Genomic DNA, 72,089 nt, shown 5'->3' with positions numbered 1-72,089 from the left:
ATATATATATATATATATATATATATATATATATATATATATATATATATATCTATTTCTTTGAAAAATAAGTGTCTCAAATGGCCTGTGCTTAACCCTGTTAGTTTCTTTTGTACTTGTGAGTTGGAGAAATAACTTTGTCTGGATCAAAGTTGATGGCCTTCTCAACCAAAAATAAAATAAAACAAAATAATAAGAAAAGAAGGCATAGTTAACATTGAACAAATCTTACTTTCATCTAATAAAAAAATAGCTTCTGATTTTAATTATCCAAAATAGGAAACTTCTTGTCAACATGAGAAACAAGAAAAAAAAAAAGAAAAAAAGAAAAAGAAACCATATGCAATTTCAATACTTTGGCTTGCAATCAAAAAGAGCAAATAATACTTAACTAGGGAAAAAAGGGGAAAAACAGGAGGAGGGGAAAATACTGTTGGAAACGGGGGCATTAAAAACATAAACTTTGGATGAGATTTGAAATATATTCCGCTAATAATTTTTTTACGGATCTCTAGACAAGCGCGTTTCTCCCCGCAAAGAGATGAACGTGGTATATTTACTTTCTGAAATCTGTTTCCGGATGAATGAGAAATTAGCTCCAAAGTGAGGTGTTTTGATAAGCCTAAATGGGTATGCAAAATGTGGGAAGTATTTGTCCCACATGAAAAAAATTGTTGAAACAAATTGAAATTTAAATAACCTGAGTTTAGGATTTGGGCTTGGGCTTGGGCCTAATTGTAAAGTCCAGATTATTCTTTTTTGGAATTTTGGATTGGGCCTAATTTTGGGCTGGGCTTATTTAAATGGGTTTCATAAATGAGTGGGTTTTTTGGGTGGCTGATTTTTTGAATTAAAAAAACTACTTTTTAGTTTTTCTAAAAGGTTACACCTTTTAAATTAAAAAAAACCATATTTTAGTTTTTCTAAATGGTTACACCTTTTAAATTAAAAAACTACTTTTTAGTTTTTTTTCAAAGGGTTACACCTTTTTCCGAACCATCATGACCCATGGTTGCACCCACTCGAAAAAGCACATTGCAACCTATTGGAATGGATGTGTCTATTGGTGAACAGACACCATGTGAACCATTGCAACCTATTGGAATAGATGTGTCTAGTGGTGAACAGACACCATGTGAACCATTGCAACCTATTAGAATAGATGTGTCTAGTGGTGAACAGACACCATGTGAACCATTGCAACCTATTGCAATGGTTGCATCCAATAATGAAGAGATACACCCAATCCGAAAAGGTATATTTATTTCTATAAATACCCCCCTTTGGATCATTTGCAATTCATTCATTTTCATTTTCTTCTATCTCCCTCTCTAGACTAGAACACAACCCAAGTGGGTTCAAACCATAGGTTAAGTGGTTCGAGCCACTTCGACCCTAATCCAATTTCATCGAGCCATATTAAGATTGGTCCGAACCATTTGGTTCGGATTACACCCAATTCAGTATTTATATAGTATATAGATGCATTTTTGAGTCAGAGAGAGTATTACACGGAGGAGGTTCGCCGTATCCACAAGTTTGTAGTGCTGCTACTGGTGGATGTAGACCGTTGTATCCTGGGAGATAGACGCCACTGAGTCCGTTAGCACCATAGCGGGGCGAATCTGTCTTAAGGACATAGTATCCAATACTAGCCTCGGTCCAGGTTCATTCCTTGCATATTATTATTATTTTATTACTTTATTTTGCATATTTAATTAAATATAGAGTTGCATATTTAATTAATGATTTATTATCATATTGTTAATTATCTCATAAAAAAATTAGTATAAGGGTTGTTATATCTTAAAAGTCACATTAAGCATATATTTTTCCAACAATCTTAAGACAGATTCCTTCCTTGCGTAGATTTTATTATATGTTTCTATTTAAGATATAAACAAGTAGATATTATACTAATAGTTGAGATATGATAAAATAATGTTATATACATTATTATATGATAATATGTTAAATATTAAAGCATTCAATATTATGTGAAATTAAAGCATGTTATATAAATGGATTATTGAATTATTTAATATTGGTTGAATTATTTAATTTTGTAATATGATATTATGAAGTATATGACATTACCTTAAACATGTACCAACTAGAGGTGAAAAAAAAAAAAGTACTTCGTTACTTTTATCATTGGTTACACAAGATACCGTTATGTGTATTTGCCACGAAGCAAAGATGAAATCTTAGAAATGTGACATCATATGAATTATAGAAAGGTTGAAAACCTTTCTATAAATTCTTAAAAGTGTGGGGGTTTCTATTTAAGGTTGCAGATCCTACTCCTATGAAAGGTTAGAGTGGATCTAAAATGTGACAACCTTGTAGGTGAGTGTGTCGTGGACGGGTGCAAGAGGCACTAACAGGCTACCACACTAGGCGAGCTACAAGTGCACAGTCCCTACATATAAAACCTTTGATAGGTTATGCTCATAACAGTATTGCATATCATTTCCTTGTGCATAAATCATACAATGAAAATAAAGATGAGCTTAGAGGTAGTAAAAAGGCTAGAACGTCTAAATCTTTTATTCCTGATTTTCTAGCATGTTTATTGGAGAATAAGCCACAAAGTTTTAAGGAAGCAAATTCTTCTCTTGATTATTATTATTTCTTATATTAATTATGTGATATAATTAATCATGTGATATAATATGAAACTATATTGTTATGCAAGTTTAATATTATTTTTATAAATGTTTACTTTCATTTGATACTATAATATTGAACTATGTAATTGAATTACTTAATGTGTATTGTAATTCAAATTTACAATATAAATTATTTAATATGTGATATTATTGAATTTTGTATGAATGGACTAGTCCAACTATGTCAACTCTTCTGATAGTCAAAGGAAAACGATCTATACTAGTGTTTAAGACACGTATAGCTGTAAATGGGCTGAATCAAAGAAAATTTTCCAATAACTCGAAAGAATTTAATGGAAAATGTTATGGATACACTAAGCAAGTACACCAAGACAGGCTAAATCAAGCTAGTTAGCTCTAGTATACAATTTAGTTAAAAGCTGAAATGTTATTGAGTTGCAAACTAGTTAGCTTAGGTATAAGCTAAAATGATTAATGAGGTACACAGAATCTAAGAGGAAGAAGAAAAACTGTCAGTTGGTTCTAGCTCTTAACTTGATAGTAAAAAAAAAAAAAAAACACGAGGGTGATGAGTAGCCATTTTAGCCATAAGCTATTTGAGTTATACATCATATCTGCTCATGTAGGAGGGAATAATACTGCTTGTAAAGTAGTAGTTTTTGAAAAATATTCTTCAAAACAAATTACTCTATTACCAAGATAGACCACTTAGATAAGTGTGTAGTAAAGCTATGAGCTACTAGAATTGCTAGCTAAACAAACTTAACTTCAAGCTAGCGGTAATAACTGAAAAGTGGGTGCTCATCGTAACTTAGTAGTGAGATATGAGAAGAGTGTGTAATAATACTTGAGAAGTGAGTGCTCACTCCGTGGTGATTATATCCAAAACTTAAATAATAAGATAATTATTTGCTTAAATGATTGAGTTATGTGATGTGTGACACATGAAAGGTTATGACATGTTAATATGACTAACTTAACATGAATAACTCAATTCATAAATACAAGAGATGTAGAAGCAAATATTAATTAAAGCCCATATCTCTAGCATTAATTCATAGTAACGTCAGTGACATATTATAAAAACAAGTTAGAGATAAAGTGAATACATATGCACTAAAGACTGTTAGACATGCTTGTTGAAAAACGAATATAGAACCTTGGAAAGGTAGATGAGGTGAAATATTTAATATATGGTATTTCAAGAGTTAGAAAACCATAAGAAATATATCATATATAAAATTTCAGGATTATCTCAAAGTTGTGGGGGGATATTGTCTATAGATAAAATTTGCTATGAGTTATCTCACCAAATAAGAAATACTTATAAATGTAGGGTTCTTAATCCTAAGAAATTTTGGATAGAACCAAAAATCATTTATAGTATTATAACAATAGTGCATGTTGTTTCCTATGAGGAAAATATTATGGAACAACTAGAAAGTTCTTTTTCCAGTGGAAGAGCTGAGTTATTTGTTCTAGTTGAAGAGTAAAGTGTGCAAGCTTATAAGTCCTTGAGTGGATTAAAGCTAGTACCAAGACAATGACATAAATGTGATGTATAAGTCATTGTATGCCTTAAAAAAAAAATTTAATGATATACTAATTAGTATATTTGATATGAAAGATTTAATATCTAATAACATAGTATATTCTCAATAGAGTGAGATTGAGATAATACTAGTTATGATAACAAAAGCCTAGCTAACTTTTGTAGATGTAAATCTCAAATATAAATACTAGCCAAAGTATATCATTGGTTGAGATTGCAAGGCATCTTAATAACTGTGTTTAATTACACATTTTCAATCCAGGATCGGATCACTAAAAAAACAATAAATTGGGTAGTTGAGATACACCCTAAATCCAATATTGCATAGATCGAGGTATCTAACTAAATTGGAGGTGTAACAGTGATGCAATCTGGATATGGGATATTAAAGACTTCAAATCCAATAGTGGATATGTCTTTTTATATTAAAGGTGTAGTTCTATATTCTTAATATAACTCAAAGTTAGAAACTTTGAATAAATCAAATAGGGAAGTCAATAGACTTCACCTAAAGGAAAATTCAATGTAAGTCTACACCTGTGCCACTAAAGAAAATGATATTGCTAACAATAAGCAATTTTAGGGCACAAAGTATACAGTTGCTCTCACCTGGAGAAATCTCTGCAGAGTGTAATATTTCTAAACACAACCTTGTGGCCACATATAAAATTAAAGGTTGTACTAGAGAGTAATTGTACAGTTCATCGAGGGGAATGGGGTTTAAAGCCGAAAGCTAACGAGTCACCTTAATGGAAACCCAACCTAGCTGACTGGAGATCCCAAAATCTAGGTTCAAAGGGACAACAGAAATTCTGAGTGACTCACCAGAAGCACTGGGAAGATATAAATCTTCTACCCATTTCTATGATGAGACAGTGCTACCTACAGCGATGATCAGGATAAGCTACACTTTTAATGACTCTTATACCTTGAAAATTCAAGTGGGGTTTGGTAGGATACTCTTAATAAGAAGTCACCTATATGAATGTGAAGTGGGGCCGCTTCTATGAGAACTATAAAGGCTAAGTTTTCTAGAGCACTCATTGAATACCAAGACTTGTTCAGGGCCAAAATGAACACAACAATGAGAACCAACTTTGTGAGGAAAGCTACTGTGTGTTTGTTATTGTCTTGGTTTACACAAACGGCTGAACAGTTCAAGACATCGCGTTCACTGGTTAGCCAGTAAATCCGATAGCAATACACTAGGGAAGGTTCAAAGCCAAAAGCCACCTATCCTGATGCAGTAACTTTTCGACTATACTCTCTCTAGTGTCTGCATGATCATCTTTTGCATTTTACGCAAATTTTCATTCATGTGGGGGATTGTTGGAAACGGGGGCATTAAAAACATAAACTTTGGATGAGATTTGAAATAGATTCTGCTAATAATTTTTTTACGGATCTCTAGACAAGCGCGTTTCTCTCCGCAAAGAGATGAACGTGGTATATTTACTTTCTGAAATCCGTTTTCGGATAAATGAGAAATTAGTTCCAAAGTGAGGTGTTTTGATATGCCTAAATGGGTATGCAAAATGTGGGAAGTATTTGTCTCACATGAAAAAAATTGTTGAAACAAATTGAAATTTAAACAAGCTGAGTTTAGGATTTGGGCTTGGGCTTGGGCTTGGGCCTAATTGTAAAGTCCAGATTATTCTTTTTTGGAATTTTGGATTGGGCCTAATTTTGGGCTGGGCTTATTTAAATGGGTTTCACAAATGAGTGGGTTTTTTGGGTGGCTGATTTTTTGAATTAGAAAAATTACTTTTTAGTTGTTCTAAAAGGTTACACCTTTTAAATTAAAAAACCATATTTTAGTTTTTCTAAATGGTTACACCTTTTAAATTAAAAAACTACTTTTTAGTTTTTTTTCAAAGGGTTACACCTCTTTCCGAACCATCATGACCCATGGTTGCACCCACTCGAAAAGGCACATTACAACCTATTGGAATGGATGTGTCTATTGGTGAACAGACACCATGTGAACTATTGCAACCTATTGGAATAGATGTGTCTAGTGGTGAACAGACACCATGTGAACCATTGCAACCTATTAGAATAGATGTGTCTAGTGGTGAACAGACACCATGTGAACCATTGCAACCTATTGCAATGGTTGTGTCCAATAATGAAGAGATACACCCAATCCGAAAAGGCATATTTATTTCTATAAATACCCCCCTTTGGATCATTTGCAATTCATTGATTTTCATTTTCTTCTATCTCCCTCTCTAGACTAGAACCCAACCCAAGTGGGTTCAAACCATAGGTTAAGTGGTTCGAGCCACTTCGACCCTAATCCAATTTCATCGAGCCATATTAAGATTGGTCCGAACCATTTGGTTCGGATTACACCAAATTCAGTATTTATATAGTATATAGATGCATTTTTGAGTCAGAGAGAGTATTACACGGAGGAGGTTCGCCGTATCCACGAGTTTGTAGTGCTGCTACTGGTGGATGTAAACCGTTGTATCTTGGGAGATAGACGCCACTGAGTCCGTTAGTACCATAGCGGGGCGAATTTGTCTTAAGGACATAGTATCCAATACTAGCCTCGGTCCAGGTTCATTCCTTGCATATTATTATTATTTTATTACTTTATTTTGCATATTTAATTAAATATAGAGTTGCATATTTAATTAATGATTTATTAGCATATTGTTAATTATCTCATGAAATATTAGTATAAGGGTTGTTATATCTTAAAAGTCACATTAAGCATATATTTTTCTAACAATCTTAAGACAGATTCCTTCCTTGCGTTGATTTTATTATATGTTTCTATTTAAGATATAAACAAGTAGATACTATACTAATAGTTGAGATATGATAAAATAATGTTATATACATTATTATATGATAATATGTTAAATATTAAAGCATTCAATATTATGTGAAATTAAAGCATGTTATATAAGTGGATTATTGAATTATTCAATATTGGTTGAATTATTTAATTTTGTAATATAATATTATGAAGTATATGACATTACCTTAAACATGTACCAACTAGAGGTGAAAAAAAAAAAAGTACTTCGTAACTTTTAACACAAGATACCGTTATGTGTATTTGCCACGAAGCAAAGATGAAATCTTAGAAATGTGACATCATATGAATTATAGAAAGGTTGAAAACCTTTCTATAAATTCTTCAAAGTGTGGGGGTTTCTATTTAAGGTTGCAGATCCTACTCCTATAAAAGGTTAGAGTGGATCTAAAATGTGACAACCTTGTAGGTGAGTGTGTCGTGGACGGGTGCAAGAGGCACTAACAGGCTACCACACTAGGCGAGCTACAAGTGCACAGTCCCTACACATAAAACCTTTGATAGGTTATGCTCATAACAGTATTGCATATCATTTCCTTGTACATAAATCATACGATGAAAATAAAGATCAACTTAGAGGTAGTAAAAAGGCTAGAACGTCTAAATCTTTTATTCCTGATTTTCTAGCATGTTTATTGGAGAATAAGCCACAAAGCTTTAAGGAAGCAAATACTTCTCTTGATTATTATTATTTCTTATATTAATTATGTGATATTATTAATCATGTGATATAATATGAAACTATATTGTTATGCAAGTTTAATATTATTTTTATAAATGTTTACTTTCATTTGATACTATAATATTGAATTATGTAATTGAATTACTTAATGTGTATTGTAATTCAAATTTACAATATAATTTATTTAATATGTGATATTATTGAATTTTGTATGAATGGACTAGTCCAACTATGTCAACTCTTCTGATAGTCAAAGGAAAACGATCTATACTAGTGTTTAAGACACGTATAGCTGTAAATGGGCTGAATCAGAGAAAATTTTCCAATAACTCGAAAGAATTTAATGGAAAATGTTATGGATACACTAAGCAAGTACACCAAGACAGGCTAAATCACGCTAGTTAGCTCTAGTATACAATTTAGCTAAAAGCTAAAATGTTATTGAGTTGCAAACTAGTTAGCTTAGGTATAAGCTAAAATGATTAATGAGGTACACAGAACCTAAGAGGAAGAAGAAAAACTGTCAGTTGGTTCTAGCTCTTAACTTGATAGTAAAAAAAAAAAAAAAAAACATGAGGGTGATGAATAGCCATTTTAGCCATAAGCCATTTGAGTTATACATCATATCTGCTCATGTAGGAGGGAATAATATTACTTGTAAAGTAGTAGTTTTTGAAGAATATTCTTCAAAACAAATTACTCTATTACCAAGATAGACCACTTAGATAAGTGTGTACTAAAGCTATGAGCTACTAGAATTGCTAGCTAAACAAACTTAACTTCAAGCTGGCGGTAATAACTGAAAAGTGGGTGCTCATCATAACTTAGTAGTGAGATATGAGAAGAGTGTGTAATAATACCTGAGAAGTGAGTGCTCACTCTGTGGTGATTGTATCCAAAACTTAAATAATAAGATAATTATTTGCTTAAATGATTGAGTTATGTGATGTGTGACACATGAAAGGTTATGACATGTTAATATGACTAACTTAACATGAATAACTCAATTCATAAATACAAGAGATGTAGAAGCAAATATTAATTAAAGCCCATATCTCTAGCATTAATTCATAGTAACGTCAGTGACATATTATAAAAACAAGTTAGAGATAAAGTGAATACATATGCACTAGAGACTGTTAGATATGCTTGTTGAAAAACGAATATAGAACCTTGGAAAGGTAGATGAGGTGAAATATTTAATATATGGTATTTCAAGAGTTAGAAAACCATAAGAAATATATCATATATAAAATTTCAGGATTATCTCAAAGTTGTGGGGGGATATTGTCCATAGATAAAATTTGCTATGAGTTATCTCACCAAATAAGAAATACTTATAAATGTAGGGTTCTTAACCCTAAGAAATTTTGGATAGAACCAAAAATCATTTATAGTATTATAACAATAGTGCATGTTGTTTCCTATGAAGAAAATATTATGGAACAACTAGAAAGTTCTTTTTCCAGCGGAAGAGCTGAGTTATTTGTTCTAGTTGAAGAGTAAAGTGTGCAAGCTTATAAGTCCTTGAGTGGATTAAAGCTAGTACCAAGACAATGACATAAATGTGATGTATAAGTCATTGTATGCCTTAAAAAAAAAATTTAATGATATACTAATTATTATATTTAATATGAAAGATTTAATATCTAATAACATAGTATATTCTCAATAGAGTGAGATTGAGATAATACTAGTTATGATAACAAAAGCCTAGCTAACTTTTGTAGATGTAAATCTCAAATATAAATACTAGCCAAAGTATATCATTGGTTGAGATTGCAAGGCATCTTAATAACTGTGTTTAATTGCACATTTTCAATCCAGGATCGGATCACTAAAAAAACAATAAATTGGGTAGTTGAGATACACCCTAAATCCAATATTGCATAGATCGAGGTATCTAACTAAATTGGAGGTGTAACAGTGATGCAATCTGGATATGGGATATTAAAGACTTCAAATCCAATAGTGGATATGTCTTTTATATTAAAGGTGTAGTTGTATGTTCTTAATATAACTCAAAGTTAGAAACTTTGAATAAATCAAATAGGGAAGTCAATAGACTTCACCTAAAGGAAAATTTAAAGTAAGTCTACACCTGTGCCACTAAAGAAAATGATATTGCTAACAATAAGCAATTTTAGGGCACAAAGTATACAGTTGCTCTCACCTGGAGAAATCTCTGCAGAGTGTAATATTTCTAAACACAACCTTGTGGCCACATATAAAATTGAAGGTTGTACTAGAGAGCAATTGTACAGTTCATCGAGGGGAATGGGGTTTAAAGCCGAAAGCTAACGAGTCACCTTAATGGAAACCCAACCTAGCTAACTGGAGATCCCAAAATCTAGGTTCAAAGGGACAACAGAAATTCTGAGTGACTCACCAGAAGCACTGGGAAGATATAAATCTTCTACCCATTTCTATGATGAGACAGTGCTACCTACAGCGATGATCAAGATAAGCTACACTTTTAATGACTCTTATACCTTGAAAATTCAAGTGGGGTTTGGTAGGATACTCTTAATAAGAAGTCACCTATATGAATGTGAAGTGGGGCCGCTTCTATGAGAACTATAAAGGCTAAGTTTTCTAGAGCACTCATTGAATACCAGGACTTGTTCAGGGCCAAAATGAACACAACAATGAGAACCAACTTTGTGAGGAAAGCTACTGTGTGTTTGTTATTGTCTTGGTTTACACAAACGGCTGAACAGTTCAAGACATCGCGTTCACTAGTTAGCCAGTAAATCCGATAGCAATACACTAGGGAAGGTTCAAAGCCAAAAGCCACCTATCCTGATGCAGTAACTTTTCGACTATACTCTCTCTAGTGTCTGCATGATCATCTTTTGCATTTTACGCAAATTTCCATTCATGTGGGGGATTGTTGGAAACGGGGGCATTAAAAACATAAACTTTGGATGAGATTTGAAATAGATTCTGCTAATAATTTTTTTACGGATCTCTAGACAAGCGCGTTTCTCTCCGCAAAGAGATGAACGTGGTATATTTACTTTCTGAAATCCGTTTCCGGATGAATGAGAAATTAGTTCCAAAGTGAGGTGTTTTGATAAGCCTAAATGGGTATGCAAAATGTGGGAAGTATTTGTCCCACATGAAAAAAATTGTTGAAACAAATTGAAATTTAAATAACCTGAGTTTAGGATTTGGGCTTGGGCCTAATTGTAAAGTCCAGATTATTCTTTTTTGGAATTTTGGATTGGGCCTAATTTTGGGCTGGGCTTATTTAAATGGGTTTCACAAATAAGTAGGTTTTTTGGGTGGTTGATTTTTTGAATTAAAAAAACTACTTTTTAGTTTTGCTAAAAGGTTACACCTTTTAAATTAAAAAAACCATATTTTAGTTTTTCTAAATGGTTACACCTTTTAAATTAAAAACTACTTTTTAGTTTTTGTTCAAAGGGTTACACCTTTTTCCGAACCATCATGACCGATGGTTGCACCCACTCGAAAAGGCACATTGCAACCTATTGGAATGGATGTGTCTATTGGTGAACAGACACCATGTGAACCATTGCAACCTATTGGAACAGATGTGTCTAGTGGTGAACAGACACCATGTGAACCATTGCAACCTATTGCAATGGTTGTGTCCAATAATGAAGAGATACACCCAATCCGAAAAGGCATATTTATTTCTATAAATACCCCCCTTTGGATCATTTGCAATTCATTCATTTTCATTTTCTTCTATCTCCCTCTCTAGACTAGAACCCAACCCAAGTTGGTTCAAACCATAGGTTAAGTGGTTCGAGCCACTTCGACCCTAATCCAATTTCATCGAGCCATATTAAGATTGGTCCGAACCATTTGGTTCGGATTACACCCAATTCAGTATTTATATAGTATATAGATGCATTTTTGAGTTAGAGAGAGTATTACACGGAGGAGGTTCGCCGTATCCACGAGTTTGTAGTGCTGCTACTGGTGGGTGTAAACCGTTGTATCCTGGGAGATAGACGCCACTGAGTCCGTTAGCACTATAGCGGGGCGAATCTGTCTTAAGGACATAGTATCCAATACTAGCCTCGGTCCAGGTTCATTCCTTGCTTATTATTATTATTTTATTACTTTATTTTGCATATTTAATTAAATATAGAGTTGCATATTTAATTAATGATTTATTAGTATATTGTTAATTATCTCATGACATATTAGTATAAGGGTTGTTATATTTTAAAAGTCACATTAAGCATATATTTTTCCAACAAATACTTACATTAGAATGTAAAGTTTTAGACTAAGAAGAAGAAAGAATGAAAATTTCATTGAATTACCTAATCCAGAGACATGGCAATAGAAGTCTTCATAGATTAGTGGTATTAGAGAATTGTTTTTTTGGCTTTTTACCCAACTAAACCACCTAATTTTAACTGATTTAGGTTTATTTTAATAAAATTGTAATTTCCTGGAACTTTAAGAAAAATTAAATATTATTCTATAATTTTCCATAATTTTAAATTAATTAAGAATACAATTAAATTTGGTTGACCCAGGAATGAGCCACCAACAGGTTTGGCTCGGCAAGTAGACCTTAGAGGCCCCTTCCAGCGACCAAGCCACCATCCCATTTGTACAAATGAGTCCCGTAGTTGACACAAAGTAAAGCATTAGCAATTGCAAATCCAAAAACTTGGAAGTGAATGCATATGGTTTCTTAAAATTAGCATTAAGAACATGTATATGCTCACTGTGGATAGTATGCAAATTGAGCCTGGACAACAGTTGAGAGCAGAAACTATTGAAGTCAAACACGCACGCTGTATCTAAACATAACTGAGTTGATATACTAACAGAAAGAAAGTGCCACATACTGAAAAAAGAAGCTGCTGCATTGGAGTTGGTTTCTGATTTCCTTTTTATATCAGATGGGACTTCGAATTCAGGGAAAATAATTTGACATGTGGATTGTTTTGGTGACTCTGAGATGCCTTCATCCATTCATCTTGCATTTCTGTAAGCTGTTCTTGGAAAGCTTCTCATGTTTTGTTCTTCTCTGCCCTAACTTTATGTTAAGGGGCCGCAAATTTGATAGTGTTCTTCTAGAAAAGAGAGAGTGGAAAAGCCCTAGTCAAAGAAACAAAGGAAGAAGAGGAAGGAGGAGTAGGAGGATAAAAAGAAAAACAAAAAGAAAGGTTATTATGAAGAGAGCTTGAAATGCAGGGAGCAGGCTCAATACTTGTTGAAAAAAGAAAGAAAATTCAAGAAGTAGATCTTTTGGGGAATAATCGATTGCAAAACAGTGGGACAGTGTGCTAAATAAACTTTCATAATTTAATCTTAGCATTTTGACTCAATTTCTTTTATAATTGTAAAATGAACCAAGCCATCAGATGGCACCCTTCTGGTCTAAGAATTGGGTTACTTTTAAAATTGAATTGTATAATACACAGGTTTTACTGCATTCACTCATTCTCAAATTCAATCTTTCAGTGTCAAGATTCGCCATAAAGTTATAACAATGATGAAATTAGCTTCACCAATAATCAACTTGAAGAAAGTTCTCAATACAGAAATGGAGGAAAATGGTATATTGATTGAATCATGAATTGAACCAACAATGTCACACTTGCACAAAGAAAACGAACGCTATATAACTCATTTATATATGCTCTAAAAAAATAGGAAGATTACAGTTTCTGGATAAAAAAAAACACAAAAATAAGTTGGGTATTTGCACCATTACAATTGAAAACCAAAATCATTAATTTACCAAATTGAAATAGACTGGTCTTCTAGACAAACAGACAATGGTATATCACACCAAGCCTAAACCACTACTACAAAAGTACCCGAGAATTCAATGCACCACGTTGTTGAGTTTCGAGTTCTAATTGCTAGAACTAAAATAGAGATCTCAAAGTTGCTCAGAGATTAATGAATTTGAATTGATTGCCATGTTGTATTTCAAACAAAAGCAAAGCAAATTCACTATGCAAGAGTAAACAATGAGAAACCAATGTCTAGTTGGAATCAGAGATGTATTACCTTAAAAAGTCCACTATGTACCTCATTTTCCCATATCCTAGTTACTTCGAAAGATTCAACTTCTCCTGATATAACTGCAAAAGCTCAGGAGCTTCTACCTCGTATTTTTTCACATACTTCTTTAGGTATTGACTTTTAGGAGAGTCCAACATCGTGAAGCTAAATTTCTTCTCAATCAAACCTTTCGACAACAGAATTTGATAAACCAAACACCTTGGAATGAACCTCCTCTCCAAGCTCAGGGACAAAAGCTTTGGCGCCCTCACAACAATTGAAGACTCCCAACCCATTTTATTGACAAAAAAATCCATTATCCTTATAATCTTATCCTCCGACGTCATCATACAAGATGGATGCTCCTAAAAGCCACTAAAATCTCATCCTCAGACAAACCCCACTTCATGTAAACCTCCACCTTCTTCTCCCAAGTTGATTTACTCATTTGCCTCAGTGTCCGAATCGCTAAAGCAAAATTCACCGTGACAGGGTTGAAACCCATTTTCTTTACTTCCTCCACACTCTCCTTAAACCTAACAGTACTAGTCATGAAAACTCTGGGATGATTCGTAAGGAGTGTCACAATATTCGATTCGGGCACACCTGATTCTCTCAGAGCTTCAATATTGGGTGCCACACATATGTGAAGATCTTGCAACAAAAGGTCAGCATTGCGTTTAATAGATGCAATTGTTTTTTCTTCAGACTTAAGCAATTTATTTAAGACATTGTACGATGGTATTATATGATTTTCCAAACTTCTGCGCAAAATAGTTGGTTTTGCAGTCAATATTTTGGCAATGTCTTCGGTTGAAACACCTTTAGAGTGGAAAAATATGATTTTGGGAAAAAGGGTTTCCTCGGGATCGGATAAGAGTACCCGAGGGTGTCTTCTGATGAGAACTGAGATCTGGGTTTCGGTGAATCTATGGCTGCTGAAGAATGCGAGAACAGAGTCTGGTTTGTGTGGCATTTTGAAGTTCATGCACTTGGAGGCTAAGAGAGCTTTTTCTAGAGGAAACCCACATGATTTAACGAGGTAATCGACTATGAATGAGTGTTGATTTGAAGTGCTAGGTGTGGATTTGAGTGTTGATGATGATGAAGAAAATGGGTGGTGTTGAAGAATACCCAGTTTTTGGGTTGGTGAAGTTGATACAACACACCTCAAATAAGGCAAAATTTTTAATATGAAATTAAACATGGACAATAAAGATGGAAGGAACTCACCTGTTCTGTTCTAGTTATTCAATGGCAAATTTGGATCTTCTTCACTAAAACCCTCTTTCCTGATGAACCCTAAAATACACTCCGAATTTGTAAGCGGTTTATTATACTGCCTTACATCGTTTCCAGAGAAGAATCCCCTTAACCAAGAAGTGTTGTTTACAAACAGTGTCACCACAGTCCACAACTCCGACTGGCAATAGGGTTTTGAATTACTGTAAAATTACTTAAGACATTTGAATCTTCAAATCCCATTTCACTATGATCACCCAATAATGAATCGATCACTGCTCTTTTTCTAGTTTGTAGAATTGTGCTTGTTTTCAAATTCAGTCCAGTAATGTTAGGTTTATTTCCTTCTATATGGAGGAAAGCTCGAGTGGGTTTTATTAAAGCCCAAAGCCCAGCTCTTTAGGGTAAATAACCCTAAGGAAGTCAGAATAAAAAGGGAGAGAGGTTAGCCGCAAGTTTCAGAAGAAGAGAAGGAAAAAACGCAATTTTTCCATTCTACCCAGATTTCATCAAACGCCCGATTGAGCTGAAATTTGGAGGAGAGGTTCACGACTCAATGAGTTAAAATTTGAACGGTAGAGATCGAATTTTGAGCTCGGGAACAGTGATTCGTGACCATGAACAGTAACCGGGTTTTGGTATTTTTCTCTTCAATTCTCTTTGTTTTTGCCAAGATTGTTGCTATCTTGATGAGATGTTTTGTAACCTATAATTGCAATTAGAGAAGACTTTGTGTACCCACTATTTGGTTGATAGTGGAGTTTTTAATTGGACTAGGTCCCGTGGTTTTTCTTCCTCACACTGGGGAAGTTTTCCACGTAAAAAATTGATTGTGTTCTTGTGGCTTTGTGTGATTGATTGTTTCTTTATTATTTTCAGCGCATAAAAAACTAGAGATATACTATATTTGCTTGCATATAGGAAGAAGAATTATTCCGTTGTGTTTGTTCATTGTCATCTCTCCCAACAAAGTGGTATCAGAGCTCTAGGTTGACAGATTGTCAGGTTAGTAGTTTGAGTTATGAAAGCAAATACGAGTAGAATGATTAATCTCAATGGTTCAAATTATCACATATGGAAAGGAAAAATGGAGGATCTTCTTTATGTGAAAGATTATTACCTACCGGTGTTTAGTGCTGAAAAACCAGAAAACAAGACTATTGTGGAATGGACTTTGTTACATCGACAGGTGTGTGGGTATATGAGGCAGTGGGTAGATGATAATGTTTTGAACTATATTAGTGGAGAGACAAAAGCACATTCTCTATGGAGTAAGCTTGAACAGCTATATGCTAGAAAAACTGTAAATAATAAATTATTTTTGATTAAGCAGATGATGGCTTCAAGATACCAGGACGGGACTCCTTTATCTGATCACCTGAATACATTCCAATGAATTATTAATCAGCTGGCTGGAATGGGTATTAAGTTTGATGATGAGATATAAGGGTTATGGTTGCTTGGTTCATTACCAGACTCGTGGGAGACGCTCAGAACTTCATTGTCTAACTCCGCTCCGGAAGGTGTAATCACAATGGATATGGCCAAGAGTTATTTGCTAAATGAAGAGATGAGAAGAAAAACACAAGGATCCTCTTCACATTCAGAGATCTTGGTTACAGAAAAGAGGGGGAGAAGTAAGAGCAGAGGTCCAAAGAACAGAGATAACAGCAGAAACAAGTTCAACAAGTTTGCAAATGTTGAGTGTCATCATTGCGGGAAAAAGGGACACATCAAGAAATATTGCAGGCAATTGAAGAAAGAAAACAAGAATGAGAAAGGGAAGGGAACTAAGAATAGAGATGACAAAGATGGTGATGACAGAGTTACTACCAACACTCCTGCGGACTTCCTTATTGTTTATGATGATAAGACGATAAATGTTGCATACCATGAGACCAGTTGGGTGATTGACAGTGGTACCTCCATTCATGCTACATCTCTGAAGGATTCTTTACATCCTATAAATCTAGTGATTTTGGAACAGTAAAGATGGGCAACGATGGCTTGGTTAAAGCCATTGGAATTGGGGATATGTATCTGAAGACGAATAATGGCATGAAGTTAGTTCTCAGAGATATGAAGCATGTTCCTGACATTCATTTGAATTTGATTTCTGCAGGTAAACTTGATGATGAAGGGTATTGTAGCACTTTCAGTGATGGCCAGTGTAAGCTTACTAGGGGTGCTATGGTTGTAGCTCGAGGCATGAAGAACTCTGCACTATACGTTCTGCAAACAAAGATCTTCAACGACATTGTTAATGCGATGGAGGATAATGATACAACAGAGTTGTGGCACAAAAGACTGGCTCACATGAGTGAGAAAGGATTAGCTCTACTAGGGAAGAAAAGTCTAATATGTGGACTGAAAAGTACACTTCTGAAAAGGTGTACTTATTGTTTGTCAGGGAAGTAGAGCAGAGTCTCCTTCAAGAATTCCCCTCATTCCAGAAAGTCAGAGATACTGGATTTGGTACATTCAGATGTGTGTGGCCTTATAAAGACGAGAACACTTGGTGGCTCCAGATACTTTGTGACCTTCATAGATGATCATTCAAGGAAGTTGTGGGTATATACCTTGCATTCAAAAGACCAAATATTAGCAGTTTTTAAGCAATTTCAAGCCCTAGTTGAGAAACAGACTGGGAAGAAACTGAGATGCATTAGTACTGATAACGGCGGAGAGTATTCTGGTCCTTTTGATAAGTATTGTAGACAACAGGGCATCCGGCATCAAAAGAAAACTCCTAAAACTCCTCAGTTGAATGGCGTAGCAGAAAGGATAGATAGGACACTGGTTGAGAGAGTGAGATGTTTGTTTTCACAAGCCCAGTTGCCAAAATCCTTTTGGGGGGAGGCATTAAGCACAGTTGTTCATATATTGAATCTTACACGCTATGTTCCTCTACAGTTTGATGTGCCAGACCGAGTTTGGATAGGTAATGATGTTTCCTATAATCATTTACGTGTTTTTGGGTGCAAAGCATTTGTGCATATTCCAAAAGATGAAAGGTCTAAACTTGATGTGAAAACGCGACAGTGTATATTCCTTGGCTATGGCCAAGATGAGTTTGGTTACAAGCCTTATGATCCAGTTGAGAAGAAAATTGTGAGAAGCAAAGATGTCGTGTTTGTAGAAGATTAGACGATTTAGGACATTGAGAAAGCAGGGAAATCTATGTCTCAGCAAGGTGATATCTTGACTGATGTAGATCCAGCTCCTCTGAAGAATCTGCCATCTCAGGTTGAGAATGATGTTCAAGATGACCACCAGTATACAGGTGATGTGGATGTTCCCCTATAGGTTTAGGGAGATGTTAAGACTGATGAGCAGTTGACAGCGCCAGAGATTCCACCAGAGATTCCATCCAGGAAGTCTCCCAGAGACCGACGTCCTTCCACTTGGTATTCAGCAGAGCAGTATGTGTTATTGACTGACGGGGGAGAGCCCCAGTGTTTTGCAGAAGCAATAGAAGATGAACACAAGACAGAGTGGGTTGAGGCCATGCAAGATGAGATGCAGTCATTGCATGATAACCACACCTTTGAGTTAGAAAAGCTACCTAAAGGAAAAAGTGCTTTGGAAAACAAGTGGATTTACAGGAAGAAGCCAAATGGGTTCTCTTCACAGCAACGATACAAAGCTAAATTGGTTGTCAAAGGGTTCGGTCAGAGAAAAGGTATTGACTTTGATGAGATCTTCTCTCCAATCGTAAAGATGTCATCGATCCGTATAGCACTCGGCCTAGCAGCTAGTCTTGACTTGGAAGTTGAGCTGATGGATGTGAAAACTATCTTTCTTCATGGTGATTTGGAGGAAGAGATTTATATGAAGCAGCCAAAGGGTTTCAAAGTGAAAAGGAAAGAGGATTATGTGTGCAAGCTGAAGAAAAGCCTATATGGTTTGAAACAAGCACCGAGACAGTGGTATAAGAAGTTTGAGTCTGTTATGGGGGAGCAAGGCTACAAGAAGACAACTTCTGATCACTGTGTATTTGTTAAAAAATTCTCTGATGATGATTTTATTATTCTACTGCTTTATGTGGATGACATGTTGATTGTTGGCAGGAATGCTTCAAGGATTGACCAGTTGAAGACGCAATTGAGTAAGTCATTTGCTATGAAGGATTTGGGGCCAACAAAGAAAATTCTTGGCATAAGAATCAGTCGTGATAGGAGTGCCAAGAAGTTATATTTGTCACAGGAGGAGTACATTGAAAAAGTGCTTTAGAGGTTCAATATGGACAATATTAAAGTGGTTAGCTCTCCTCTTGCTACCCACTTCAGACTGAGTATAAAATAATGTCCTTCTATAGATAAGGAAAAGGAAGACATGAAAAGAGTTCCTTACGCCTCAGCAGTAGGAAGTTTGATGTATGCAATGATTTGCACAAGACCAAATATAGCCCATGCAGTTGGTGTTGTTAGCCGATTCTTGTCAAATCCGGGAAAAGAACATTGGAATGCAGTGAAGTGGATCATGAGGTATCTTCGAGGCACTTCCAGTTTGAGACTTGGTTTGGGAAATGGACAACAATTATTAGTTGGCTACACAGATGCAGATATGGTAGGGGATGTGGATACTCGTAAGTCTACTTCGGGTTATTTGATCACTTTTGCAGGTGGGGCTGTAGGTTGGCAATCGAGACTTCAGAAGTGTATTGCTCTTTCTACCACAAAGGCAGAGTTTATTGCAGTAACGGAAGCGACTAAAGAGTTGCTATGGGCAAAGAAGTTCTTAAGAGAACTTGGTTTCAAGCAGCAGAGGTATGTGTTGTTTTGTGATAGCCAGAGTGCTATTCATCTTGCTAAGAATTCCAGTTTCCATGCAATATCTAAGCACATTGATGTACGCTACCATTAGATCAGAGATGCGTTGACCAATAAGTTACTTGAACTTGAGAAGGTTCACACTGATGATAATGGTTCTGATATGTTGACAAAGACCCTACCAAGACAGAAGCTTGAAGTTTGTTATTCGATCGCCGGAATGACGATTCCCTCCACATAGTCGGAAAGGGAGAGATTTGTTGGGTTTATTTCCTTCTATATGGAGGAAAGCCCAAGTGGGTTTTATTAAAGCCCAAAGCCCAGCTCTTTAGGGTAAATAACCCTAAGGAAGTCAGAATTAAAAGGGAGAGAGGTTAGTCGCAAGTTTCAGAAGAAGAGAAGGAAAAAATGCAGTTTTTCCATTCTGCCCAGATTTCATCAAACGTCCGATCTCACTTTGTCCGTGGTACGATCGAGCTGAAATTTGGAGGAGAGGTTCATGACTCAATGAGTAAAAATCTTGACGGTAAAGATTGGATTTTGAGCTCAAGAACAATGATTCGTACTCGTGAACAGTAACCGGGTTTTGGTTTTTTTTTCTATTCTGCCTTGATTTTATCAAACGTTCGATCCCGCTTCCTCCGTGGTCCGATCGAGCTAAATTTTGGATGATAGGTTTATGACTCAATGGGTTAAAATCTGAACGGTGGAGATCGGATTTTGAGTTCAGGAACAGTGATTCGTGCCCATGAACAGTAACCGAGTTTTGGTATTTTTCTCTCCAATTCTCTTTGTTTTTGCCAAGATTGTTGCTATCTTGATGAGATATTTTGTAGCCTCTAATTGCGATTAGAGAAGACTTTGTGTACCCATTATTTGGTTGATAGTAGAGTTTTTAACTAGACTAGGTCCCGTGGTTTTTCTTCCTCACACTCTTTCTATATGCAAGCAAATATAGTATATCTCTAGCTTTATATGTGCTGAAAATAATAGAGAAACAATCAATCACACAAAGCCACAAGAACACAAGCAATTTTTTACCTGGAAAACTTCCCCAGTGTGAGGAAGAAAAACCACGGGACCTAGTCCAGTTAAAAACTCCACTATCAACCAAATAATGGGTACACAAAGTCTTCTCTAATCGCAATTAGAAGTTACAAAACATTTCATCAAGATATCAACAATCTTGGCAAAAACAAAGAGAACTAGAGAGAAAAATATCAAAACTCAGTTACTGTTCACAGGCACAAATCACTGTTCCCGAGCTCAAAATCCGATCTCCACTGTTCGGATTTTAACTCATTAAGTCTTGAACCTCTCCTCCAAATTTCAGCTCGATCGGACCACGGACGAAGCAGAATCGGACATTTGATGAAATATGGGCAGAATAAAAAAAACCAAAACCCGATTACTGCTCACGAGTACGAATCACTGTTCCCGAACTCAAAATCCAATCTTCACCGTTCAGATTTTAAGTCATTGAGTCATGAAAGTTTCCTCCAAATTTCAGCTCGATCGGAACACGAACGAAGCGGGATCGGACGTTTGATGAAATCTGGGCAGAATGGAAAAAAGCTACGTTTTTGCTTCTCTTCTTCTAAAACTTGCGGCTAACCTCTCTCCCTTCTCCCTTTTTATTCCGACTTCCTTTGGGTTATTTAGCCTAAAGAGCTAAGCTTTGGATTTTAATAAAACCCACTTGGGCTTTCCTCCATATAGAAGGAAATATTACCATTCCACAACTCCGACTAGCAATAGGGTTTTGAATTACTGTAAAATTACCTGAGACATTTGAATCTTCAAATCCCATTTCACTATGATCACCCAGTAATGAATCGATCACTGCTCTTTTTCTGGTTTGTAGAATTGTGCTTGTTTTCAAATTCAGCAACTGTGAGAGTGAGGTGGGTTTCAATTAGTTTGGCTTATTTGTGTTGATTGTTCAATGTTGGTGCATTGTTGGAAAGAAAAAGAGAGAGACGGTGGATGGGCAGAGGAGAGGAGTGGGGACTGGTCGGCGATGGCAGAAGGCGTTCGATTAAGAAGGGCGGGCTGGGCCATCGTTTGATTAGGAAGGAAGGGGGCAACACGGCAAAGCAATCGTAGAGAGCGTGAGAATTGTATTAGGGCGTGGTTTTTTTATTTTTTTCTTTTATATATAAATTTAAATTTTATGGATATAAAATATAAGAAAAAACTTCAGTATATAATATCTATTAAAAAAAAAAAAAACAATTCAACAGTTGGGTGGATGGACTTTGAATGATAGATTTGAACTCTATGCATTTATTAACAGAATTTTTAACACTTTTTACCTTAAAAAATTTTACTCCCATCAAATAATCAGATTATTTAGTAATCTACAAATCAATTTTTTAAAAAACCAAATATATATCTTTGTAGAATTTCAACAACAAAAAAATGATTCTTTCGAGCCACTCCAATGATAAAGAGTTTCACACCAAATTCCAAGTTTAGTTCATCAATATATTTCACTTTATATTAATAATCTGTAAAAGTCTCTACAATGACATGACTTGTTATGACATTAATGATTAAATATTATAAATTAGAAATATCTAAATTAAAAATGTCTAGGGTCACTCATATAAGATGGGTTTATATATATATACATATATAGAATTGTTCATGTGTTTACTAGTGTGTAAAAATTTATGCACGAATTAAATCGTAATCGGCATTTAGCTCAATTGTATAAATTCTCTATCCTCAAAGAAGATGAGAGGTGTTCCATTCCGATTGCAAACAAAAACTGTGCATGAATTGTATTTTTTGTCAATAAAAAAAAAAAAAAAATGTATATAGCTTGATAAAATAATGATCAAATCTAACATTTGAATAGTAGTTTTTTTGGAAGAAGACACAATAACGGACTTGGATTCTTTAAGTTAAAATTCCTACACTTTGTTCATTTGAAGACTCAAAGTCTTACCATCCAGATTGAAATGCAAAAGAAATACCACATACCACAAGGCTATTAGAGTTGAAAGAATGCAAACATATTTGGAAAATGATATTTTTACGTGATTTCTTATTTCTAGGATGAGACTGTGTATATTTTCTTTTAGTGCTAGTTGATTGAAGCATATGTGAGATTTTTAAATAATTCCATTGGTGCTAACTAATTGTCATTTGTCACCAAAGTAAATATGTCGAAATTAAATAAATTTTATTTAGCTTTTTTTATTATTTAGGTGTACCCTGGACGGAAATAAAGAAGGTTTAAGTGGAAAAAATCCCCTTTTACCATGGATATAGTGTAAAATAGTTCCTGTGTAATATAAAACTCCCTATACTATTAATTTGGTACAAATAAGTCCTTGTGTGATATAAAATAACGATAATATCCTCACTTCAGTTGAATAAATTAATAACTATAAATACAGGCCATGTAAAATGATCTTTTTGTCCAATTTATGTAAAATTGTGTTTGTTTGGAACAAAAATTAAATATATCTCAATTTGTATAAAATTGGGATAAGCTAAACCAAAGAAACCTAAAACTAGATATAATAAAAACCGAAACCAAACAGTCCCTTACTATATAAGACACCCACTGTAGCACTATTTATTAAAAAAAAAAAAAAAAAAAAAAACAAAATTGCCAATTATCAAAACCAATTCCACTTCTTTTTCCTATATCTATCCATTATCACAATCTCCATATGTATCTGTAAGGCAATATTGATAACTTATCTATCCATTACCTAACATGCTTATCTCCATCGCCATCGGAAGAACGTAATTGACTAGTCCGGTGGCCTACACCGCAGACAGTGGGTCGTTGCCGCTACCAGTGGCGGTGGGATTGACATCAAAACCCAAGGAAAGGTTCTCAGAGGCAAGGAAGAAGCCACCCAGTCTACAAAATCATCAACATCAGAAAGAAATCTCCTAGTATTCAGAGGATGTGGAGAAGAAGAATCATGAGAAACTACCAACATATTCTAATTATTCCAATGTAACATTGAAATTAAAATCACAATTTAGTTTTTATCATAAACCTTAGAAAGTTCCAAATCTAGAGTCCAAAATAGTTATCCATCTCTCTGAGTGATTTTTATGGCTTCGCAACCACCCTTTTTTTTCTCTAAAATAAGAAAAAAAACTTTAACACCTCCCATCTTCTATCTTTTAGGTACACCGATTCAGAAAAATATTATATAGGGAATCATAGCCTTTTTGTTTTGATTCACTCAAAAAAAAAAAAAAAAAATGAAATCATAACTTTCATTCCACGGGGATTTCGATAATTTACGAAAAAGAAAAAAGAGTTGCAAGAAGTCAGGAAGCGGGGATGCAACAAGACGGAAGATAAAGCCCTTGACTGAATTGGGGCTGAGGTGTGGGGTGTGGAGTCGTCGATAGTATCACCGGTTTGTAGTTTAAGGTGGATTCCAAAGGGGTCCTATTCAGGAGAGTTCCGGTATCAATTAAAAAAAAAGATATTGACGAGAGAGTGACGTGGCTGTGCCACATGCGATTCAGACTAAATGTCGGTTGCAATGGTTGGACTGAAGGGTTATATGCACATCTGGGTGAAGGGCAAAATGAAAATCAAAAGAGTAAAATAGAGTTTTCAAATTTAGTTTTTGTCAAAAAGTGTTGAAACTTTAATGAGGTTTATTTGTACTTTTTTTAAATTTTATAAACTAATATATCCACTTTAAAAAAGTAGAGGCTAATTCTGCGTAAACCATTTTGCCCCTCACCCAGATGCAAAAGCTGTTTCAAAAACGTAGAGACTAATATATCCTTTTTTGATTTTTTTGCACTTATCCCAATAAAAAATATTAGTCCTGGAAGTATGAAATAATCGGTAGGGCAATATGAACTGTGGTCGCGAGACACATGCAAAAGCTGTTTCGCAGTTATGGGCCCACAAAAGACTTCTTTAGCATAATTAGTGACTCTTCTGAGAATTCAAATTAGGCATATTTTACCAAATTATTATTATTTTCTTCTTTTTTTGAAAAAAAAACTTATATAGTCATTTGTTCAATGTAGGCTGTAGCCTTCAACTCTCAACTTCACTTTATAAAATAGAGGAACTATTATTTTTATATGAGTTTCGGTATATTTTACAAACCTTCATTTGAGAATCTTTATAAATACGAAGTTTGTTCATTTTTTTATTATTTCTCAAATTTTCACAAAAATACAAGTGAGACGTGACTTCTATAATTTATGATAATGTAAAGAGTCAATTGGTGGATTTTTTATTTTTTATTTTTATTATTTTTATTATTTTTATTTTTTTTGCATTTAAAAAAAAAAATATATCAATTTTGCTATTTTTCAACGTTCTTTGCGGAAACTAAGAATATGTGATATATCAATTATGTAATAAAGTATAAAAAAATTTAGCATGAGACTTTTGAAAAAGAAATGTTTACGTGATTGTAATATCCCTAATTTTAAAAATAATATAATTGAAATTTATTTTTTATTTCTTGCGCATTTTAATGGATTATGTGGTTGTGTGCTTATGTGGTAAATTAATGATTATATGAAATTATTTATGATGTATTTATTTAATTGTTTAACTTGATTTATTTGTTTTAAATTGAAATTGTATGTTTACGTGGTATTTGTTAATTGTTTGAATTGATTTGTTTGTTTTAAATGGAAGTTCTATATTTAAATTGATTTAATTGTTTAATTAAAATTAAATGTTTATTTTTATGTCAAGGAGTTGGGCTTGGATAGTAGTAATAGACCAACGGTTTTGGGTCATATGGTTTACTTGAATAGAGGATTAAATGGGTACAGTTAATACTTATGGATAGTTCTACATATATATTTGGTTATATACGTGTATAAGGGTTGGTTTAATTATTAATTATTATTAATGATTAAATTAGTGTCATTTTTCATTATATGTATAATGTGGTTTTAGGGTTTTATATTTTTATTAAATCGCCGACTTTTACATATAGTTAGTTTATTTGTTATTTTCTTTTCTTTTGCGGTTGCGTCTCCTTAGTTAATTAGAATTAGGTTTTTCTACCCACCTATAAATATATCGTATTAAGTCTGCCTAGGGTTTAAAAAAAACACACACAGACTCTATTCACGTATACAGAGGATTCATGTATACAGAAAGGGTGGAGAGAAAACTAGTGAGGAGAATTAGGGTTTGGCTAGGGACAAAGGCTAAACTAAAGAGAAGTGATTAACGCTTACTTGTGGCTAGGGACCAGAGCAGTAGAAGGTTGACGGTAATTAGAAGTCGTTAGAAAAATCAGAGACAACGGTACAAGGTTTCAATTCGAAACCTAGAGGCAAGTTTTATTTCTTGCTCTTTCTCTTTGACCTGTATTCTGTGCATGCCTAAGTAGTCTCTAGGAACTTAATGGATATTAAAATTGGTTATGTATGCATGTTAATTCAGATTTTAAACTGTATTATATGTCTTGATTAATTGAAATTTAATTGTTGATCAAATCATTGCATATTCTGTTTTACATCTTGTAATGATGCATAATGAGTTTATATGTTTTCCTGGATGATTTGGGATGTAGTTGGATGATGAGCACTGAAAAGTACGTATTTAAACCATTTAAGCTTAGGCATTCTAGTACCTTTATCTATCTTACTTACCATTTTAGATTGATTTCGTATTATTTCCATTTTCAGGCACTTATCCCGAAAATAAGCTAACTCAGCCAAATAAGAGCTTAATTGAAGCAATTCTGATATTAAACAAAGAAAGGAGCAAAGTGGAGGAAGAAGAAGCAAAATAAAGCAAAGCAGCAAGTTCGATCGATCTAAGTTCAAGGTTCGATCGATCGAACAATGATCGATCTCAGTACTTCAAGATAGATCCAAGCCTTGACCCAAAAGCATAAAGTTCCAAAAGTTCGATCGATCCAACACCATCCTTCGATCGATCGAACACTTTTGTCCTTATTCAAATGATTGATCCTATCCACAGCTATACCACCCACTAACCACTTTTGTCCTTTTCTCATTAATATCTCCCATAAATATCTCGGATTTGTCTTTTTCCAAAAAGCTCAGCCAGTTGGATCGATCCAGCCTAAGTCTGATCGATCTCACTTACTTTCGATCGATCCAAGTTCAAGGTTCGATCGATCGAACTTCCTCCAGTGCGAAAAAGTTAAAATTTCATCTCATTGAAAGTTGTCCTTTATCCAATCATTAGGGAATAGTGTGTGCACGACCTCAGCTGATTTTGGGTGACATTTTGACCTACCTATATAAGGATAATGATTGCTTTTTCAAAGGGAACCAACATGAATTTCATATCATCTCTTGGAGAGGAAGCTTAGAGGAGGAAGAGGCTAGAGACACCATTGGAGATCTTCATCAACAAGGAGCAAATCTCTTCCATGGAATTAGCCCTTGAGGGTTGGAGCATCATCACTATGAGTGGCTAGACATCCTCTAAGGGCTAGAGTTAGCCCCAAGCATGCTTTCTATATCTTAATCTTGTGTATTATTGAGGGATTAGTGTTGTAATTAATGTTTTGACACTTTTATACATATAGATCTCGTTTATTCAATGATTTGTGTGGTTTAATGCTTCCAATCAATCATTTCTTTCTATCCATATGTCTATGTATGCTAGAATAGATGTTCATGTGTTTACCTCTATTTCTTGTGTAATTGATGCATGTCTATGTGTATTAATGTTATGGATTTAGGGATTGTCAAAACATTGTGCTTAAAAGAATGCTCTTGTGATTTTTTAGATGGTCCATGCTTACTTCTTGATGGATTATGCCTCTCCTTTAGCTTAGTTAGTTTAGTTTCATGCCACTAGTTTAATTGTAGTATAGTGATAGCATAATTGTTAGATGAGAGGACAATCCATGCTAGTTGTTTGATGTTCCATACTTTTGAATGCAAATAGCATATGTCTCTAACCTTGTAGTGTGTTTGGCTTGTGAACTTAATGAAAGGATTAATGACTTGCTAGATATGTTGTGCTTCTCACATGCCATTTAGACAATATATATTTAATTGCTAGATGTATTGTGCTTTTTACATGTTGATTAGACAATGTGTGCTTAAATTGGTTACCCCTGCTAATTGAATCAATCAAGTACATACACACAACTATTACAACACACTTTACCCTCATTAGTCACTAGTTGGAAGTGTAGAAAAGCATTGCTTAGTGGTGACCTCTAAACCCCAAGATCTCTCTCTCTCCCTTGCTTACTCTTGTTATATTCAATCACTTAGTTTAATTTAGTTGCTCTTTAGTTTACTTAACCAACCAACCATTTGTTGATCACTCGACCTACTGACCCTAGTTGCATTTTCACATTCAAGTACGACTCCAATCCCTTGGGACGACCCCTTCTCACTCGTACTACATGGTATAGGTGTTAAGCGGTTTATAAATTTAACTGTGATGCCTACTTGACACTAATTTCCAAACTCAAGGTGTTGTACATTATTTTGTGCACACGTTCGGGTCGCATCACCAGTTTTTGGCGCCGTTGCCGGAGATTAGGCAACGTTGTATTTGTGGAATCAATTAGGAATTAGTACTTTTTTGATCGTGTCTTTATTTGTTTCACTTTTATTTTGGTTACTTATTGTGTTTGTTCATATTTGACAAGGAGCATTGAGCAAGAAGGCAAGCAAAGGAACATGCAAGCAAAGAAGCTAAGCAAAGAAAGGAAAAATGCTAAAAACTTAAAAATTGCTAAGCTAAGCTTTAAATTTGGAGTTGAAGTACTAAAGGACCTTTGTGAGACTTTCTTTACTCAATCCCTTAGTTAAATCGTCGGCCCGCATGGAGGTAAGTTTTTATATTCTTAGATAGATCGTGAGCCTGTGTGGAGGCAATTTACTTTTCTTTGCATGTTGTTCAAGCATGGGAGTGTGGGTATAATGTATGTGGAGGAAGTTTGTTGATGGTTGATTTGTTGCAAAGGGGGAGTGCTTGCTTGTTTTGTGGTGATTTGTGTGTCATTTGTAGTCTTGTGTAAACCTCGCCATACCATTCATGCTAGGCATTCACGTGGAAAATTTAGAGGGTAATCTTGGCTACTTAGACCCACGTTTCATGCAAAACCCACCATTTAATCAACATGGCCCCAGAGTCCAAGCTCCAATTTTTCCAAAGGTCCTTCGTGATCATTATAATCTTCATGCATACCATACCTATTTGCATTGTGTTGCCTAATTTTGAGGCTAATCAATATGAAATCAAGCCCGAGACCATTCAAATGTGTCCACTCTTTTATGGCTTAGATAAAGAGGAATCATATAGGCATCTTAATGAATTTCTTGAACTATGTTCCACCATGAGGTACATGAATGTCCCGGAGGAAGTTCTTAAACTACTCCTCTTCCTTTCACACTTAAAAACAAAGCAAAGCATTGATTCAATACTTTAAGGGTAAATTCAATCACATCTTGGGCACAAATGCAAAATGAGTTTTTAAAAAAATTTTACCCGGTAAGTTTGACCAATGTAATGTGTGCTTTAATTAGAGAATTTTCTCAAAAGGAATGAGAGTTGTTGCATGAGGCTTGGGAGAGATTGAATGACTTGCTAAGAAAGTGTCCACATCATGGCATTCCAAAATGGCAAGTGGTCCAATACTTCTATGAAAGCCTATCCGATATGCAAAAGGACATTGTTGATACCTCATGTGGAGGCTCATATTTTGGGAAACATGAAGACGACATTTGGCACCTCTTTGAGAAAATGAGTGAGAATTCTTTGCACAAACATTACATTTCTCGGTTCGATCATTATTCTAAGGAGGAAAGTGAAAAAGTTTGCCAAATTGAAAGTTCAAGGGAAATTGTAGCCGAAGTTAAAACTCTTTCTCAAAAACTTGATCAATTCTTGTTAAGTCAAAGACCGGCTACCAATTCATCCCCTCTTCATCATTTTTCTCAATCTTGCGAGCCTTGCATGACAAGTTCAAGTGTTCTACATACTACTTCCAATTGTCCCCATGGCTATGTGTTTAATGAATATTTTGAACAAGTCAATGCTACATTTGCTCGACCTTATTCAAGTGCATATGTTCCAAAGTGGAATAAGAGTCCCAGTCCTTATCCAATCCAAAATTTTCAAAGCAAATACATTCTATTGACCAAAGAATGAATCACTTTTCACATCCTCAAATGTATGACTCCCAAGTTGACACTCATTATCCTCATGCATTCTCTAGCAATTCAACATTTGAAGATAAGATTTTGGTAGCTTTGGATAGCTTAGAAATGAATACCAACTTGTTGCATTCCCATTCTCAATCAATTTCAAAGCTTGAATCCCAAATCGGGACCATAGCTAATGCATTGAATGCAAGAGAGGTTGGGAAATTACCTAATCAACCCGTTAAATTCTGTTTTATCCATTACATAGATTAATATCTGGATTTTAATTGTTGAACGATTAAACTCTGTTTTGTCAATTACATGGATTAATGTCTTGGATGTTAATTGCTGAACGATTAAACTCTGTTCTGTCAATTACATGGATTAATGTTTTGGATTTTAATTGCTAGACTATTAAATTCTGTTTTGACAATTACATGGATGTTGTGGATTGTATGCACCGGTATGGGACGGTGGCATACTAGGGACGGATTAGTTCAAAATACTAAGTCATACCTACTCTGGAATAAGGGAATGGATTATAAAAATTAAATCTTACTTATATTTTAGTCAGATCAACTGCACAAGTTGAGTGACTAATTGGATTACTTGCTACTTATATTTTGGTCAGATCAGCTGCACAAGTTGAAGGACTAATTGGATTTCTTGCTAATTATGTTTTAGTCAGATCAGCTGCACAAGTTGAAGGATTAATTGGATTTCTTGCTACTTATAATTTAGTCAGATCAACTGAACAAGTTGAATGACTAACTGGATTTCTTATGGATGGACATGATAGGATAGGATTTATATATATATATGATTATGGTACCACGATATAAGCTTGAGTCTCAGGATAAATGGTTAGGAAGCATATATGCATTAGGATACATAACTGGCTATGATGGTAGAGGTGTACCATGTTAGGTCTAGGTACTCATGCCCACCTCAGGTGCGTTTTGCATATTGCCTTCTATTCAGGTTGAGACCCCCTTGGTAGTCCAGTGAGAATCCCTTAGTGTGGATACATATGCATGGACTAAATAGATATTGTTGAGTTATCTAGGATGTATCTGCGTATCGGGTCTCTGTTTGGATTGTAGTTAGAATAGAACTTGTTTGTGGGCCTGACCCACCATTATTTTTTCAGGTATTCGTCAGGAGTAGGGATTGTTCGTGCTGAGTAGGGATCATCTTCTTCACTCTTCCGGATTGTGTTACTTAAGAGTTCATTTATGTTTTAGTTTTCTGATGTAGACAGTTATAGCTGTCATCTATTTAGTTTTGGTTTTCCATGGGTCCACAGAGTATGGATTCTCAAATTGTTTATATTGGAAGATTACTTGTATTAGAAGAATTTGTTAATGGAAAATTTATTCTGAGGTTTTATTAAAGGATTGTCATTTTAGTTTATTTCAGTCATTTATTTATTCATGTTATCTATTTTGTACTCTGTGTTTGATTATTGCCTATTCGTTTTGATATCCTCGGATATTCGAGCATGGGCTTGGCTAACCCGCATCCAGAAATCCGGGGGTATCACAGTGATTGATTAGGATTTACCTTTCATCTATTAGTATAGTTAGCGTAGTTGATTAGAGCTGACTTTGTAAACTTAATATTTATCTTATATATTTAATATGTGTATAGTATATATACCTCCTTGTGAGAAGAATAAAAGTATCGCAATATTTTTCTCTAGTTTTGACATGGTATTAGAGCCTACATGATTAGGATTTTTTCTGATTTACCTTAGCAGTCACCAATTTGTCTAAACTCTACCATACCTATACCTATACTTACCATCACTCTAAATACCTAAAATCATACCTGCCGTTGGCTGTACTCTACTTGCTGGTGGCTTGTCTTTTTTTCCAATCGATTAGTTCTTGTTGTCGGCCTTATCTTTGCTTCCAATCAACTTAGTTTGTCAATTTCTTTCCAAATTAACTACTAATTTTCACTGCGACTTATCGGCAAATCATCGATTTTACTTACCCATACCCTCTCGGCTTGATCTGAAGGTGGTGGACAATCTGTTTTCGGGTTGACTCATCTTCGACTTTATTCTTCTCGTTTTGTGCTGTGAGTTTTTTTTTTTGTTCGGTTTTATCTACTGCAACTATTCTTCTTATTGAATTCTGCAATCTGTGTTGCTATAATTTTTTGGGGTTTACAATCTGCGTTACTGTGTTCTTTAGTCTATATATATATATATATATATGTATGTATATATATATTAAGTGCTGCAAGTAATGGGTGACTCAAAAGACAAAGGAGATTTAACTTTTGCCTTTCCGGTGTCTGCCTCAGTTACTGTTCATCAGGACCACTTGTCCTTACAAATCACTCCAGATAAATTAGATGGTTCTAATTTTTCCACTTGGTCCCAAAGTGTGGAGTTATATGTCACAGGTCGAGGGAAAGTAAGATATTTAATTGGTACCAAGGTTAAGCCTAATGAAGAAGATATTATTGCTTATGCTACTTGGGTGGAGGAGAATGCCATGGTTAAGTCATGGTTGCTGAATTCGATGGCTCTTAGAATTAGGGCTGTAGTTTTCCACTTGGCCATTGCCCATGATGTTTGAGATGCAGTTGCTCAAACATTTTCTATTGGCAAAGATGCTTCACAGATGTATGAACTCTATTGCCGAGCACATGAGACCCGTCAGAATGGTAAGACTTTGACTGAGTATTATATGCTGCACTTCAAATTATTTGGCAAGAATTGGGTTATCTTCATCCTTGTTCCATGGAATGTTCAAAAGATGCGACTACAATGAAAAAATAGATTGAGGAGGATCGTATATATGATTTTTTGGCTCATTTAGATTCCAGTCTAGACCAAATTAGGAGCCAAGTATTGGCTCAGGATCCGCTTCCAGTATTCAGAATGCTTATGCTTTTGTGCATCATGAGGAACTTCATCAACTAACTATGATGGCGGGAAAATTCAGTGATGGCTCAGCCTTGAAAGTGGGATCTTCTCCTAAGATTGCATCGGTGATTCTTTCTGCTGGTACCACTATTCCTCTAGGAAGGTCCTCTTCCAGTTCATCTGATTTAAAATCCTCTGATACTCGGAGATGTACGTATTGTAATGGTACTAAACATGTTCGAGAAACATAATTTAAGCTACATGGCTATCCAGATTGGTATGTTTAGAAGAAGAATGCCCAGAAAAAGGGAGGCAACTCTGGGTCTCAGGCTCATTATACTTCTGGTGACACTCAAATTGTTCCACAACTTTATTTGCCTTTTATAGTAACTCAACCGTCTTAACAAGTTTCCCAGATTGACGCTTCTACCTCTTTGGCCAATATAGGTAATTTGGGATATGCCTTGAGTATTTCTTTTGTTTCTTGTGCTCAATCTTAGATTATTGATTCAGGGGCTTCCGATCATATGACTAATAACCCAACTCAATTTGTTTCAAAATTTAATCATTCTAGGAGTAGTGTTAAAGTTGCTAATAGTTGTCCACACCAGTTTTAGGAACTGGTTTTGTTCATTTATCTTCTTCTATGTCTCTTTCTTCTGTTTTACATGTTCATTCTCTTTCTAATAATTTTCTCTCCATAAGTTAAATTACTAAGAATTTAAATTGTTGTGTAACATTTTTCCCTACCTATTGTGTTTTTCAGAATATTCTTACGAATGAAACGATTGGTCTTGGTAGGGAAAGAGGGGGGCTGTATGTAATACCCCTAATTTTAAAAAGGATAGTCCTGGTATTTATTTTATTGTTTCAATTGCATTTTTAATTGTTGACGTGCATATGTGTTAATTTTATTGCTTTAATTATAGTTAATTAGTTAATTGTTTTCATTGTTGTGATTTAATTGAATTTACTTATTTAATTGTTCTAATTTAATTGATTTAATTATAGTTAATTATTTGGTTGTTTTAATTGAATTAATTTAAGTTTAACAGTTTATTGTATTGTTTAAATGGACTTGATTTAATTAAATGTAATTATGTTTTCCACGTGACTGTTATATAGTTGTACATTAGGTTTACAACCGACATTAATATTAACCTAGATTTCTCTATGGGCCGAGTTTCAGTTTAGGGTTTAGTTGGACTTAGGTTTAAGAGTGGCCTATAAATACATGTAGTACACTCTATTTAGGGTTTTAGAACCCTATTCATGGTATACAGAGAGCAGAGAGACGTGTAGAGGAATCTGGGAGAGAACGGAGAGGGAAAACCAAAGGATCGCCGGAAAAGAGAAAGACGTTGAGATTTTTGAACCAAATCTCACAGGCAAGTTTTATAACTAGCTCTATCTCTTTGGCCTGTGTTCTTTGCATCCCTAATGCAATTCCAGGATGATATAAAAGTTAAATTAATTTTTGGTTGCATGTAGTCTGTTCAAATCAGTCTGTGTTTCTGATTAGGTATTTTGTTTGTTTTAATCTGTTTTGCATAGTTCTTGTTCTTTTTGGAGTTGATTAATGATTTTAATTAACTCTGGAACGCACTAGAACTTAGTTTTAATCAGTAAGAAACTTGGGTTGGAGGAACAGAGTAATCGGGCACTGCCGGAATTGGAGAAGACAAGGGAACAAGGAAAGAGCCTGCTCTATTTTGAGAAGAGCAGGCTCACCAAAGAGTAGAGCAGGCTGCACCATGAGTGGAGCCGGCTCTTAGGGCTGTGGAGGCGGCTCCACCATGTGTGGAGCCGACTCCACCATTTTTTTTTGGAGGCGGCTCCCTCTTTGAGGGAGCCGGCTCTTTCGAGGGTTTTCAGTTTTTTGGTTTTTTGCGAAACTGTTAGCTACTGTGCTTGGATTAATGGGTTTCCAGGGTCAACTGAGGGTTTAATTAGAGCTTCTCAATGATGTTTAAATTCCTATTGAAATTTCAGAAGGCATGGAAATACATATACACCATAGGAGGTTAGTATAAGGGACAGTATAAAACTTTTAAGAAAGTTTACATGGTTGCTTTGTTGCGGATGATTCAAGTTGTTTAATTTTAAATTAGCAATTGAATTAGGAGTTTGATATTTAAATCATGTAGCAGGGGTATGAGATTAAGCATGTCAACTTACATAAATTTTGTGGTGCTTAATAAGGAATTAGTTGATGTTTACAAAATTATGGTTCTTATCAACTTACTGGGTATGGTGGTATAGTACAAGCAAGCATGTTAATATTATTATCATTATACTTATTGCGGATTACAGGATGGTTATATTTATTCTCTGCATTTTAAATTTGTTAGAGAATCATGTACTAGTTGTATTGAATAAGCATGCTATCTACACATCTTGTTATACTTGTATTGAATATGTTGATATTGATATGTTTACTGTCATTTTATTATCAACACTGGATGGATGATTTGTATGCTCCGGTATGGGATGGTTACATACTAGGGGGATTAGCTAAAAAACGCTAAGTCCTACCCACTCTGGATTAAGGGATGGATTAACTACAAAAGTTAAGTCCTACCTGTATTTTGTGTCAGATCACTAAATAGTTGAGTGACACTTTTGGTTTGTAATGGATGTTAAATATATTTTTATGGTGCACGATATGAGCCTGAGTCTCAGAGTCGTTGGTTAGGGAGCGTATATGCAATGGGATGTATAGCTGGCTATGATGGTTGGATGTATACCCTGCTAGGTCTAGGTAGTCATGCCCACCCCTGGTGCGCTTTGCATGGTGCCTACTAGTCAGGTTGAGTAGTCCAGTGAGAGTCCTGTAGTGTGAATATATATATATATCTACGGACTATTTAGTTATTGTTGGATTGGTTAGGATGCACATGCGTATCGGGTCTCTGCTTGGATTGTAGTAGTATAGAACTTGCGCGTGGGCCTGACCCACTTCTATTTTTCAGGTACACGACAGTTCCAGGCTTAGACTTGATCGTGCTGAGCAGAGATTTCTACTCACTTTACCGACGACGTAGGACTTCTCTCCATAACCTACTTCTGGATGTTCTATCAGTTGTTTTTATTTCAGTTTAGATTATGTGATATCTCTCGGATCCGAGACATGGGTTGATCAGGCCCAGGCCCAAACCCAAGGGAAATATCAAACAATTAATATTTTAAATTGAACACAGAATACAAAATGAATTAAGAAATGAAATTAAAGCTGAAAGGAACTAAAAATAGAATTTGCAAAAATAATATAATTATTGAAATCCATCAAACCCAAACTCTAAAACTCCATCAGTTTAAAACTCGGGAATCCATCTCTAGTGGACCCCTATTAAACATCCAGACTGAAATAAAAAAATTGTAATAAACATCCTGATAAGCTATGGAGAGAAATCCTACATCGTCGGAAGAGTGAATAGAGACATCTGCTCAGCATGAACACATCTAAGCCTGGAACTGTCGTGTACCTGAAAAATAGAAGTGGGTCAGGCCCACACGCAAGTTCTATACTACTACAATCCAAACAGAGACCCGATACGCATGTACATCCTAAACAATTCAATAATAGCTAATAATCCGTAAATATATATATAGTCACACTAAAGGACTCTCATTGGAATACAGGCCGGTCTCAACCTGAATAGAGGTAACATGCTAAAATGCACACGAAGTGGGTATGTGTACCTAAACCTAAACAGGGTACACCTCTAACCATCGTATCCAGCTATGCATCCCAATGCATATACGCTCCCTAACCGTCGATCCTGAGACTCAAGCTCATATCGAGGTACCATAACAATATATTTAAAGTCCATCCGGAATCCTAGTAGTGCCGCTCAACTAGTCGTTGCCATGACACTACAATTAATAGGACTTAACTTTTAGTTAATCAAATTCATAATCCAGAGTGGGTAGGTTTTGGTATTTTGAAACCAAACCATCCCTAGTATACCACCGTCCCATACCGGTGTATACTATCCAATCATCCAGCAGTTGATAATATCAAAATAAACATCAGCTAAATCCATATTTCCATTACTGATACTAATAGGCATAGTGTAAGCATCAATAAACAGAATCAGCTATATACATAAACAGATTCAGTTTTATATCCAACACTGATACTAACAGGTATAATGTAAGCATCAAGAACCATAGTCACTGTATATACACAAACTTACTCAGTTTAGGTTGTTTCATTCAATACTCAGCAGTTGATATTATAGACCATTAAGATAACCATTAACAAAGTCCATTCCTCCAACAGTTGATACTAATAGTATTAATGCAAGCATCAAGACAGAACTACAGTATGTATATATACCTACTTAATTTAGGTTGTTTTAGGAAATCCCATTAGTGTTAAATTTAAGAATTATTATCCTTCAACACTACCATACTCTAAACAAGTGTAATTTAGATACATACTTATGATATAGAGTTATACATGTTCCAATTATATCATTCGTCCCAAAAGATTTCAGAATTAAACACAGTGTACTCACAGAATTTAACACCATGGAACTACCTGTTTAAATCCCTACTGTCCAAGCTTTTCTAAGCAAGTAGACTTAGTTAACCCTACATCTGAAGCTTTAATTTATCCCTATACATTACTTAGACCTTCCATATTCAATTCTGCACTCAATTGAAAACTCCAAAATCAACCATTGTGAGATACCCCTCGGATCCGAGACACGGGTTGATCAGGCCCAGGCCCAAATCCGAGGGAATATCAAACAATTAATATTTTATAATGAACACGGAATACAAAATAAATTAAGAAATGAAATTAAAGCTGGAAGGAACTAAAAATAGAATCCGCAAAATATTATAATTATAAAAATCCATCAAACCCAAACTTCAAAACTCCATCAGTTTACAACTTGGGAATCCATCTCTAGTGGACCTCTATTAAACATCCAAACGGAAGATAGAACAACTGTAATAAACGTCCAGAAATAAAACTATAGAGAGAGCCCTACATCGTCGGAAGAGTGAATAGAGACCTCTGCTCAGCACGAACACGTCTAAGCCTGGAACTGTCGTGTACCTGAAAAATAGAAGTGGGTCAGGCCCACGCGCAAGTTCTATACTACTACAATCCAAACAGAGGCCCGATACGCATGTACATCCTAAACAATTCAACAATAGCTAATAGTCCGTAAATATATATATATATTCACACTAAAGGACTCTCACTGGACTACAGGCCGGTCTCAACCTGAATAGAGGTAACATGCTAAAACGCATCCCGATGCATATACGCTCCCTAGCCATCGGTCCTGAGGCTCAAGCTCATACCGAGGCACCATAACAGTACATCTATAAAACCCATCCATAATCCCTGGTATTGCCGCTCAACAAGTAATTGCCATGACAATACAAATCCACGGGACTTAACTTTTAGTTAATCCCATCCTTATTCCAAGTAGGTGGGTAATGGTATTGTTTTAAAAACCAAACCCATCCTTAGTATGCCACCGTCCCATACCGGCGCCTACTTTTTAATCCTCCAGTAGTCAATAATACCAATAAATCAAGTATATATCAATTAAATTCCAGCATCCAACATTCAATGTTAGCAGTGATAAAATAAGCATTGATAAACAGGGTCACAACAACAACATATACATGCCTAATTTAAGTTGTTCCCTTTAGTCTGATATAAAGACAGAATTAATTAAAACTTCCGTTTAACACCTTACAAATGACATACAGATATATAGGATATGTATCACAAAATCCTAACCTCCACAGTTGATACTAACTGTGATAATGTAAGCATCAAAACAATATTCACAGTATGTATGTAGACATGCTCAAATTATAGTGTTCCATAAAACCGATCTAGTGTTAAACTCAAATCCTCCTAGTATTTAAGTTCCAACAGTTGCTATTACAGAAGTTAAGATAGCTATCATCTAGACCCATCCTTCTAATAATTTATAATAGCAGTGGTAAGGAAAAACGTGAACCACAGAACCACAATGCATCCACAAACATGCTTAGTTTAGGTTGAACAAGCATACAACACTACTGTAACTACCAGTTTCATAGCAAAACAGATATCATTTTAGTTTGGTTTAATCTTTATTAATCTTGAAATCATTTAAGAGTGCAAAGAGTATGAAGCCTAAGGGAAAGAGTAAGGATAGAATCTTGCCTCAGAAACTTTTGTTCAAAGTTTTAACGTCGTCTTCTTAAAAAATCCCGGCGAGTTCCAAAACCCGATTACTGTTCACGGGTACGAAACACTATTCCTGAACTCAAAATCTGATCTTCACCGTTCAGATTGTGCGACACTGAGTCATGAACCTATCCTCCAAATTTCAGCTCGATCGGACCACGGACGAAGCGGAATCGAATGTTTGATGAAATCCGGGCAGAATGGAAAAAAAAACCTGTGCGACCCAGTTACTATTCACGAGTACGAATCACTGTTCCCGAGGTCAAACTCTGATCTTCACCGTTCAGATTGTGCGTCACTGAGTCGTGAACCTCTCCTCCAAAATTCAGCTCGATCGGACCACGGACGAAGCGGGATCGGAGCTTTGATCAAACCTTGGCAGAATGTGAAAAACTGCGTTTTTCCTTCTCCACTTCCACAAAACGTGTGCTTTGTTTAAAAAAAACCCTACACAGACGTTTACCTTATACTTATAGAGTTTTCCTAAACCCTAGGTTCATTTAAGTCCAACTCACAATCCTAACCGGCCCATCCAATTAACGTAGAAACCTACGACGGCTATAATATAAAACCCTAGTTTATACTGTAATTAAAACCCTAGTTAGATGTATTTACCTAATTACCCTATTCACCATTAAATACTTAACAAATAATCTAATTGAACAAAATAATAATTAGTAAACCCAATTAAACCCAAATAAGACACACATAAAATAAGACACACATAAAATAATTAAACCAATTACACTTAAACCATTAATGCCAATTAAATAATTAAAACACTAACAAGTAATTCCAATCAAATAACTAAACCAATTACACTTAAACCATTAATACCACTTAAATAATTAAAACACTAACAAGTAATTCAAACCAAATAACTAAAAATAAATATCACTTAAATAAATTAAATCACCACAAAAGAAATAAATTAAATTACCACAAAAGAAAACAATTAAGCACCTAATAAAAAAAATAATGACACACAATCAAATAAAATGCACTTAAATAATAAATTAAATACCATTAAATACGAGGAATATCCTTTTTAAAATTAGGGGTATTACATTCTTCCCCCCTAACAAAAGGAATTCCGTCCTCGGAATTCACTCTTACCTTCTTCCAATATTTCAGGAAACCGTGAGCAAATGACATCCTTTCGTTCCCAAGTGGACTCAGACTTTTTGTGATGACTCCACTGAACACGCACCAAAGGAATAACCTTATTACGAAGAATTTGATCTCGTCGGTCGACAATACGACACGGTGGCTCTAAATAAGTTGCATCCGGCTGCAACGCAATCTCCCCAACATCGATATGCTGATACCGATCCTTATCTTGAAGAAATTTCCGCAACATGGAAACATGAAACACGTTGTGGACGCGATCCAAAGTATCCGGAAGTGCCAACCAATAAGCAACAGCTCCAATGCGATCCGTAATCATGAATGGACCAACAAATCACGGTGACAACTTCCCTTTCTTCCCAAAGCGCATAACACCCTTCATAGGAGACACTTTGAGTAGAACCTGATCCCCAACCTGAAACTCCAAAGCCCGAGTACGACGATCAGCATAGCTCTTCTGCCTACTTTGGGAAGTACGCATGCGATCTCGAATAAGAGCAATCTTTTCAGAGGTATCCTTGATGAACTCAGGACCTAAGAATCGATTCTCTCAAACCTCCATCCAACAAACAGGTGATCGACACGGTCGACCGTATAATGCCTCAAATGGTGCCATACCAATAGTCTTCTGGAAACTATTGTTATAAGCAAATTCCACAAGTGGCAAATATTCCTCCCAGTGGCCCTTGAAATCCAGAACACACGACCGAAGCATATCTTCCATAATCTGATTCACCCTCTCAGTCTGTCCGTCAGTCTGAGGATGATAAGTAGTACTAAGGTGTAACTCTGTACCTAAAGCCTGCTGAAAACTCTTCCAAAATCCAGATAAAAAGCTCGAATCCCTGTCCGATATAATAGACAATGGAATGCCATGTAGCTTCACAATCCTGAAATGTAAAGCCTCGCCAACTGCTCCGAAGTGTAGTTAGTGCAAATAGGCAAGAAATGAGCTGACTTGGTCAACCTATCCACAATGACCCATATGGAATTATGCCCCTTGAAAGAATTTGGCAACCCTTCTACAAAATCCATAGATATACTCTCCCATTTCCACTCCGAAATTGGTAGTGGCTGTAGAGCTCCTGGCGGCCTCTGATGATCAATCTTTACCATCTGACAAGTACTACATTGAGAAACAAAAAAGAGCAATGTCCCTCTTCATACCTACCCACCAAAACTGCCGCTTCATATCTTGATACATCTTATCACTTCCTGGATGAACAGAGAACTCAGAGTGATGAGTCTCAGTCATCACATCCTTCCTCAAATTATCAGCACAAGGTACCACTAACCGTCCCTTGTACCTTAAACCTCCATCAGCCGCAACATAGTAGAATAGAACCTCTCCGGAAGCTATCTCTGCGACCTTGTCGACACACTGCTGATCGGTGAGTTGTGCTTGTAAAACCTTGCGAATGATGGAAGGTGTAACCACCATGCAAGCCATAAAAGCATCCGATAACTCATCCACACTCTTTAAAGCATTCCACTCAGTAGTGAATAGAGCAGAAAGACTACCAACAGGTCGGCGACTGAGTGCATCCGCCACTATATTCGCTTTCCCTGGATGGTACTGTATAGAAAAATGATAGTCTTTTACAAACTCCAACCACCTGCGCTGTCTCATATTTAGCTCCCGCTGAGTGAACAAGTACTGCAGACTCTTGTGATCACTGAATAATCTGAAGGACTCACCCAACAGATAATGCCTCCAAATACGCAAGGCAAAGACCACTGCTACCAACTCCAAATCATGTGTTGGATAATTAAGCTCACGAGGCTTAAGTTTCTGAGATCCATAAGAAATCGGTCACTCCTCCTGCATCAATACACATCCAAGACCCTGCAACGAAGCATCCGTGTAAACAAAATACTCTATCCCGCTCTGCGGAGTAGCCAGAACCGGTGCAGAAGTCAGCTTCCTTTTTAGCTCATCCAAAGCTCGCTGACAGTGTTCATCCCACACGAACTGTACACCCTTCTTGGTCAGATGAGTGAGTGGTCCTGCTATCTTGGAGAACCCCTGGATGAATCTCCTGTAATATCCTGCCAGACCGAGAAAACTCCGAATCTCAGTAGGTGATGTAGGCTGTCCCCACTCAACCACCACTGAAACCTTGGCCGGATCCACTGCTATCCCCTTTTCTAACACCACGTGACCCAGAAATTTCATCTCCCGCTCTAAAATTCACACTTCTCAAACTTGGCATATAACTGGTGCTCACGAAGCGTCTGCAAGATTATGCGAAGATGTCTAGCATGATCGTCCTCCGACCGAGAATAGATCAAGATGTCATCAATAAAGACAATAACAAACTGATCCAAATAAGCCCGGAAGACTCTATTCATTAAGTCCATGAATACTGCAGGTGCATTAGTCGTCCCAAACGGCATAACTCGAAACTCATAAGAACCATATCGCGTGAGAAATGCTGTCTCAGGAACATCCTACTCCCTGACCCTCAGTTGATGATACCCAGAACGCAGATCAATCTTGGAGAAATATGTGGCTTCCCTTAACTGATCAAACAAGTCATCAATCCTGGGCAAAGGATACTTGTTACGAATCGTAACCTTATTCAACTCCCTGTAATCTATACACAGACGAAGCGAACCATCATTCTTCTTTACAAACAGAACCGGTGCTCCCCAAGGTGATGTACTCCTACGAATAAAACCCTGGCTGAGTAACTGCTGAATCTGATCCCTCAGCTCTCTCATCTCTACCGGTGCCATCCTATAGGGTGCCCTAGCAATAGGCGCAGTGCCTGGAGCTAAGTCTATCACAAAATCAATCTCGCGACTAGGTGGCAACCCTGGAATCTCCTGAAATACATCCGGGGAATCCTGTACAATCCGTATGTTATCCAATGACATAGTAATCCCCTCCTCATTTTCCTCCTCCATATGGAACAAATAGGTACTACCGCCCCCTTTAGAACGTGGCATAGCTACTACATACATATCCTGACCAGGTATGGTAAAAATAATAGATCTATCAAAACAAATAACTTGGGCATGGTAGTGAGACAACCAATCCATCCCAAGTATCACATCATAAGTGTGCATGTCCTGGACCAATAGATTGGCTAGAAATCTGAGTCTGCCAATATCTAGTGTCACAGGCCCATCACTCTCATGTATAATAGCTGTATCACCCAATGGTGTAGAAATACCCTGAGGTCTAGTGTATACCCTCATCCTCATCCCAGACAAAGCAACAAAAGTCCTAGCTACAAATGAGTGTGTAGCACCCGTATCAAATAAAACACGTCTATGCAAACCATGAATAAGAAACTTACCCTCAATAGTCTGAGGTGCCTGAACATCCTGTGGCATGGGGTTATACACCCTGCCATAGTGCAACTGCTGTGGTGCCTGTCCCTGAGTCTGCGACGGTGCCAGTAAAGCCAGATGTGTCTGTCCCTGAATCCGTGGAACCTGTGGAGCTGGTAGAGGCACTGGCGCCCTCTGTCCCTACTGCACATACTGTCTCTGTCCCTGTCCTTGTCCTGCTTTAGGACACTGCCTGGTGGTATGACCATACTCTCCACAAGTGTAACAACTACCCTGGAAAGTACCAAATGGCCTCTTCTGTCGGTTAGCCTGTGGCTGACCCTGTCCTGCCTATGGTCCCCCATTCTGTTGCCTCTGAATAGGTGCCCCATTCCGGTGAGCATCTGAACCACCTTTGTGCTTCTTCCAAGGCTGTTGTCCTTGGAACTTGCCTTTGTCATTCTGCCAGTGACCATTGCCATTCCCCTTTTCAGCTGACTGATTAGTAGAGTCTTTATCTCCCCGCTTTTCACCACGAGCCTGTCTAATGTCCACAGTCAACTAATACTGTTGTAGAGCGGCGTCTACCACCTGAGCATAGGTAGTATAGGCTGGACTACCTGTAATAGCTCTCTTGATAGACCACATCAGTCCCTTGACAAAACTATTACGCTTCTTCTCCTCTGTATCCACCTCCTCCGGTGCAAAGAGAGACAAGCTTGTGAATTGCTGCTCATACTCCGCCACTGTCATGTTTCCCTGCTGCAGACTTAGAAACTCGGTCTTCATAGCTGCCCTGACTGCATAGGGAAAATATTTCTCATCAAAGCGAGCACTGAACTCATCATAAGACAATGTCATCCTCTCCTCTGAGGTGGTAACTGACTCCGTAGTGCATCCCCAACTAGCTTGAAAGTAGCAAGCATCTGCTTTTGAACCTCCGTGCACTGAACCAAACCAAGATGACGCTCAATGTCCTGTTTTCACTGGTGAGCTGCTCTCGCATCGGTTGAGCCTGAGAACACAGGTGAACTCCCCTTTGTGAAAGATCTCCTAGCCTTTCCCCAAGAATCCGTCTGAACCACTGGTGCTGGTACAGGTGCCGGCTGTACCTGAGGCTGATTCCGAAGTGCAGCTGTTACCCCAGCCTCTATAGCCCGAGCAACAAGGTCATTGAGGTGAGGAGGAATCTCTAGATCTCTGACCTGGTCCAGAGTCTGTTGAACATTCTCCTGTTCCTCCTGAAACTGATCCATGTAATCTTGAAACCCAAGCCTTTGCTGCTCTTCCTCCATTTGCTGACGCCGTAGGAGATATTGTTGCCTACGTGTCGTTCTCCTTTCCTTCCTAGTTCCTTGCATGTTCTGTCCATTTCTAGCGTTAACCATCTGTTAACACGAAAAGACAGACGTCAGTACCCTTTCTATACGAACCATAAGGAATACAACGAATCCTAACTTAAGCTCTATTCAAGAGAAAACGCTACGCGGAAGACTTAATACGAAAACATCCTAGAGACACTTGAACCTGGAGTGCTCTGATACCAACTGAGATACCCCTCGGATCCGAGACACAGGTTGATCAGGCCCAGGCCCAAACCCGAGGGAATATCAAACAATTAATATTTTATAATGAACACGGAATACAAAATAAATTAAGAAATGAAATTAAAGCTGGAAGGAACTAAAAATAGAATCCGTAAAATATTATAATTATTAAAATCTATCAAACCCAAACTTCAAAACTCCATCAGTTTACAACTTGGGAATCCATCTCTAGTGGACCCTTATTAAACATCCAAATGGAAGATAGAACAACTGTAATAAACGTCCAGAAATAAAACTATAGAGAGAGCCCTACATCGTCGGAAGAGTGAATAGAGACCTCTGCTCAGCACGAACACGTCTAAGCCTGGAACTGTCGTGTACCTGAAAAATAGAAGTGGGTCAGGCCCACGCGCAAGTTCTATACTACTACAATCCAAATAGAGGCCCGATACGCATGTACATCCTAAACAATTCAACAATAGCTAATAGTCCGTAAATATATATATATATTCATACTAAAGGACTCTCACTGGACTACAGGCCGGTCTCAACCTGAATAGAGTTAACATGCTAAAACGCACACGAAGTGGGCATATGTACCTATAACTAAATAGGGTACACCTCGAACCATCGTAGCCAGCTACACATCCCGATGCATATACGCTCCCTAGCCATCGGTCCTGAGGCTCAAGCTCATACCGAGGCACCATAACAGTACATCTATAAAACCCATCCATAATCCCTGGTATTGCCGCTCAACAAGTAATTGCCATGACAATACAAATCCACGGGACTTAACTTTTAGTTAATCCCATCCTTATTCCAAGTAGGTGGGTAATGGTATTGTTTTAAAAACCAAACCCATCCTTAGTATGCCACCGTCCCATACCGGCGCCTACTTTTTAATCCTCCAGTAGTCAATAATACCAATAAATCAAGTATATATCAATTAAATTCCAACATCCAACATTCAATGTTAGCAGTGATAAAATAAGCATTGATAAACAGGGTCACAACAACAACATATACATGCCCAATTTAAGTTGTTCCCTTTAGTCTGATATAAAGACAGAATTAATTAAAACTTTCATTTAACACCTTACAAATGACATACAGATATGTAGGGTATGTATCACAAAATCCTAACCTCCACAGTTGATACTAACTATGATAATGTAAGCATCAAAATAATATTCACAGTATGTATGTAGACATGCTCAAATTATAGTGTTCCACAAAACCGATCTAGTGTTAAACTCAAATCCTCCTAGTATTTAAGTTCCAACAGTTACTATTACAGAAGTTAAGATAGCTATCATCTAGACCCATCCTTCCAATAATTTATACTAGCAGTGGTAAGGAAAAACGTGAACCACAGAACCACAATGCATCCACAAACATGCTTAGTTTAGGTTGAACAAGCATACAACACTACTGTAACTACCAGTTTCATAGCAAAACAGATATCATTTTAGTTTGGTTTAATCTTCATTAATCCTGAAATCATTTAAGAGTGCAAAGAGTATGAAGCCTAAGGGAAAGAGTAAGGATAGAATCTTGCCTCAGAAACTTTTGTTCAAAGTTTCAACGTCGTCTTCTTAAAAAATCCCGGCAAGTTCCAAAACTCGGTTACTGTTCATGGGTACGAAACACTATTCCCGAACTCAAAATCTGATCTCCACCGTTCAGATTGTGCGATACTGAGTCATGAACCTATTCTCCAAATTTCAGCTCGATCGGACCACGGACGAAGCAGAATCGGGTGTTTGATGAAATCTGGGCAGAATGGAAAAAAAAAACCTGTGCGACCCAGTTACTGTTCATGGGTACGAATCATTGTTCCCGAGGTCAAACTCTGATCTCCACCGTTCAGATTGTACGTCACTGGGTCGTGAACCTCTCCTCCAAAATTCAGCTCGATCGGACCACGGACGAAGCGGAATCGGAGCTTTGATCAAACCTTGGCAGAATGTGAAAAACTGCGTTTTTCCTTCTCCACTTCCACAAAACGTGTGCTTTGTTTAAAAAAAACCCTACACAGACGTCTATCTTATACTTATAGAGTTTTCTTAAACCCTAGGTTCATTTAAGTCCAACTCACAATCCTAACCGGCCCATCCAATTAACGTAGAAACCTAACGACGGCTATAATATAAAACCCTAATTTATACTGTAATTAAAACCCTAGTTAGATGTATTTACCTAATTACCCTATTCACCATTAAATACTTAACAAATAATCTAATTGAACAAAATAATCATTAGTAAACCCAATTAAACCCAAATAAGACACACATAAAATAAGACACACATAGAATAATTAAACCAATTACACTTAAACCATTAATGCCAATTACATAATTAAAATACTAACAAGTAATTCCAATCAAATAACTAAACCAATTACACTTAAACCATTAATGCCACTTAAATAATTAAAACACTAACAAGTAATTCAAACCAAATAACTAAAAATAAATATCATTTAAATAAATTAAATCACCACAAAAGAAATAAATTAAATTACCACAAAAGAAAACAATTAAGCACCTAATAAAAAAAATAATGACACATAATCAAATAAAATGCACTTAAATAATAAATTAAATACCATTAAATACGAGGAATATCCTTTTTAAAATTAGGGGTATTACACATTGCATGCCAAACTGACTGGAAACGAAGAAAATCACAAAAACTGAGGAATGAGATGTCTCAAAAAATTGGAGCCACCTCCTTTAGACCTTAGAGCCGGCTCCCCCACTTGGGAGCCGCTTCTAATTCCAAGGGAGCCGGCTTTCTCCATGGGAGAGCCGGCTCTCTCCCTCTCTGTCGCGTTTCTTTGTTTTCCCTCTTCCTTAGACGACTTCTGTAACTTCTCTGTCCTACTGCGATGGTTCCCAGATGCTGTAATCTAATCCCAGAGTATTCCAGTCCATGTTTAAGTCTTAACTACATTACATACATGGGTTTTAAACAGAGAATTATGCAAGCAAACAACACCTTTTTAGCAGTTTAAGCAAGCATGCAACCATACAGTTTTAATTCAAGTTCTAGCATAAACAGATAATGTTTTATTGATTCAATCAACCCTAGAATTATTCAGGGATGCAAAGAACACGAAACCTATGGGAGAGAGTAAGGATAGAACTTGGCTTACACCGACGTTCGTCTAAGTTTTCCAGCGAAACTCTCTCTGTTGGCTCACTGTTTTCCTTCCCAGCCGTCTCCAATTCCCTCAGCCCTTACTATATCGTAATAGTTTTTCTAAAACCCTAGTCAGAATATTACTTGAATATTTATAGGCCACTAACCTTAGGTTCAATTAAACCCTAAACATAATCCACTTGGCCCATAGAAAAACTAGGTTAAAACTATGACGGCTGAATTGAAAACCTAATACAAAATAACCTATATGTATGCACGTTAAAACTAAGTAAATTTAATTAAATAATGCATTAAAACAAAAAAAATTAAATAATTAAACCAATTAAATAATTAACACCACTTAAATAATTAAACCAATTAAATTAAAACAATTAGTTACTCAATTAAAGCACACTAATTAAATTAAATAACTAATAATTTAAAAATTAACACATATACACTTCAACAATTTAAAAATACAATTTAAACAATAAAAATAATAAATTAAAATACCAGGACTATCCTTTTGAAATTAGGGGTATTACATTCTTCTCCCCTAACAAAAGGAATTCCGTCCTCAGAATTCGCTCTTACCTTCTTCCAAAATTTCAGGAAACTGCGAACTAACGACATCCTCCTGTTCCCAAGTAGACTCAGCCTCATTGTGATGACTCCATTGAACACGAACCAAAGGGATAACCTTATTACGAAGGATTTGATCCCGACGATCGACAATACGACATGGTGGCTTCAGATAAGTTACATCCGGCTGCAACTCAATCTCCCCAACATCGATATGCTGATACTGATCCTCATCTCGTAGAAATTTTCGCAACATGGAAACATAGAACACATTATGGACATGATCCAAATTATCTGAAAGTGCCAACCGATAAGCGATAGCTCCAACTCGATCCGTAATCATGAATAGACCGACAAATCGTGGTGACAACTTCCCTTTCTTTCCAAAGCGCATTACACCCTTCATAGGCGACACTTTGAGTAGCACCTAATCCCCAACCTGAAACTCCAAAGCATGTGTGCTACGATCCGCATAACTCTTCTGCCTACTTTGAGTAGTACGCATGCGATCTCTAATAAGAGCAATCTTCTCAAAAGTATCCTTGATGAACTTAGGACCTAAGAATCTGCTCTCACCAACCTCCATCCAACAAAAAGGCGATCGATACGATCGGCCGTATAACGCCTTAAATGGTGCCATCCCAATAGTCTTTTGGAAACTATTATTATAAGCAAACTCCATAAGTGGTAAGTAATCCTCCCAATGGCCCTTGAAGTCAAGAACACAGGACCAAAGCATAGCCTCCATAATCTGGTTCACCCTCTCAGTCTGTCTATCAGTCTGAGGATGATAAGCAGTGCTAAGATGCAACTCTGTACCCAAAGCCTGCTGAAAACTCTTCCAGAATCCTGACACAAAGCTCGAATCCCTGTCGGATATAATAGACAACGGAATGCCATGCAACTTCACAATCTCTGAAATGTAAAGCCTTGCCAACTGCTCCGAAGTGTAGTCAGTGCAAATAGGTAAGAAATGAGCTGACTTGGTCAACCTATCCACAATGACCCATATGGAATTATGCCCCTCGAAAGAATTTGGCAATCCTTCCACAAAATCCATAGAAATGCTCTCCCATTTCCACTCCGGTATCGGTAGTGGCTGTAGAGCTCCTGGCGGCCTTTGATGATCAATCTTGACCATCTGACAAGTACTACATCGGGAGACAAAAAGAGCAATGTCCTTTTTCATACCTGCCCACCAAAACTGCCGCTTCATATTATTTATTTATTTATTTATTTTTTTGTGTTCTGTTTTGTTATATAAATACCGAGTACAGAGGAGTATTATAGTAAAGTAATTAAAATAATTTTTTTTTAACATTTTTTTTTTTCATAATTGAGTTTTGGTTGGCCCACTTGAGTTACAACACTAGGATAAACTATGTTTTTGGTTGGTCTATATATACTGAAATTGTAACACGTTTAAAATCTAGGCTCCGTTTGTTCCGATGTAAAATATTTATTTTAGAAAATATTTTCATTTTTTAGGTAAAATATTTTTTTATTTGTACTTTTCGATGTTTTGTAAAAGTTTAGGTCGAGATTGAAGTCGAGTCCTTTGGGCAGAATATATAAAATAACTTATCAAAAATTAATAAATAAATTATTTTTGTAAAATTTTAATATATTTTTCTATCGTAAATATTTTACGACAACCAAATACCAGAAAATAAAAATTATATTTTTTGAAAAATAATTTACATCCAAACAAAAGGAGCCCTAATCATCAATAAAAACTTTATAAATATTGCACCTTAATCTTCTCTGAGTCCAACGAAAGAATTTCCACCAAGAAATTTTGTTTCCTTTTCTATTTAGGGAACTCTATTGTAAATGAATGAATTTTTTTTTTTTTATTATTTTTTTATTTTTTATAATATATATATGGAGAATTAGATCCCATATATATAAATATATATTCTTAATCGGACCTTATTAGAAAATTGGGAAAGAAAAAATATCATTCATTTACAATTTTGTATAAGAGACGTGAATAAATACAGAGTTCCCTAAATAGAAAAGGAAACAAAATTTCTTGGTGGAAATTCTTTCGTAGGACTCAGAGAAGATTAAGGCGAAATTCAATCATGACCAACTTGCAAAGAAGACGTTGAAAATGTTCACTTGCTAATGGCTTCGTAAAGGCATCAGCAAGCTGCTTGGATGAATGTAAATAAGCTGTTCGAATCAATCCACACTGAATTTTTTCACGAATGAAATGACAATCCAATTCAATGTGCTTTATGCGCTCATGAAAGACAGGGTTGGCATCAATATGAAGAGCGGCTTGATTATCACAAAATAAAGTAGATGTTGGTGAAGTGGCCCCAAAATTAGCCAAAAGAAAAGTTAGCCACTGGAGCTCACATGTTGCTTGAGCCATGGCACGATATTCAGCTTCAGTGATGAACGTGAAACAACATGTTGTTTTTTAGTCCTCTAAGAGATCGGACTTGAACCAAGAAAACTACAATATCCATTTGTAGGCCGGCGTGTAATTGGACAACTAGCCCAATCAGAGTCAGCATAAGCTATAAGTTGAAGAGAACTCGTAGAAGACAATAAAATACCCTTACCAGGACAGCCTTTCAGATAATGTAAAAGACGTAGAGCAGCATCGTAATGAGGTTTCGGTGGAGCCTGCATAAATTGACTGAGGATATTCACAACAAAAGAATATCTGGGCATGTAATCGTCAAATAAATAAGGTGGCCTATAAGCTGGCGATAAATGATTGGATCAGACAAGGGATTTCCCTCAACGTCACTCAACTTGAGATTTTGTTCCATAGGTGTGCGAGCAGATCGACAACCCAACATACCCATGTCAGTCAAAATGTCCAAGCTGTACTTCCTTTGATAAAGAAGAATACCACGTGAGGAACGAGCAATCTCAATACCAAGAAAATATTTTGGAAACCCAAGATCCTTGATACGGAACTGAGCATTCAACGTAGCCTTTAGAGCTTTAATTTCATCTATGTTATCACCGCCAATTAAAATATCATCAACATAGACTAAATCAAATGTAGAACCACGATACTCATCATGTTTAAAAAATAAGGAATAATCAGCTCTAGACTAAGAGTAGTCGGCAAAGCACAAAGATTAAGAAAATTTAGCGAACCAATTGCAGCTCGCTTGTTTGAGCCTATATAAAGACTTGTTCAATCGACAAACTCGATTCTCCCCCTGCCTGTGATAACCTGGAGGAATTTTCATATATACTTCTTCATTTAAGTCTCCATGAAGAAAAACATTATTATATCAAGTTGATGTAAAGACCACCCTTTGATGGAAGTAATGGCAAAAAAAACATCGGACAGTGATCATTTTTGCAACAGGGGCAAATGTTTCATTATAATCAATGCCTTCAGTTTGTGTAAATCCTTTGGCTACGAGGCGAGCTTTATATCTCTCAATAGTCCCATCTGACCGATACTTGATTTTGTAAACCCATTTGCAACCAATTTGTTTTTTTGGTAGAAGGCAGAGTTGTAACTTTCCAAGTGTCATTTTCCTCCAACGATTTAATTTTTGCCTCTATAGCCTCTCGCCATTCTGGGATCTTAATAGCTTGTGAGAAAGATGTTGGCTCAACACATGAATAAAGAGAATTAAGAAAAGCAGAATGTGAAGAAGACAAATGATTATATGAAAGAACTTGTGAAAGAGGATAAAGTGTAACTGACCCATGAGAAGTTGATTGTTGCGGGCAATCTGCTGAGGTCACATTTTTACAAATATAATCCTGCAAGTAGAGTGGGGTTCGGCGATCACGACTTGGTCGTGTTTGACATAGAGAGTTAGGATCATTCTCATGGTGTGAGGAAGGTTCCTCGAGTGTTGGTTGAACTATATTGGGAAAAATCAATCAAGGAACTGAGTTGTCGAAACAAGAAGGAAATGGTGCAAAATTGTCAAATGATAATGACACCATTATCTGAAATTGGCAAAGGCAAAACTGGAAAAAACATTTTCATAAAATAGAATGTCTCTAGAGATATAAATTTTTTGAGTGGTTATGTCAAATATTTTATATCCCTTTTGACCAAAAGGATATCCCACAAAAATGCCAGGTTTGGAGCGTACATCAAATTTATGCCTTTGTGGGGAGAGATTATGACCAAAGCAGAGGCACCGAAAACTCGAAGATGAGAGTACAAAGGAGGTGCTCCTGATAATACCTCATATGGAGTTTTTCCATTTAAAACCGATGAAGGAATCTTGTTTATTAAATAGCTAGCTGTAAGAACACACTCACTCCAAAAAGAAAGAGGTAAGTTGCTTTGGAAACGAAGAGCACGCGCCACATTAAGAAGATGTCAATGCTTTCGCTCCACAACACCATTTTGTTGTGGAGTTGCAACACAACTACACTGGTGAACAATCCCACGGGACTCAAAATAACTCTGCAATTCATGTGATAAAAATTATGTCCCGTTATCAGTTCAAATAGACTTAACAGAAAGTATATTTTTTAACTCTTTCGATAAGAACCCCACAAGATTATTGGTCTCGACTCTTTTGACTCGAGAATGATATTGATTGGCAACCATAGCAATGAAGGATTTTAAATGTGATTGAGTTTCAGATTTGTACTTCATTAAAAACAACTAAGTGCAACGACTAAAATCATCAATAATAGTCAAAAAATAATGTGCAGTTGAAATACTAGGAATAGGAAAAGCACCCCAAATATCACAATGAACCAATTCAAAAGGAAATTTTGTTTTTGTATTACTTAACGGAAAAGGAGTTCTTGTATGTTTTGCTAAAGGACATACATCACAGAGTGATTTATTGGAAACAGTGACAGAAGAGTCTAAAGCAGAAATTAAAACTAAACGATCATTTGAAGGGTGTCCCAATTGCCAATGCCAAACATCAAAGGTGGGTTTCACTGTTGCATAAAGACTACTAGGTTGGGATAGATAATAAAGACCATTCCAGCAGTTACCCACTGCAATCGTTCTCCTCGAGGACAGGTCCTGAAAAATGCAAGGGTCAGGAAGAAAAATAATAGCACAATAAAGAGATTTTGTTATTTGACAAACTGACATCAAATTGAACTTAAATCTTAAATGAGGGAACAAGGAAAACATTATCTAAACGAAAGGAAGGATTAACTCAAACACTGCCAGTTTGCGTAATTGACGCATTAGAGCCTTCAGGTAACTGTACTCGAGACAAAGATGAATTTTTAGTAAAGGACTGGAAAAAATGTGGTGAGGAACACATGTGATTTGTAGCCCCACTGTCAATAATCCAAGAATTATTAAAAAGAGATGTGAGGGCAATACCAGTTAAATTTGTAGAATGGTCATGTCTACTTTGTTGCAAAATTGCCAAAATTTGATTGTATTACTCCTGCGAAATTGATGGTGATGCTAAAGATGGAGAATTGTTGCTTTGAGGTGTTGGTGTGTTGTTGCTTTGAGGTGCTGGTGTGATAACAGGAGATGGAGATATAAAGGGAGGTTGGGATTGGTCAGATGAAGTAGTAAACCCATGTGCCAAAGGACGAGATGTCCCAGGACCATCGTTAGAACGTGGTGGGAACCCATGTAATTTGTAGCAAGTTGCAATAGTATAACCGTCACGACCACAGTGGTCACAATGTGATCGTGCTCTTGACCCCCCACGATTGTTACCACGACCCGTACCTCTGCCACGACTGTAGGTTGAGGTAGTGGGACGTGTAGTCTGATTTGGTGTAGGAGATGTGGCTAAAGCTGAAGCATCATAGAGATTAAGAGTGTGTAACGAAAGAGAGCGTTGTTTTTCTTCCTGTAGTAACAATAAATAAATCTTATTCACAGGCGGTTATGGTTCCCGTAATAAGATTTGACTCCGAAATTGTGTATATGATTCATGGAGTCCCTGCAAAAATTGCATCACACGATCTTGAAGAAGAAAATCATTTATGGCTTTGGCTGCACCACATGAGCAAGTAGGAAGCATCACATACGATGCTAGTTCATCCCAGAGAGCCTTCAATCGAGTATAATAAGCAGTCGCAGAAAGATTATTTTGTTTGCATTCAGAGATACCCCGCTTGATTTCAAAAATCTTAATACTATTAGGCTGAGAAAAACGCTCCTTCAAATCGCTCCAAATTTCTTTACCAGACTCAGAATAAATAATACTCGCAGCAAGTTCTGGCACCATCGAGTGAAGTATCTAGGAGATTACCATATCATTCACTCGAATCCATTGCTCATAGGTTGAAGAAGATGGGTCTGGCATAGGAATTGTACCATCAACAAATCCAAGCTTATTTTTTGCACGTAAGGCCATACACATCGCGCGGAACCGTGTATTGTAGTTATCTCCATTAAGAAGAGGAGAGACGAGAACAACAGTAGGATTGTTTGAATGGTGTAAAACATAAGAATTTTGAAAAGGGTCACTAATCTGAGAAGAAGAAGTGGCCGTAACTTGAGAAGAAGCTTGTTGCTGCTCCCCAGAATTGGAAGGAATCGTTGCCATAAGGGCAAACGAGATTTTGAAAAGAAAAAAAATACCTAATGCTCTGATACCATATTAGAAAATTGGGAAAGGAAAAATATTCATTCATTTACAATTTTGTACAAGAGACGTGAATAAATACAGAGTTCCCTAAATAGAAAAGGAAACAAAATTTCTTGGTAGAAATTCTTTCATAGGACTCGGAGAAGATTAAGGCGCAATATGGAATCAGAGCTTTCATGTGCCGCTCTCCATTACAAATCCAAGATTTGGACATGAACAAAGATTTTTCTTTCCCAATTTTCTAATTATAAATTTCGTCCAGAAGGCCAATAATTTATATTGGCAACCATTCGAGCTAGAACTAAGTTCGTGGATAGAGTAATCAGAACTTTCGTGTGCCGCTCTCCATTACAAATCCAAGATTTGGACATGAACAAAGATTTTTGTTTCAAAAGTGTCTCCGCTAGATTGTTATTTCACCATGTAACTAATAGTTCCATAACAAATTAACATTATTTTTTAAGTTGAAGGAATTGTTTGTTAGTGCAAAAGTGGTAATATGTCATAAATTTATATTACACGGGAATTTTTGTGAAATTAACCCATAGTCACTCCGGCCCACATCTGAAAGGGTATCTACGGATTAATGTAAGTTTCACATTTGAGAGATTTCTTTTAGTTTATTACTAATATTTTTGAGAAATATCCATTGCAATAATAAGTACATAGAAATACTTAACTAATTCAACCAACCAACATGCAAGTGGGTGGTGATTTAGACTAATTGACTACAAGAAATATTCGTAGAGTGATTGAAAGTAATTCCACCATGCAACAATTTCAAGATTCTATAAGATGCAATTTATTCATAAAGGGATCGACTTGAGATGGCATGCTCCATCAGAGCTTACAACCAACAATTACAATTTGAAAATGACTCATACCTCTGCTCTGCATTCTGCAACTAATAATAACAACAAAGACACAGATTGTGGCAATTCGTGAAACGAATTAACTTATTTTAGTAGACGCCGAATAGGTTTTAAAGGCGGATATAGATGAAAATGGCGAGCAGACCAAGAGCATAGATGGCCCAGTAAATAAGCTTAATGTAGAGTCGGAAAGGTATGGTGATGGCGAAAAAGAAGGCTGTGAAACCAAAGAGAGCACCTATATTCTCTAGCAATTGGGCTCGCTCTGGTGCCTTGGGATACATGAACTTTGAGATAAAGAACAGGGTGAGTGCAATAACGGTGGCGTGAGAGGGAAAGTGGAAGCTTAGAGGGAGTGGAGCGTGAATTTGGAGCGATAGAAGTGCAATTCCAGCAGCCCATGAAAGGCAAAATCCGATTGCTTTCTCATGCCAGTCAACGACATTGTGTGCAGGAACAACCACACCGGAGGGATGGACTATTACCGGAGGTGTTTCGGGGTTGAAGGAGAAGAAGATGGTGAAGGTTGCGACTTTGGTAGAAGTCTTTGAAGGAAATGCTTCATTGAAACTAGCTTTTTCTTTGTCTCTTCCATTCTCTTACTGTCTCTCATTAAGATTTGGGGTTATGAATCTTGTGTGTGAGCTAAAGGTGGCGAATCAAGGGTGTGACAACCTCGGTTAACTTAAACCAATGATATTGGGTTAACCAAGGGTGTTCGACAAGTTAAACTTTGACAATATCCGTTAACTTAACCAAAGGTGTGTCGACTTTTGGTTAAACTCGACAATTTCCGTTAACTTAACCAAGGGTGTGTCGACTTAGGGATCTTCATGGTTTGTAGGCCCAAAGCCATAGCCGGCATGGGCAGCCCAGAGAGCTAAGCATAAATCAAGAGCCCAAGAGGGTTTAACAATCCTCATCGCTAAGGCCCACCTAAACTGATCACAATTAAGAGGCTTTAAGCTCATCGCTACTTTCTTTTTTTTTTGGAATAATTTTACTGACACCCCCAATAGTTTAAAACATTTTTCGAAAATAATTATCACTTAGGTCCAATTTCGCTTTTTCGTTACAGTTTTCGTTAAAAATACATAAAAGACAATTTTACCCGTAATTTTTTTAATCTCATTTATTCCTAAATTCCATATTATGTAAATGACCAATATACCCCTTATCATTACACGTACCAACCACCACACCCGACATCAGAAATCATCTCTCTCCACCAAGCCAAGATTATCACCATCAACCATTGTTCTCTCGTCTCTGTACCTTCGCAGAAATTCATGGTAGCTAAAGCACGGTACCTTTGCAGGGCTTTCATGGTCACTAAAACCCCGTTAGATCGCTGTTCACTCGATCTGTGAAGCTATCTATATTTTTGGTGTTTGGTCCTCAGCTGGGTATAGAGATGAAGCTTGCACCGAGTGAATTGGTTCAATTGGTTCATGGGAGAGCATCATTGCCTATATATATTTGCTATTGAATGATTTCGGGCCTCATTAATTTGCAATTGAAACTAATTGAATTCATATGCCAATTTTGATTTTGATCTGTTATAGTTGTGTATGTGTGTATATATATTTATATATAATATTATATATTAGAGAAATGAAAAAGGAGAGAGGGTGGGAAGGAGCCACAGTGGCGGTGGTTGGCGGGCAGTGATTTGTGAACTGAAGTATTGCGTCAAAGGGACGACACGGGTTGATCCCACAGCTTCGTTGACGCGGAAATGTTGAAAACGATCTGTTTAACTCGGTGCGAACCCACTTCGAAGCTCAGTTCCGAGCTCTCACCGGCACCGATGCAGACATCCTTGCAGTACACGGCATGTTGTATGTGTATATATGCACGTATATATATATATATATATATATATATATATATACACACACACACACACACACACATACATATATATATGTCTGTGTTGGTTATGGGTTTGAGATGGAAGCGTCGGTTTAGGGTGAGGATGAAAAAAATAAAAAATAAAAATAAAATATAAATATAAAATGACAGAAATATACTTCAATTCATATGCTAAAAGATAAAAAGTAGGGCCTTTTTTTGTTCAAAAAATATGAGGACAAGCATATATATATATATATATATATATATATATATATATATATATATATCTGAAATAATGGAATATATGAATGGGTGATTGATCATGGAACCAAACACTTGTAAATTTTTTTTTATTTTTCTCTTTCTCTTTTTAAATTTCATTAATTTCCTTAAAAAAATAAATTTTTCTTACTTAAAATTTCACTAATTTCTTTAAAAATATATATTACTGGGTGATTTTTCTTATTTTATTTTTCTATTTTAGTTTTTAAAATTTTTCTTATTTTTCTCTTTCTCTTTTTAAATTTCATTAATTTCCTTATATGAATGGGTGATTTTTCTTATTTTATTTTTCTATTTTAGTTTTTAAATTTTTTCTTATTTTTCTCTTTCTCTTCTTAATTTTCATTAATTTCCTTAAAAAAAATATAGAACCGAACACTTGTATGGCGTATAATAGTCCTCAATACCAAACTGTATGATGTTGATCACCTACTTTATTTATTCTTGTATATGGAAAAGGAAGGGTAAACACGTCATTTGAATAGTCAAACTAAAATTAAATGAGGGTAGATATGTCATTTCAATCATTAAAGAATTAATTAAATGGGTCAAACCAAAGTCAAAGGGTAATAATGTCTTTTTATATGAAAAAAGTGGTCTGCCACACCTGTCAACTAACTTTTGGGGTGTGAGTGAAAAAAAGAGTTATTTTCAAAAGATATTTTAGACTGATATTTGGCCAAACTACTGGGGTGTCAGTGAAATTATCACTTTTTTTTTTTTTAGTTGGGACTCACACACACTGCCTCTAATGAGGTTTGAATCACTGACTTCCCTTTAGAAAGTAGGAGCCTTATACCGCTAGGCCATAGGTCTGTTGGTGCTCATAGCTACTGAAATGCACATACTATTATATAATCTTCACTGAAATGTAATATGTGCATTTTTATAAGGAATCGCAAAGGCTCACCAAAATTGAAGACGTACTCGTATCGTTTTAGTGTAATATCGACGAACTAAAAAGTATGAAGTGAGTATGGGGATAAATTTGATAGGCTTAATAAAATTTATAAAATCTTGCCAAGTGTCTTTTATATTACTTTTCTACTAAATTATTCATTTGCGTAATTTGTGCCTTGTAAAGCACATTGAGATGATTCTAAATGGCTTCTTATATGGTCTTGAATTAGTGCCACATGTCAAAAAGCGGGTCAAGTCTTTGCTAATTAATCCAACATGATAGTGTCTGTATTTGTACTCTGTTTCAGTTAGTCAATTTTTTTTTCGCTGTCATTAATAATCTGTTTCAACTACTCTGATTTTATTTTATTTTATTTATTTATTTATTTTTGGTATCATAACATGCAAGGGCTAAGTCAGAAATTTGATTTAGGGGGCCATTTTAACACTGACAAAATAATTATTTTTTCAAACAGGTAAAAAATATAATAGTGTAACAACAGTACATTAGAATAAGTGAATAAAAAATAAATAAAAAGATAAAAAAGATAAAGAAAACGAAGGTTATTACACATAAATTATGCATGAGTGCAAGAAAAAATAGATTTTTAAGAAGAAAAATGAATTTTTTAAGAAGAACATAAAAAGAAAAATAATATGAGAATTTTGAAGGAAAAAATAGATTTTAGTTGTAGAAAGAGAATGCAAAAGTTTTTGAAGATCACAAAAAGAAATTTGAAGAATAAGAAGGAAAATGAATAAAGAATTAAAGACATTTTTAGAAATAGATAATTTTATGGGGTATAATTTATAAATTTTATGGGGGTGTTTTATAAATATTTACAAATTATACGCATAAAATAAAATAAAAATAAGTGGATTTAGGGGCAGAGGGGCCATTTTATTAATTTTAGAGGGAGCATTTTATCAATTTTTAAAAATTTATGTATTAAAAAAAAAAAAAAATCTACTGGGCAGCATGGGCAGGGGAGTAGCTGCCCCCCTCCCCCACCCCCGCGCGGGCACATGCTGTCTCCGCCCCTAATAACATGTGCCTTGTAAAGCACAGTGTCTTAACAAGCGAGCTCGAGAATGAGGGCATCGGAAAAATATTTCTTCTCTAATATTAAATACATCGCTCTTGATTCCCACCAGATTTCTAACTTAATAATTGGAGCGTTCTCAGTCGGTATTACACCGGTGCCATATGAATTGACGTCATCTTTTTATTTTGCAGGAATTGTAGCCATTTTGAGTCGTGCAAATTTTCGCATCAATAAATGGTATATTATTTTTTTAATTAAAGCATAATATATTTTGAATCTCTTGGGGCCATAAACTAGCCTGAAGCTGCCTCCTTGGATCTATCTTGCAGGGACCACCACCTTTGACATTTATTCGTCCTGGCGGTTGCATTAAATCCTATTTTTTTAGAAAAATAATTACAAAAATCACCCCGTCATATACTGAAAGTGTCCAAAACATGTCCTTGCTGTGTCTCAACGGTGTCCAAGAAAAAAAATAAAATATTTCAATTTCAAGACACTTCTAACTGTGTCCAAACTATGTCTTCACCATGTCTTAGCGGTGTTCGAGTGTCCAACACCGTCATTGTTGGGGAAACGGAAGTTTTAAAAATTTTTAGAGGGATTTTCAAATAAAGATCTTGATTCATATGTAGAGACAAGTTTTATGGATGAAAAACATGATGATCCATTCAATTAGAGATTGAAAACTTACATCAAAGATTTGAGTAAACCTTAAATATTTCCTCTAAAGTGAATGTTCTCACTTATTATAGATCCTTTAGCTAGATGCCTTCTCCTTGGATCTCCATCTTGTTAGTAATGATCTTACATTTAGGAATCACTCATAAGCCTCCATGAATGACCTTGGAGAGCAGCTTGTGGGACCCTCGTCAGATGAGAACTCTAACCCTAAAATCTTAGAAAGAGAAAAATCTTTTATTGTCTTCCAAAATTAATGCACAAAGGTGTAACCTAAAATATACATGAACCCCATGTATATATAGGTATAATAAAAATAATAATTGAAGACAATATATTTTTCTCAACCTCTAAAATTCACGTAATATCTTAAATCTAATGAGCCTCTAATATCAAGTTGGGTTATGAGTTAGAATCTTTTGGGCTTATTATTTTCTTGGCTACAATGAATTAATAATTGGTCCAGTCCATTATATCATAGACCCAATTTAATTAATTCATAAATTAATTTCTACTCCACTAAAAGAAATTAATTAAACTCCAATTAAATAATAAATAACCTATAAGTCAATGTTGCATTTTGACCCCTTTATGCATAATTAGTTATCGGATAAATAAAGTCAACAATCCGACTACTAAATTAACATATTTATTTTGGTACCTTTGATTATATCCGGCTTGATCATAATAAAACATTTGTTTGACAAAAATAATAATTTAAATAAATAAATATATAAAAAAATTATTTTGTTTAAAACACACGAAGGCCTTCAAATTTACTTTGTGATCAATCATAATCAATACAAAATAAATACAAGTAATAATGATGCAAATTTTGAGAATATAACCCTCTAACTATTAAGTACATAATTACCCAAAGTGTCGATCTATGGATTCCGAAGAATACGCCGAACAAATTAAAGTAATTACTAATTAATAAAAAAGTCTATACTTCTCTCATGCTTAAGAGTCAAATGCTATGATTGTGATAGGGAGCAATTGCATACGACAGCTCTCGCAATATATCTCAACTTAATGCGGATCCGGTTCAAGTCTTTGTTAATAATGAATTCATCCATAATTACCGACTATGAGCTATTTATGATTACTATTTATGTTCATATATTAATCGTCATCACATACATATAAATATCTCTTGTAAACAAGTGGACACTATCAATTCTATAATAAATCGAAACATAATACATTGAATTCGTCAATTGTATAAATCATAAATATTTCAGATATGTTAGGAACATATGTCACTTTAATCCAAATAGGAATTCACTATGCCAGGGCATACAAATCCCAACAGTCACGACATCCCTAACTGAATTACTCATACTTTCTAGGTTATCCGCATTTTTTTCTTGTCTTGAATGAGTGCCTCCTCTTGTCATAGATGTCAAAACCAAGGCCAAGTCTGTGCTAATTAATCCAAAATGGTTAAACTTAATAAAGTAACTATAGGTATATTCAAAAAAAAAAAAAGAATTGTTTGTAACTATCTATCATTTGTACTATGTTCTTTTGGTATCATTCGTACTATGATTCAATTTCCAAACTAATCAATTGTGCCTCCCAAATTTGAAATCTCCAAGCTTACGGAAAGTCTTAGGTGGCCTAGATGAGATTTTTTATTGATAGGAAATATACTCACACGTTCACTTGTCCTTATAGCAACTTGAACTCTCAATTTTTTTTCTTTCAAATACTCTTTTGAATAGTAAGAAAATGTCACTAGGCTATAGCCTTTGATCTAGATCAGATTCATATGCTTTGTTTTGTCAAGAATTTTGGGAAAATATATTACTTCAATTTACACCAATATGTTCCGAAGGTAATGAACTGATGGAGTAATTTGCACCGATCTTTTATTTGTATGCACCAATTTGTAGCAATCGAAAAACTCCTTAGTAGTGTTAGAATATATTGTAGAATATATTATTACTATATTGTATAATATATTCTAACCTTATATAGAATTAACCATATATAGGTTTACCTTGTATAGGATTACCGTATATATAGTTACCATATACATATAGGGTTTACTTGTTCATCACACATAACCCCTTCTATATAAACCCCTCTTGTATACATCTCACATACATTAATACAATATAAAGTTTCACTCTTTTATATTTAACATGGTATCAGAGCCTTTCATTATCTGGAAAACAATCTACCAGTTTATCGTAGTCACCGTCGGGGATAGCACCATTAGCCCCATCTTCAGCGGTGGCAATCAACCGGCAAATCATGTTTCCGCACCACCATGTGTTTCAAGTGGTAATCCCACTCTTTCATGCACTTTCACACGCACCAGCGGTAATCCCGCATCTTAACGTCTCGGATCAGCTTCGTCACCGCGCCATTAGTGGTCATCACACGCGCCACAGCGCAACTGATTCAGTTGCCGAGCTTCAGCTTCTGCCGCCACACGCCCAGGCGCATCAGATCCACGCTGCGACACATGTAAAGCCACGTTAACATCGTTACGTCATTCTGCCACGTGTCGGGTGCATCAGATCCACGCTGCGTTGCGTGTCAGGCCACGTCAGCATCGCCGTGTTATTCTAACACATCATCAGTTACCTAATTAGCCTACAAGACACATCAACAGTGGTGCCAACAATAGTGCGTCGATCACTTGCCACGTCAGTTGCCATGTCAGACACAATCAGTAGCGGTGCCAGTAGTAGTGCCACGTTAGTTGCCATGTCAGACACAGTCAGCAGCAGTGCCAGCAGTAGTGCCACATCACTAGCCACGTTGGTTGTTAATCGTGCATCTATCTTCATCATGGGTGAAAACTCATCTTCATCAAAACGTTTCCGCCATGCCGCTTTCAAGATCTCATTTCCAAACTTAAGATGGTTTCATTCAATCCACCTTGATTTTGAGGTGGACTGTTAGAATATATTGTAGAATATATTATTACTATATTGTATAATATATTCTAACCTTATGTACAATTAAGTATATATAGGTTTACCTTCTATAGAATTTCCATATATATAATTACCATATACATATAGGGTTTACTTGTTTATCACACATATCCCCTCCTATATAAACCCCTCTTGTATACATCTCACATACATTAATACAATATAGAGTTTCACTATTTTATATTTAAGAGGTATGATGCAAATTGGGAATTATGCTTATGACTCAAAGAATTGTCACATTATATATGACTCATTATAAGACCATGCAAGTTAATGATACACAAATGATTTGATTCAACCAACCAACAAAAAACAAGCTTATTTTAGTAGGCGCTTGACTATGCTAGTAGTCATTAGTACTCCGTCTCAAAACATGCACGGTTAAGGTCTATTAAAGAGGTAAATGGCGAGTAGAGAAAGAACAAAGATGGTCCAGTAAATGAGCTTATTGTAGAGTGGGAAAGGTATAGTGATGGCGAAGAAGAAGGCTGTGACCCCAAAGAGGACACCCACATCCTCTATCACTTGGGCTCACTCTGGTGAATTGGGATACATAAACTTTGAGACAAAGAGCAGAGTGAGTGCAATAACAACAATGACACGAGAGGGAAAGTGGAAGCTTAGAGGGAGTAGGGTATGAATTTGGAGCAATAGAATTACAAGTGAACCTGTGGGGCACTTAATGGGCATGTTAAGTCTTGTCAAGTTTTGCAACCCCAGATACTTTTCAATGTCATCTTCCTGTACTCTAATCTTATACTCACCATTGGTAGAAATAATATCCACTTGTGTAATTTCTTCTTATGTGCTTACCACCACTGGACTACTCTTCAAATCGCCCATGATATGATTAACTACCTCATTAATTCCAACTTATAAATCCATTACGCTTACATCAACAACTACTAACTTGCTTCCTTCAACTATTATTACACCAACAGTATTAGTAACTTGGTTTACAAGATTGGCACAAATATCTTTAGCTTTTCCTTTTTTGAGGTGTTCAAAAGCAACAACTTCATTCTTTTTATTGATTTCTTTTTCTTTAAGCAATTTTTCTCCGATTTCGACCCTTGGACACAAATTTTTTCTTGCGTAAACTTGTCCATTGGAGAAAGAGGTTGAGGCTTCGAAGACAATGATAAATTGATATAGGGCTGAAATTGGATCTCCTCATAGTAAGGTGGAAGAAACTTGGCTTTCAAAAGACGTTTCATCTTCAACCAAGATCGTACCAGTGCCTTCCTCTGTAGTGCACGAGTAACCTGCAATTGATCCTACCAATTAAAATCTATTCTTTCTAATTTGTATGAGACGAGTGCCACCTTCCTATCTTCTAGAATCCCTATGTAATCAAAGAACTCCTCAAAATCTTCCAACCAATCTAAAAAACCTTCAACATGAAAGAGACCATCAAAACTAATAGGAGAAAAATTCCTAGAATCATAATCCCTATAATAATGATATCTTCATGCGTCTCTATGAGCCCCAAATACCTTTTTCTCATAGGCTGACTGGCTATGCGGGGGGAATGGGTTGCGATTACGAACAGGATGAACATGATCTACGTCGTTGTGCAACCTGTTGTTATCATAGTTATGCTCTAAACCCAACTTACGCCTTGCAAGCATTGCTTGAATATCTTGCAATGTTTGTTGGATTTCACGTTGACAGTCTTGAAATTCGGCCCTAAAAGGAGCCACTATTTGTCGATGTTCGTCGCCAGGAGGTTGCCACGAAAACGATCTCTTACAATCAGACCAGGAAAAGACAAGGCTCTGATATCAACTGACGTATGCGGAAGCAATAAATTTGTTCACAAGAAACGATTTACTTTGAATCCACAAAGTATGAGTATTTTAAATCCACAAAATGAAGGATAATTTCAATGAAATATGATATTTGTATTGATAATTGAATGAATAAAAGTTTTAAATTTTGCTACACATATTTATAATAAAGAACTCCTAACACTAGAAGGAAATTAATACCATAAATTAACCTAATAACAAAAGGAAAATAATTTCTCAAGGAAAATAACTATAATTAAACTTCCTAAAAAAATTTTTAAAAAAATAAATAAGAAACCTAAAACTACAAAAGGGAAAATTTAAAACACCACTTAATTTTTAATATTTTAAAGAATGCTAACTTTTAAAAACTAATTACAAAACTATACTAAAATACTATTTATATATTTTTTTGTGGTCCAAAATATCCTTCTAAAAGGTAATTATTGCTCAGACGTTGTGAAAATGTTGTTTGCCCTTTTCTTTGGAACTGCGTATGATTTGCGTACTGCTATTTCCCGGGCCTTCACAATGCCGCCTGATTCTTTACTCATTCTCTCTCTATTTGTCTCTCTATACTACCTCCCTCTCCCTTCCTGTATCTCTATGGCATTCTCTTTCTTAACCCAGATCATGTTCTCTCTGTATCATCATTGTGACCATGACCTTGAAAACCAAATCAAAAATCATTTTTACAATGAACCCAAAAGACCCACCAGAAATATTGGATTGTTGAACCAAAAACCCAAAACCACCACCACCACCAACAACAAAAATATGGCTATGTTTTATCCCTTTCTTGTGTTCTTTTGTTGATTTGCTAAAATTGGTGTTTGTGCTTTCCCTAATGTATTTTAACAAAAAAAAAAAAATTAATAATTTTGTAAGGTGTTTGATTGATGGGAAAGCAAAAGGAAGAATGGAAGAAATGACTGGCTGTTTTTTCTTGGGTAGAAGGTTTTTTTCCCCCTTTTTTTATTATTTTTTATTTTTTATTTTTTATTTTTTACTCGCTGAACTTTGGAACTTAGCAAGTTCAAGGTCTGAGTTTTGAGTCCCGTTGAGTGTTCTTTGTGATTAGCCTCTACTGTCGCTGAAGTGACTTACCCGGCCTGGTGGAGAGGCGCCCTTCCATGACCTCGGGGATTAGTAAGGTTGTTAGAGGTCCAAGAGTTCGTGCCATCCCGGACACCTCGGGTTAATAAAAAAAAAAAAAATTAGTTGCCTTCTAGAAGTGTATTTTGGATCATAAAAAAATAATAAATAGTGTTTTAGTACTATACTTTTGTAATTAGTTTAAAAAAGTTAGTAGTCAAACTTATTAGTTTGAAAAAATTAACATTTTTAAAAATATATAAAATTAAGTGACGAAGTTTTAAATCTTCCGAACTAAAAATTTATGAAACACGTCCTACATTAGTTTTGGTCTCTAAAACGGTAGGAATATTTTTCTCAATTGCCTACACACTTAATATTACCAACCATTCCAAGCACTCATTTATCCTTTGGCTTGCTATCCAATCAGACTCACTACACTAGACCGTGAATGTACATCCTTCCTCAACTCCCAAATCATTTGCTCTCTCTGTAACTCAGTCCCTGAATCACATACCCACCTATTTTTTCAGTGCTCTTACACAATACTCCTTTCTGGGCATTTATTCAAACACTTGCATTCTACATTTTACCTTCTACTTGGAATGATTTGGTTGCTTGGGAAGCTCACCACTGGAAAGGTAAGGCTAACTACAAAACTTCTACGTCGCGCATTGCCTTCTCTACTCTTGTTTACCACATTTGGAAAGAACAAAATAGCAGTGTCTTCAAGAAGAGACGTCAGTCGGCAAATATATGCCACTCTCAGTCGCATCCTCGACACAGTGAGGCTGAAGATGTTGACTTGCTCCTTCACTGACTCTCCATTAACCAGACACATTCTCCATATATGAATGGGGTCTTCCCTCTTGTGTGCTGCGTCCACCTCCTACTCAGCCTCCGGATTGAAGGACTGGTGAAGACCACTTCAAGGGTCTGAGATTACTCACTTTGGTTTAGTGCCTTCGGTTTGGGCTGGCCTTTGTTCTATTAGTTTACCCTTTCCTTTGGTTGGGTTTGCATTGTATTCTGTTGCCTTCACATGGGCCATTTCTTTTGACAATACATTTGTATATTCAATATACTTGCATTTAACTTTTAAGCTTGTTTGTTTGAGTGTTAAAATAATATTTTATTTTTATTTTTTAGTGTTTAGTTATTATAAAATATTTACGAATAAAAAAAAATATTAAAATTTAATAAAAATAACTTATTCATTAATTTTCTGACAAATTATTTTACAAGTCTCGCCCCACGAACTCAACCTCAACCTCAACCTCAACCTTAATGTATACCTTTACCAAATATAGACAAAGTAAAAAAATCAAAAAAATATTTTACATGAAAAAAAATATATATTTTCTAAAAAAAATATTTTACATGAAAAAAAATATATATTTTCTAAAAAAAATATTTTACGTCCAAATAAACGAGACCATTTAAAAAAAAAAAAAATTTCCAAGTCTTCTTCTATCCTTACGTCACAATATTTATCATTACATACGTCTAACATTACATTTGTAATAGAATAAGGTTTGTGGGCGGCGCTTAGGATTGCGGGCGCCCATAATACGACATTATAATGTTAATGTTAATTTAATTGTATAAAAGCTCATAGTCTTAACTCAAAATCATAGTCATATTGAGAGAGAGAGAGAGAGAGAGAGAGAATGGCGGATACAAAGAAAAACAAGTTGTTTCTTTCAATTAAGCATTTTCTGGGAATAACCCCAATATCCCTTGCACCAAATCTGCAATCTTCGCCATCTTCTTCTACTTCAATTCCCGAAACACCTGTAATAGCTGATGATCATGATCACCACCACCAACTCCAACCAGTCCACAATGTTGACTGCCCTGCGAAAGTCATCTGATTTTGCCTTTCATGGGCTGCTGCAATTGCACTTTTATCGCGCCAAATTCATGCGCCACTCCCTCTAAGCTTCCACTTTCCTTCACATACCATCGTTATTGCTGTTAGTCTGATCTTTGTCTCAAAGTTCATGTATCCCAAGTCACCAGAGCGAGCCCAAGTGCTAGAAGATGTGGGTGTCCTCTTTGGGGTCACAGCCACCTTCTTGGCCATCACCATTCCTTTCCCACCCTACCTGAAGCTCATTTACTGGACCATCTATGCCCTTGCTCTGGTGGCCATTCTCGTCTATTATTGTCATTAACCATGTTCTCGTCCATTCAGTTCTCTTAGTCTTGCCAATTTCCTTTTTTCTTGAACCAGACATTGAGGTATGATGAGAAAGGTTTAAAGAGGGCAAACATGTGAATGCTTGTAAAACAGAGTTAGTTTGTACTAAATTTTCTCCAATTTCAAATATAGAGGGTCAATTCCTTACCGCCACACATAATATATATTTGGTTGTATGAAAATATCATAAAATTAGAATTGAAATTTTTTTAGTTTAATTAGTTTCATGCAAACGAACATGGAATTAATATTTCCTATAAAGTGCATCTGAATTGTTGGTTGGTTGAATTAGTTAACTATTCTAGTAATAAGTCACTTTATGAATATTCTTGTACTCAAATAGTTTTAACAGAACACTTGTGTAACTGTTGGTTGGTTGGTTGAATTAGTTGAATCAAATTATTTGTGCATCTTTTATCTTACAATTTACATGGTCTCAATACTGAGTCATATATGAAGCGAACACTTGATCCAAGAAAAATCTTGGGCCAGCATAATTTCCTATCTGCATGTCACTATGGGATTCAAAGTGGTGTGTTTTGGAGGTGATTATTCTTCGGTGGTGTGTGTGTGAACTCTGAAGCAGTCAAAGGCAAGGTAAGGGGCTGCTATCGATCATCTTTGACCTTTATGTCATGAGCTATATTTCTTAATGTATTTATGTAATTTCTCCTAAATTGATTTGGTTATTAATGGTTATCATGTAGGATAGTTGACCGTAGAATATATAATTACTATATTGTGTAATATATTCTAACTATGTATAGGTTTATTATGTATAAGTTTACCATATAGGGTTTAAGTTTCTTACTCTCCACACATCTCGTCACTTATATAAACCCAGTCTAAGAATTTTTTTCTTGTTTTTCTTTGTATTCCATATTCCGAATATCGTATTTCGAATTTTATTTCTGTTGTTGGTCTAAATGGCGATTACTTTAGACGCAACTACGGTACCAACCCCGACTCCGGCACCGCAGATCATAGTCCACCAAGACAATTCTGCATTTCCAACTGGAATTATACTAGATGAGACTAATTATTCATTATGGTCTCAACTCATGGAGATGCAGATTGGCGTTCATAACAAGGCTGGGTATCTCACTGGAGAAGCGACAAAACCCGCACTTGGAGATCCGAAATTGGAGGCATGGATAACCGAAAATCATTGATGTAGCGATTTATTCATCTTCCCAAGGCTAAGGAGATATGGGAGACGGTGTCTAGAACCTTCTATGACGGATCAGATGAAACATGTATTTTTGAATTAAATCAGAGGTCTTTTTTTACCACACAGAATGGCCATCTCTGCCAACATACTATAATGAACTTGTTGCTATTTTTCAGGAGATTGATCACATAACTATGTCACAAGCAGGAACAATTGAAGGAGTGGTTCAATTGCACTCGGCTATGGCGAGGCTTCGAGGTCATATTTTTCTAAGTGGACTTGACTTTGAGTTTGAAGTGGTTCGTGGAGAAATCTTGCGAAAAGATCCAAAGCTTGACCTCGAGAGTGTGTATACATATGTCCGGAGAGAGTATAAGTAGAAGCAGATGATGGAAAGATTCATCTAATCTCTGAGAGCTCAGCGATGAAAGCAAACCAAACTCGACAAGGACCACCATCGGGCCCTTCGAAAAATCGGAGTAATCAGGCTACTAAAAAATCTGGAGGGAGAGTATGTACTTATTGTGGTGAATCGGGCTATTCAAAACAACGATGCTATGCGATTATTAGCTATCCTGACTGGTGGGATTTTACGAAGAATCCTCGGAAGAATATTGGAGGAAAAACCATGGTGACTTCTATAAAAGAGGAATAGGTGCAACCGACGGCAAATGTTATTCACTCAGGTATACTTGGTAAAGCTTCTGTACTCTCTGTGACTTCTAAGAATAGTGTTTGGATTATTGATATAAGTGTATCGGATCATATAGCTAGGGACTCTGGTCAGTTAAAATCTCTTAACCCTCCTTCTCAATCAGTTATTTCCACAGCTAATGGTAATACCTCTCCTATTACTAGGGAGGGATCTGTTACTTTGTCCGATTCTCTCACTTTAGATACTGTTCTTGTTATTCCATCCCTTGAATATAGCATTCTTTCTGTTAGCCAAATTACCTCTACCTCTTTTTTGCACTATAACATTTTGGCCTTCCTTTTGTGGTTTTTAGGACATTAATCTAACCCGGAAGATTCTTGGTTATGGTGTTAGACAGGGCAAACTTTATTATTTGGAGCTGACGGAAAAAGGGGGGTCAAAGTTCGGTCAAACGAATCAAACAAGTAGTGAAGATAAAGCTCGAGCAATCGTATGGTTATAGCACTGAAGGTTACGACATCTTTCTTTTGGTTATCTTAAGAAGTTACAACCGTATTTGTTTTCGTGTTTAAGTGATTTAGACTTTCATTATGAAATTTGTAAACTGGCAAGAGCCATCGTACTTCTTATTTACCAAGTTTGCATAAAAGTTTAGAACTTGCGGTTATTCACTCAGATGTTTGGGTCCTGAAAAAATTCCTTCACTTTCTAATGCTCGTTATTTTGTTACGCTTATTGATGAATGTCCTCGAATGACAACTGAATAATATGGTGACAACTTAATACCAAAGGTAGATTCGCACACTTCAATCTGACAATTGTAAAGAGTTTGTGGATAAGATTTTAGGTGTTTTCTTAGGCCACCACAGAATTCAACATCAAACTTCCTGCACCTATACTCCACAGCAAAATGGAATAGCAGAGTGAAAGAATAGACAAATTATTGAAATATTTCGGGCCTCCCTCTTTGGCATGAATATGCCAAAGTTCTATTTGGGTGAGGCAGTGAAATCGGCTACCTATTTAATCAACCGAACACCATCTAGTGTGATAGAGTTCCAAACTCGCCAACAAAAGATATAATCATTGCTTTTCGTTCCTCATCTCTCGAATCTTAAGCCACGAGCATTTGAATGTACGATATAAAGTCCTATGGAGTAAACTTGATCCATGTGCGAAACAGTGTGTCTTTGTAGGTTACTCGGAGTTTTAGAAGGGATATCGTGTTATGATCCTCAAACTCGGAAGTTACATGTGACCTTGGATGCTTTGTTTCGTGAATTAGAACCATATTATTCAAGGGGAGTTTCTAAGTCTTCTCTTTAGGGGGAGAGTCATAGTGAAGAAAATAAAGATGGTGGAAAGGAATTATTCGAATTGGAGGAAAATGGGGGATGTTTTGAAGTTTTTAAAGAAAAAGGCCCGAATGCCGCGGCACCCAC

The 72,089-nt window shown here is 36.0% G+C and overlaps 2 protein-coding genes across 2 annotated transcripts; both read right to left on the bottom strand.

Annotated features, from left to right (window-relative positions):
• Window positions 1-14,052: 14,052 nt before the first annotated feature.
• LOC132305142 (uncharacterized) lies at window positions 14,053-14,682 on the bottom strand. Its single transcript, XM_059802823.1, has one exon. It carries the CDS (start codon window positions 14,680-14,682, stop codon window positions 14,053-14,055), a length of 630 nt encoding a protein of 209 aa, XP_059658806.1.
• A 36,365-nt stretch (window positions 14,683-51,047) lies between these two features.
• Window positions 51,048-51,829, bottom strand: LOC132305141 (uncharacterized mitochondrial protein AtMg00810-like). The gene is made up of 3 exons (XM_059802822.1): window positions 51,788-51,829; window positions 51,371-51,688; window positions 51,048-51,248 (listed from the first exon to the last, which is right to left on the bottom strand). The coding sequence occupies exons 1-3, from the start codon at window positions 51,827-51,829 to the stop codon at window positions 51,048-51,050; spliced, it is 561 nt and encodes a 186-aa protein (XP_059658805.1).
• Window positions 51,830-72,089: the final 20,260 nt, after the last annotated feature.

The sequence above is a fragment of the Cornus florida genome, unplaced genomic scaffold (assembly GCF_030987335.1).
Source record: "Cornus florida cultivar Cherokee Brave unplaced genomic scaffold, ASM3098733v1 CherokeeBrave_3.0.0_Hap2_Chr04, whole genome shotgun sequence".
NCBI classification, from domain to species: domain Eukaryota; kingdom Viridiplantae; phylum Streptophyta; class Magnoliopsida; order Cornales; family Cornaceae; genus Cornus; species Cornus florida.
The sequence above is the reverse complement of the archived record's forward strand: the minus strand, read 5'-3'. Positions and strand labels throughout refer to the sequence as shown.

Bases quoted from the DNA above. Each gene is read 5' to 3' on its own strand.
- LOC132305141 (XM_059802822.1), bottom strand. From the start codon at position 51,829: ATGAAAATTCCTCCAGGTTATCACAGGCAGGGGGAGAATCGA. The intron at 51,689-51,787 runs GTTTGTCGATTG...GACTACTCTTAG, and splicing joins ACAGGCAGGGGGAGAATCGA to TCTAGAGCTGATTATTCCTT. The intron at 51,249-51,370 runs GTTGAGGGAAAT...CAATTTATGCAG, and splicing joins AAAATCTCAAGTTGAGTGAC to GCTCCACCGAAACCTCATTA.
- LOC132305142 (XM_059802823.1), bottom strand. From the start codon at position 14,682: ATGCCACACAAACCAGACTCTGTTCTCGCATTCTTCAGCAGCCATAGA.